Here is a 61,419-nt window from a genome sequence, read left to right on the forward strand (position 1 = left end):
AAGACCTGTAGCTATGTAGTTTTAGGCAAAGGAGACCAAAAGGAAGGCAGGGAAGGAACCCAACTACAGTGACTGTTAAGGCACCCACTATGTTGCTGGGTGATGCTGCCCACCAGGGCATATGAGGAAATTCACATGGATTGTCCATGTAGTAGCCAGGGGATTGACCAGGGAGTTTTCTGGGTGCTGTTGTGTGGCCTTTCCTTCCTCTCCCTTCCGTCTGTTCTGCTCATAAAATGCTGACACCCGAGACAACCACAAGAGGACTCAAACCTCTGCCTGTAGGGAGGTCTGTGGACTGGCAGTGGTGGGTCAAGGGCTGACTATGTCACTATGCCAGATGGCCTTGGGGTGCTGTGACAACATATTGTGTGCCATGATCCAGGGATGCACTAAGGGGCATGTCTGCCTCATCATCATGACAAGCTCTCCATACCCTTCAACATTTCTCTGATAAAAATAAGGAGCTCCAAAAAAAAGCAGGACATTCCAGTTTCAAATCAGAAACCGGGATGGCTTCTATAAATCTGGGACTGTCCCTGAAAAATAGGGACACTTGGAGGATCTGGCTCACTCCATTGGTGGAGACAGTCCTTGCCTGGTGAGCTGTGGAGGTGCTTTTCCAGTGACTGTGGGCATATCTGTCATTTCCCCACTGTCTTCGCATTTTCTTAGGGCAAATCCACTTCTAAGTCAGTTGTGTGAGTGAGTGACTGCTTTACTGCTCTTTCTCACAGTGACTGCACACCACATCTAATTCTCATCGTATCTTTGTCATGGGCTCCTGGAGATATCCTTTCTATCACACATTAATGATGATTTGTGCTGAAGATGCTACTGGAGCAGTCATACTGCCTCATCAGTGCATATCCCACAATTGCCTGGAATCCTTTAAGTTTTAATATCACAAATGTTCTGGTTTGTTTTGTTCAACTTTTGTTGAGCTATAGCCCCTCCAGGCAGCAATAATGCGGTAGCATTGGGGGTACATTGCAGAACAAGCCAAAGCAAAATAAATCTATCACTAATGCACTATTGTTGCATCAAAAGCATGTTGCAAAGTACACCCACACAGCCAAACAGCAGTCTGGAGCTGCCCATTATCATTTATTGTGTTTCTCCATATTACATGACACAATTTATGAAGGTAAAAGCAGTTTTAGGAGTTTCCTCCTTCCCCTTCTAGCCTGAACACAAATTACATAGGGTGGCTGTTCTGCTAGTGTAGTGCTGACTGACATCTCTTCTGCCCTGGCGTAATATAAATACAGGATTGCTCTGCTATTGTCCTAAATTTTCAGACTGAGAAAGCACAATAAGGCTGCAATCCTATGCACTCTTTTCCGCAAGTAAACTGCGTTGCGTTCAGTGCAATATACTGTTATTAATATACAGTTATTATAATATCAATATACTGTTAGTACATCTTTTCTCAACATAATTAAACGTAAATGGTGGTTTTCAAAGAGCATATTATAAAGTTTTGTTTTAGAAAGAAAAAGAAAGAATCACAGCTTAGCTTAGCTGACTGAAACTGGAAGGTCAAGTTTACTTGAGCTTTTGTTTTCTTAGTGCATTGCATTCCCATTGCACAATAAAAGACATTGTGCTCTCTGCCTCCCAGGAGCTGCCTTGCTAAGCCTCTTCTCTTCCAACATGCTTCACACAGATGAGCTTAATTGGATTCAAGTTCTCCTGTGATAATCACTGCTAGAGTATTTGGGCTGTAAACATTGCAGATGAACGAATATGTAAACCCAAATAAACTCTTCCTAAGGATTTGAAAACAAGAAGATAAGTCATGGAAAGATTTATGTTCCCTGCATGCAATTTAAAGTTTTCTGGCTTTATATAATCTGTTTTTAAGAATATGTTAACCCTTTAAGAGTGAAAAGTAGTAAGAAACTACTATACTAACACTATTATGAGCAGCACATTGAGGTCTTTCTTATTTTACCTTTAGGGGAGAAAAGAAGAGCCATTGATTTAATGTCAGAAGACCTGGGCCACGTCAGAAAAGTTTATAGTAACATATTTCTGAGGCAGTATTGCCCCTCTTGAAAAAGTGGAACAGTAAAATTGTAGGAGGAAAGTTGCTGCATGGTGCAGATTACTCAATGAAGGAGTTAGCCAAGTACAGGTGATTTGTTGCCATTGTAGCTAATGGTCAGAGATGTTGTTTGGAAGCAGTAATGTCAGTATATACTTTGTCAATAGCTTACAAATAAAAATTTCCCTTTTTGCCAAGCCAAAAATGATTCATTAACACCCCCCATAAAAACTGATGAATAACATAAGCTGGGGTGTGGGGGTAGTTCCAGAACACAGTACTTGAACACCCCCAAAAAGTGCACTAATGTGAATTTGTAAGAAATTCTCCAACATATCATAGAAGGGGAGCCACTGACAAAAAAAAAAAAAAGTAATCTCTATTGTCCTCACCCTCCCAAACTCTCCCAGGGGGCATCTGGAGAATAGCTTCACACAATGATTGCAAGGTTCAGGCATTTTTCAAGTGGTTTTCTATTAGATATTGGAGTCCTGAGCTTTATAGCCCTTTTAAGGTTAAAATCAGCTGAACTGGGCTCAGAAATGTTCAGGTAGCCAGTACAGATCTGCCCAGATAAATGCCCAGATTGCTTGATTAATGTCAGCAGTCTTGCAGCTGTATTCTGCAACAGATGCAATTTCTGAGTCACCTCCACAGACAGCTCCATGCATTGCAGCAATCTAATATTAAAGTTACTGCAGCATAGATCACTGAATCCAGGTTATTCCTGCCCTAATGAGGAGGCACTGGCCTACTGGCCAAAGCTGGTGGAAGGCATTCCTGCCTTCAGCTATGATAGTGGACCTAGGACCTAGGGGGAGTGTGATCCCCATCTAGAACAGGCTGTACGCCCCTCATCTACCCAGATGAAACAAAGAACATCTCAGTCTGTTTTGGATTGAACCTCAGTGCATTGGCCCACATCCAGTCTGTTACTGCGACCAGCATCAGTTCAGCACTTCCACTGCCTCACTTGCAAAAGATGAAAAGGAGAAATAGAGCAGTGAGTCACCAGGATGCTGATGACAGTGCACTCCACAGGACTTTGGCCAGTGGTTTCATGTAGAAGTTAAACAGCATGGGGGACAAGATCGACCCCTGCAGGACCCAATCATACAAACTCCCAGAAAAGACATTAGAAGGGTGGAGTGGCCCTTATTCTTGTGCCCTGCGTCCCAGATTTGAGCAGAGTCTGTATATACAATACCTAGATTTCTGAGATGCTCTGCTATTAATGCATTTATAATTAACTATTTTTAAAAATAATAATAAATCTAATTGCCTTTCTACTGCTTTCTCTTATTTCAGTGCTTCTTTTCATATTGTCCAATGGGAACATTTTGCTCAATGTAATTCATCACACGGCCACCTCCAAGCCTTTTAATGCACTGCCTGTCTTCTATGTGAAGCCTACAAATGCATGGATACACCGAAGACTACCAAATGCATTTTAATGAGCTGGCTTTGCCAGTGCTTGAAGCCTTAGGCACAGCTGAGCTGCACTAAATCCCAGTGAAGGCAATGGGAATTAAGCAGCCTAACCGCAGGATTGCCATTTTACTTTCTAAAGGAAGCTGTTCTGGAGCAGAGAGCATTGTGTCTGGATGTCAACAAAGCAGGATCAAAGCCACACTGAATGGCGAATTTCCCTTGGGAAAGACACTCAGACTAATCTACCTCACAAGGTTGTTGTGGAGGATTTATAATAAAAGGATTAAATAAGTTTGTTTTTTTAACAGGAGCTCCATTTGGGGTTTTAGCAAAGGACAAAGAGATTTCAATGGCATGGGGAAAAATCTGTAGCACGATTTAAAGACTTAGGCTTGGATGTGTTCAAGATTAAGTTGCAAAAGCCAGTGTATTTTAAGTGCATTTGTTGTCTTTACTTTTTATATCTCATATAACCATAACAAGGTCAGCCACATAGGACAATCACACAATCTTCTTGCAGCAAAGGCCTCTGGAATGCAAGTTGGTTATGTAATGCAATTTAATTGTTTATAACATTTGCTAAAATGTGTTGCACTAATGGGCAGACCACAACTTTAGGTGCTCCAATTTTTAAATAAAAAAATCAGTCTGAAATATGCACTGTGTATGCGTGTGTATGCGTGTGTGTGCGTGTGTGTGTGTGTACCCTGCCCTTCCTAAATGACACTTGAAAAAGGCTATGTAAATTATTAATATTAGTAATGTTCTTAAGGGCCACACATTTTTATTTTTATTTCTTTTATGCATTTAGCATTCTATTAGCCCTGGAATGCAAATGGAAATTAAACCTTTGATAAAATTAATGCTGCCAGGTTAAATAGTGTTTTTCGATTTTTAAACCCTGTTCATAGAAACCTACCCAAAGCTGAACTGTTTTACCCAACCTTTTCACATTGCAGATTCAGTAAGAAAATCCCTATGATTTTTGTGCAGCATTTTTAATTGGTTCCATAGGTTGCCTGTCACCACTGACAGTGTGCAGAAGGTTCACCATACAGAAGGCTCCCTGCTCTACCCCTCCCCTTGCTTTTGATCATTTCCCTTGTCTTTCACATCTTAGTCCTTGAAGGTATGTATTCAGTAACCAGCAGAACCTGCTTCCCAGATGGTAAAAATCAGACATCCCACTTGGGTTATTGTATTTTTCTTTTTCGCTTCCCTCAATCCCCTTTGTGCCGTTAGGACTTTGCTGTTGCTAAGCTTAGTGCGATCTTGGCTCTGTTCCAGTGTAGGTAATTATATCCTGGCTGGTCTAAAAATTCCTCCTGTTGTTTCATCTGGAGAAGCAGATCTTCAGTTTCTGTCCTCAGTGGTCTCTGGGTGTCCATAAATGATAGGATACTCCTCCCTCCCCCAGGTCCCAAAGGAGGATATACATTTCAATGCTGGATGAATGAAGGCTTTTTGAAGGAAAGAGACTGAAAAGCACAGCAGTTTGCAAAGAAAAACAACAACACACACAGACACTTTTTTTGTAAGAATCCTTAGAATGTATGGCAAATGGTGAAAAGCAGGGAATAAAGAATGGGGAATTGAACTTCAGTGGGAAATACAGTGGGTCACTATCTCCTTAGCAAGGGTGCCTAGAGTAACTTAGACCTAACTTCTATCTACCTATAGAAAGATACTGAAAGATGCCTTCCCTAAGCATGTACAGGGTATCATTCCCTTATCACTGAGCAGCTGCAGTTAACTTCCAGGCTTTTGAGCAAGCACCCTATAGAAAACTCCTGCCAACCTAGCAGTTCGAAAGCACGTCCAAGTGAAAGTAGATAAATAGGTACCACTCCGGTGGGAAGGTAAACGGAGTTTCCGTGCACTGCTCTGGTTCGCCAGAAGCGGCTTAGTCATGCTGGCCACACGACCCGGAAGCTGTTTGCGGACAAACACCGGCTCCCTCGGCCAATAAAGCTAGATGAGCGCCGCAACCCCAGAGTCGGCCATGACTGGACCTAATGGTCAGAGGTCCCTTTACCTTTACCTATAGAAAAAACAGCATAAACATTATGTTGAATTTTATGCCGCCTTTGAGCAGATGAGGAGGTACATCACAACAGACATAACATTAGGGCTCTCATGATCCAATATATTTTATCAAATTCCTCTGCCCACAAATAGGATAATTTTGAGAGGCCATTTGTCTACAGTTCTTGTATGAACTAGCCATTGTACTTTCTTCATGGCCTTTTATAATGTCCACTCACAAGTAAGTACTATCTTGCAAAGGTCTCTAGCCATTTTTTTAAACCTAGCCTGCATGCTCATTGCTCAGCTGGTTTCATTTCTACCTATTGGTCCAGCCTAGGAGAATAATGAATAATTTCCCCTTGAATAGCCTCTCTGTGAATTGTCACATGTCAGTTTCTGTTCCCCAACGTGGGAAAAGGGGGGGGGGGAGAAGGTCTGTTACAAATTTCCTCTCATTTTTACTTTACTTTTTTTGATAGCAGAATTTCTCTATTAACAAAATAAAGTGGAAATTCCACAGCAAGCTGCAAGCGGATAAGAACATGGTCAAATGAAGAGGAGGGAGAGGAAACTGAGGAAATTGCAGAATATAAGAGACACCATGGTCAATACAGGAGAACAAAGAAAACCACACCACGCCAGTAGCTATTACTTCTACAACTACGAGAAAACGATATGCAGTCAAAACATTGTTGGCCCCATGATCATCCAGTGCCAGGCAAAGTCAAGGGAAGGGTTCAAACTGCCTGTCAAAGAAAATAATTCTGCACTCAAAATAAGAACATGGTTAAAAGGCTGGGAAGCACAACATATGTAATAACTTAAATGCTTAGCTTCCTGGTGCCATTTATGTAATACTTCCAAATTTTGGGAGAGGGGGAATGGTGCTTTTTGTGATAATGGACCTAAATAAAGCCTGCAACTTACAATCCAAACTGTTGTCACCGTTTCCAAACAGCTGAAATTTCCAGTGTCTGTATATATCAAGTCACTACATAAACCCAAGGATGCTTCTAGCCTTCGAATTCTAGACTAAGATTTAAATTCTGGAGACTAAGCCTGGCCTTGCCACAAGTCCTACTTCCAACCACATTCCCTTCTCAACCTATTTAAAGAGCAACTTCTCTCTTATGCCTTGCCATGATCTCTAAAGATGCCAGAAAAGTTGTCCTGAGGCAGACTCAGAAATTAACTTTGTGGACTCTTAAAAGCTCACTTTAAATCAGAGGCAATCTTTTAATGTCCCAAACTTAATCAGTATTACACCCCCAAAACAACCCTCTTCTCTCACCTTGCTCTTAAGGTTGATCAATTGATACACTGATATATCAATATATTGATTGATATGTATAATGCAACAATATTTAATGTATTGTTAATGGGAGCTGATGGGGCTTTCTTTCTTTCTGTTTTTTCCTTCCTTATTTCCATAGATTTGTTACGTTAAAAAATATATTTTTCAAAAACTTCCCCTTAAGGTCCACCCTAGAGGTTGAAAGTTGATAATTCCAGATTAATATTACGACTGCCAGCATAACATTGTTATTACTGCAGCCTGCCCTTCTAACTTTGGCTCCTTGCCCCTTTATTCCTTCCCCACTCATCATGTTACTATGTACAAGCCTTGACTTTGCATAAACTTTCAGCAGTGCCAAAAAACTCTAAAATCCAAATGACTTGAACTTAAGACGGGGCACTTAGGGTCACTTTTTAAAAGGCTGCTTCCATCCTTAAACACCCCCGAAACAACAAATTGTATTAATATACCAATCTTATACAGTGGTACCTCGGGTTAAGAACTTAATTCATTCTGGAGGGCTGTTCTCAACCTGAAACTGTTCTTAACCTGAGGTACCACTTTAGCTAATGGGGCCTCCCGCTGCCGCCACGCCACCGAGGCATGACTTCTGTTCTCATCCTGAGGTAAAGTTCTTAACCCGAGGTACTATTTCTGGGTTAGTGGAGTCTGTAACCTGAAGCGTCTGTAACCCGAAGTACCACTGTATACAGAATTTGGACAGCTCTTCAATACTGGACAGCTCTTCAAATAGAAGGTTCCTTTGAATAGCAGGCTGTCCTTCTCCAAATAGAGGAATGTCCTCTCTAAAGTAGCACACAAGGCCACCCTAAAACTTGTGCACCATCCTGAGTACTGCTACAAAAGAGGATATACCATTTTGTATACCTTGCGAAAAAGAAGCTATGATTTAGCATAAAATTTAAAAAATTGAGATCTTTCTTTCTTTTTGTAAATAAATTTTTATTAGTTTTTCACAGTTACCTTTTTACAAATAAAAACAAATGCCTTTTCACAAACCTTCTCTTTGAGATTCTTTAAATCTCTGAACTTCCCTCCATACCCTCTTCTGGTTCCTTATATTAACCAATTTCTTCCGCATATCCATTCTTAAACTTTGTCCATGATTATTTCCCTTAATTTTATCTAATTTTCTACTAGTTGCAAGCGTTTACTTAAAAGCCTGCCAATGTATCAACTTGCTTACAGTATTTTTGCACATAAACAATAAATGATTCTCACTCTTTTTTAAATTTCTCATTTATTGTAGTCTCTGAGTTTTGCCGTTAATTTTGCCATTTCTGCATAGTCCATTAGCTTGATCTGCCATTCTTCTTTCATTGGTATCTTTTCTTCATTTCATCTTTGGGTTAACAGTATTCGGGTGGCTGTTGTAGCATACATAAATATTGTCTTCTGTTCCTCTGTCCACAGAACAAAAATGGAAATCTTTCAAACCTCTCTTACTATTTACACCATACAAATAACACATTCATTTGTTCATGCATGCATGCACACACACACGGGCACGCACACACGCACAGAGCCTTCTTATCTAGCACAGTAGAGCTGTACTGTATCCAATGATAGCTGCTGTTGACAAATAGTGATACAGTTTTTAGATGTATTTTGCGGCTGCTAGACACTTCTAACCATAGGAGCTTAGCCACAAATGGTAGGAAATAGAGCCAAGAAGAACACGTTATCTGTTTGCAAAACTGACAAAAGTCTCATTGTGGTGGGATTGGGAAAAACAAAGGATGCACCACATTCTGGTAATGCAGAACTAAATGCTCTCTAAAATCCTTTTAAAGGCACATACAGGGATTTTCAGTTCTGGGATTTAAGAATTATGTTACCGTGGTTCCTACTACTATTAAAATTTTAAGACCATAGGAGGCTGCCCTACACCAGGTTTGTTCATCTAGCCCAGTATGACTGGCAATAGCTCTCCTGGGTCTCTGGCAGAGGTATTTTCCTTTCCCTACTACCTGATCCTTTAAAAAAAAAAAGACCACATAATCACAGCATTGTAGAGTTGGAAGGGACCAAAAGGATCATCAACAATTATTTACCTGGAACAAAGAGAACCACAAACAAATAGAACTTCAGACCAAAGTAAAGGCTGAACAACTATGAATACATGATAGCTGAAACTAACAAAATATTATTGCATGTTGGGCAGGATGTGTCCTTGTACTAACAATCTCATTAGCATGAAAAATAAAACTACTCTTGATATACCTAGAAACAGACTGCACTGGTTTCACCAGGATGGGAATATATGAACACCAGGAGTGGTTTGCAGAATCAGAACAAAAACATAGCTAATCTAGGATTTGTGGGAAAGGCCATAGCTCAGTAGGAGAGTGCATGTTTTGCATGTAAAAGGTTCCGTGTTCAATCCCTGGCAATTTAGGTATAGGGCTGGGAAAGACTCTTGCCTGAGAACCTGAAGGGCCACCGTTCGCACATGCAAATCAGGGATGAGACACTTGTTGCCCTCCAGAAGTTGGTGGACTCCCGACTCCAATCAACCCCTTGCTATCATGAGCAACAGTTGTAGTCCAACAACATCTGGAGGACCACAGATTCCCCAGCCCTAGTGTGAACTGGATAAACCAATCATCCAGGACAAGGCAGCTTACTAACATTACAGGCTAGCCAACGTTGATCAGAGAAGCTCACAGGTCATGGTGGAAAGAGTCAGTCTTTCTGTTCCCAGCGTCTGGCACTCAAACGCACATACCATTTTTAGATTTGACCTAAGATTCAGTCTCTATAGTGCTCTTGATGCAGCAAACAGCTTCCAGCACTAGCTTCAATAATGTATGCTTTCCCTTTTACCAAAGCAGCTCGGCCCCATGAGAGAAATTGCATTGTCTGCTGTTTGCTACTAAAAAGCTATTTGTGGTGAGAATTTATTAAGGGCAGTGCAATGGTCTTAAGGTTTCTAGGCCCCTGCCTCTCCTTTAATCTTTGAGCCAAAGCTCTTAGCTTCTGCAGCAGGGTCCATTAGCACTTCTTCGTGAGCACTGCTAACAATGGCTTCCTTACTGGGAGTATCACTAGGATTACACTCCCTGCCAGAATCCTCTGGCACAAGAATCACTGTGAGTCAGAGCAGGAAAATAATTAACCCTCATGATACTTCTCTGAGGAGTGAATAGAATACATAACAAGCTTTATAGGGTATTGAATTAAACCTACTCCTGGGGGAAAGGCATTCCATGGTCTTTATTATGCTTAAGAATTAGGATGTGGCTGTTCCTGGGAAGAACAGGTCCCCCGAACTCATCTCACTCCAAAATGGTTCCTCCAGTTTCCATTTAAACAGATGTATGCCACTATTTGCTAACCACATCTTATCATGGACTTTTAGGAGGTCAAAGTATGCTGGAGCATTCTTATCAGCAGAGACACCTTATTGTGCTCTCAGAATCCAATTCTCCAGTTTCTCCAGGCAATCTTGTAACAGAAAATTCACCTTAGAGCGCCACAGTGCAAACTGTGCAAAGTTTGTTTAACAAGGGCTGTGGATTAGTAGAATTCTTACACATTAGCACCTACTGTAAATGGTTGCCAGTTTTTAGTGATTAAAAAAACCACACAATTTTCCGTGTTACATGCATATGTGAAATTCTCAGTTCTGCATGGGAAACTATGCATGGGAAACTATGTTGACATCCATATTACACATTTAAAGCATTCATACCATTTTAACAGCCATGGCTTCCTGGAATACAGGGAACTGTAGCTTAAGAGTTGTTATGAGACCCCACGCAGAATTTCAGTTCCCAGCAACCATAACAAACTACAGTTTTCAAACACCACACATTTTAAACACATTTATAGCACATGGCGTGCTCTGGTCCATGGGGTCATGAAGAGTCGGACATGACTAAATGACTGTCAGGGAACTGCCATCGGAGCCAGAGGGAGAGAGAGGGCTCAAGAGGGATTCCGGAGAGCGTCCCGGGATGGGGAAAAGCAGCCCATCTTCTGGGGAAGGAAATCAGCGTAGCACCAGTGGAGAAGGGGGGCAGATGGGGGAATCGGCGAGGCGGTCCCATGACTCCTCGCCGGGGACCAGCGGGGAGAGCACGGGTCCTCCGCTGCCCACACCCTCCTTGCGCAGAAGGCTTCTGCGCAGGGAGAGTAGGCGGAGACTAGGCGTCAAAGAGCTTCTTTGCTGGAAGAAGTTCAAGAAACGCCCACTGACGGATTCTGCCAGCGATTGAGACAGCCACGGGCGAGTGGCTGTCCAGACGGAAAAGGTTCACTCAGGCAACCCAGCCAGATGTGGCGCCAGTTTACGCACGAGCAACCCCTAGAACCATTACAATGACTAAGCAACAACAACAGCACATCGTTTCCCCCAAAGAATCCAGAGAACTGTAGTTTGTCCCTCAAAGAGCCCCCTTTAAAACTACAGATCCCGGGGTTCTTCGGGGCAAGTCATGACTGTTAAAGTGATATAAGAATGTGTTAAATGCATAGTGTGGCTGTGACTTATCCCCTGCACCACAGTAGCCACAGCGACTAATGAACCAACCTGGTACAATTTTTAGACAATAACTGTGCTAAACTAATTCCTATGGATTCCAGAGGTGTGTGTTGAACTTTTTCATTGAGGAACAGTTAGGGTCAGAAATGCCAACTTGTGAGGGTGATGCAGGTGTGTGTGTGTGTGTTTGGCGTCATGTGCATAAGCATCACGCCTCCCTCCCTAAGCCAGACAGAAGCTTCCTGGGCTTTGGGAAGGAGGCGCCAGGGGAACATTTAGGGGACTAGCCTAGTCCTTCTAGTCCACTGACCAAACATCACTGGTGGATTCCTATGTTTTGTCAATGCTACCCAGAGTGGCTGGGGAAACCCAGCCAGATGGGCGGGGTATAAATAATAATAATAATAATAATAATAATGCAAATGAAAATGCTTCTTACGGATATCTCAAGTTTATTCTGCCCATTCACTACTTTCCAAGGGATGTCTGGATCTCAAATTGCGGTACAGCTTTGTATGGGCTGACCTTGTGACCTAGTCTAAGGCTAACAATATTTTAAAGATTTTGAAAGGGGGACTTTTAGCAACTAAACCATAGGAAAAACCCTGCTAGCTGAGACCAAAGGTGCCTCTAGCCCAGGTTCCTGCCTCCCAGAGTGGCCAATCAGGGTATAAACAGAAGTCCGGTAAGCCTACAAGCAATAGTGCACTCTCACTGCTGCTTCCCAGCAGCTTGTATTCCATTGCATGCTACCATACCAATCTATAGTATCAATATAATAACCATGGCTAACAGCCATGGATAGAGCTATTCTCAGTTAAGTTGGCTATTCCCCTCTTAAAACCATCTAAGCTAGTAGCTATCACCACCACTTGTGGCAGCAGGTTTCAGAGCTACATGATTCCCTAGGGGACCAGTTTGGTTATTGCTTGTGCTCCAACAACAAAAAATGGAATATTGATTGAAGCGCTGGACTCCCTGCTTTGGTTTGGTGTTTGGTGTTACATGTGCACTGCATATAAAGAGCTGCTGCAGTTTCTTGGAAGAAAACAACATGGGAATGTTATGCAGATTATTGCATTTTTGGGATTTGTTTTCTAGTTAAAGGGGGAGGGTGATGTCAGTCTTTCACCAGCAGTCGTCCCCAGCAAAGCAAATTAACGTTCCTCTTCCAGGAGGAGCTTGTCCTCCCGTAAAACAGCTGCTTGTCTCAATAGAAATGGAGGAAGAACATTATACACTACCCTAGAGAGATCTCCAGAAAACTGGAGATCACAGAGATTTGATAATGAGAAGCAGCAGTCTTCCAAAAAATGGAAACCTCATGATCCATCACACTTCCGCAGGGAGTTTAGTTCACAGAAACTGTATGTTCATGTTTGTTGGCAAATGCGATGCTGGTTAGCTGTCTCTCCGTAATCCTTGCTTTAAATAAGTAAAAGCAAAAGGTTCAGACCAACGGGCGGGGTACGCCAGCATTCTTACGTTCTTGTTGCTGTTTTACAATCATTATGCAGGAAAATGTAGGACAGCTTGGGACTCAGCTAGATTGGTAAAGAAAAAGCGATTTAGATGTGTTGTATATGCAATATAACATTATGCCACCAGATGGCGATGTGGACTCCCGTTTTTCTCTACCTGTTTTCCCTGTTTAAATTTACAGCACGTTTAACTGAAATGCTTGTTTGAGGTGTCTAGATCCAGCCTTGGTTAACCAATGTTAAAAGTTCAGGGATATTAAGAGGATGCTCCTCACTTAAGATGCTTCAAATCTATTATCAGCCGGGGGAGCTGGGGAGTACAAAGGTCACATCCACATTGTATGTTTAAAGCACTCTTATACCACTTTAACAATCATGGCCTGCCCCAAAGAATTCTGGGAATCATAGTATGTAGTTGTTAGGAGATTCCTCGCGGAGGTTCCCAGTACTTTACACTTCCTGGGATTCCTGGGGATGGGTAGCAGCAAAACAGTGTGTTAAATGTTTCTTATGGAAGGGACCTAAGACATCAGTATCAACTGGTTATCATATAAGGAAGCAGAAGTGCTGTTTTGCACAACCTTTAGCCCAGGAGCTAGCTGGAGACTTGGTTCACAAGCCTGCAATTTATTATTTCAGATTTCCCAGCAGAAAACTCCAGCCAAGAAGAAAGGGCAGCTACAGTAAGGCATCTACGACAAGCCCTTTGCCATCTTTAACTACAAAGAAACAGAAGAAGGATAAGATACTGTCCATATGCGATCTCATGAGAGGCGGGCGTATGCAAATGAATGCAGGTTTAAGGAAACAGAGAAACGACAGTGTTATAATTTGGCATTTCATCTGAAGAAGACGATTCATGGGAATGTAACTAGTCTCTCAGTGACATACTACTGTACATTCCAAAACCTTAAAATGAGGTCATGTTGTCAATTCAGGACTGAATGTAGACACCTTCTTTGAGTTGTTGGGGAGAATCCTTGAGAGACTTTTTAAACTCCCTTCTGCATTCCTGAAGGACCACAGATCACACAATTTCCTAAAACCACTAAAGTTTCGGAAGGGAAAATAATTAGATGGCACTGTACTGGAAACTTAGCTACCTGCAGGGTAGTCTTTCACACTTCCTAAATGCTTACCCTTCACCCCAGTATTGAAGAGTGACCCTAGGAAATCTTTTTTTCTAAACTCGCAGGTTTCTGGAAATATTCAGGATGACAGAAGACTAGCCTAATTTCTGTAAAAGCTAGTACTCCCCCCCCCCCCCACTGGCATCTTGAGGGAGTTGCTTTTTCTCTCTCCAAGAGAAGTTAAAAATACTCACTACCATAGGAAGAAGTGATTTTACTTAGCTGATTGCCAGAATCTGAAATACATATTCAGAAAGAGGGAATCCCCTCCCATATACATAATGCATGAGTTTCGTGAAGGCTTCTCTTCACACACGCTTCCCACCCAAGGCTTTGAATATTTAATTTCTCTGCAATAACAAGTTCAGAAAGAGATTTTTTTAAAGGCACAAAACCTCACTAATGTTAAACATTCACTGGCTTTCAGCAGGAGCTGTTCTGTTTATGCAATTATAACTTTTAAAAGAGAGTAATTCTATCTCCTGCCAAAGAGAGCTCAAAATAAATAAGATTATGCATAGATGCTCCTGTATTGGCACAGTTTCAGTATTTCCAGATTGCCCTAGTGCAAGAGACTTGAACTGTGCAGCTGTACTCAGGCAAAGTCTTGCAAGGGTATGCATCTTGTACATACTTACAAGGGTGTAGGCCCGACTGAACACAGTGAGACTTACTTCTGAGTAAATAGGCATAGGATCCGTCTGCATGAAACTGTAGGGCAGGGGAAGGATGAGAAAGTAGTAATTGCCACACTATCTTTGGGCCAAGGACCCAAATCCACACTCACTGAGTTGTGGGAATACAACACTGTATTCCTAAATCAAACTGTATTCCTAAATACAACACTGTATTCCTAAATCAAACCCAAACACTGCACAGCCTAATATTAGCTACCAGTCTAAGTTCAAAGTGCTAGTTTTGGCATATAAAACCCTAACAGCTTGGGGCCAGGATACCTGAAAGATCATGTCAACCATTCTTTCTAACTGGGACATATATTACTACCACATTCCCCTGACCACATACTTTTAAATGCAGTTTATTTGTGTTCTAAAGCTACAACCCTATACCTTCTTACCTGGGAATATCCTCAATGACACTTTTCTATAGGCATGTGTAGGCACTGTTTTCTTCTCTTGCAGAGCAAAGGTAGCTGAAATATAACCAGAATAAGTTTACATAATGTATCACCATACCATATGTGTGGTATGGAGCATATGGGAAAACAGGGACATGAAAACACCTTTGTATGACCTCTTAAGTGTTGGCATTTGGAGATAAAATGTTCTGCAGAAGTTGAACTTAATACTGAATCCCTTTTAGAGGAGCACACTTTATCCTGGATATAATCACACGGAGACTTGGAGTTTAGGGAAAAATAAGATAGCTAGGAAATAGATGCTTGATAGGAAATATCCTAGTTCTAACTAAGGTGGAGATACTTTGAGCCTTGCTTGCTCTTTCATCTCAGTAATTTACAGACGGTCTTCAAGGAAATCAATCTGAAGTGATGCTAAAATGTGGGTCAATGAGGCCAGGCTATCCTGGTCCAGAAACAGCTGCAGTTGATGCACCAGCTATAGCTAGGCAGATTTTATAGATGATAATATAGATGGTATAGGAGAGCTACTAGGTGTATATACGGTAAATACAAGAGCAGAATGAACCCCAAAGGGTTTAAAAACTTGCTTTTGATTGAAGCCCAACACCCGTTTCTCCTCTCCTGTGAGAGGACCTAAATGACTGTGATACTGTCACACAACCCGAGATGGAAATCACAGGAGAAAAATGTGTTGCTTTGCTTTAAGACAGTGGTAGAGTTATATGCAGGTTTTTTTTTTCTAGTTGTTAATAAAGCTGATGTGAAATGGATGGGGGAGGAAGCTAACCCTTCTCACTGATGCAAATATTTTTTACAATGAGCTTTGTCTCAGAGATTTTTTTAATGCCAAGGCCCAGATAAGTCAGCTGGGATTTCAGAAATATTAAGCACAACTGTGAGGCATTAGTAGCTAGTATCTTTTTTTAAGTGGTAGGACTGGCGCCTTCCCCAAACCAGGATTTTTTACAGCATCCATGAAGAAAAGAGTGATTTTAAAAATGTCAGTGTGCCCTGCTTTCCTCCTTGAGAAACATCAACTGCTCTGTAGGCAGAGGGAATGCCTTCCATTTAAGAAAAAAGGAACATGACTTTCAGACAACATCTCTCATTTTGAAACTAAGCCATTTCAGGCGACATAAATTCATGCTTTTGGGAGTGGAGCACGGAGGGTGGGGCAGGCACATATATTGTACACCCAATACCAAACCCCGCAAAACTATAAATATGGCAGAGCTTTTAGAAGATCAGGAAACACTTGCACATGGTTAAAACAAAACAACATAAAATCCAGCCTATTAAAAACGAGCTACGTTTCTCCTGAAGCTGAAAGAACTTGCCATTTCGGCCAGATATTCCTTGCTGCTTCTTGCTGCTGCCTACCCGCTGTCATCCACCAGAAAAGGCCTACAAATATAAGAGGGGTCTCACCCTAGGGCACTCTACCTAGTGCCCCCTCAAACATGGAGCTGGGCCAGGGCCGAACTACACTGCTCAGTGGGGGTGGGAACCAGTGACACACATACACCAGATGTTGCTTGACTACAATTCCCATCATGCCTGACCACTGGCCACGCTGGCTAGGGCTGATGAGATTTGGAGCCCCAAAACAGTTGGATGGCCATCGGGACTCTACCCCTGCTATTCTGCAATGTAAAATATTGGTGGTATAACTTGCACTTTTAATGCCAGGATCACAATAACCAGTGCCATGAACACCTCCTTCGTTCTCTTAGAACGACAATGGCGCCCACCTGACAAGTGTTGGAACCTAGTTCCGGCAAGTTCCACCTGAAAAAGCCCTAACAATAACTATATATTACCTCAGCAAACAGGAATTCTCAGAAACACGCATAAGGAGGGAAAAATCAGTGTAGGAAGATGGCCTCCTTAGTGATTCTAATAACCATTGCGCCTCAACTACAAAGTCCTCTTCCCCAGCCAATCTTGCTTCTGGTTGGGTGGCCGCCTGCCCTATTTTTCAGAGTGCACTCCTCTGTTTGAAAGCAACCTCTGTCTGAAGGGCTGTCCAGTTTCAAAGTAAAGAATGATAAGAATGGAAAGCTGTGGTCTTACAAGTTACCAGTGCCTTAGCAATGACATTTGTAAAACCTCTCTGGAAACCTTTCTCGGCAGGAAAAAATGCTTAAAATAAATAAATCAGTTGCCCATCAACAGTTAGCACCTGACTGAGCAGATACACACCTGGCTTGTCTCCTCAACTAGGATGAGATGTATTGTATTAGTATAATAATTAGTTCTAAAATGCCAATTTTATGCAAATCTGAGTCCTCTTTGATCTTCCTTTTTGGTGATGCATTCCCTCTCTCTCTCTATTAACATGTAAGGGGCTTCTTCCGATCCAAGAATCTGTTTGGATACGGATTGATGAAATCGTAATGTTTGCAGGGAATAATCAGCCGGCAGGGGAAGGGTTAAGCACCCCCTGCTCCCTCACCAGTTCTCCCTGCAAATGTCGCCTCCAGTGCCCATGTAAGCACTGTGAGACAAATGTATTTCTCTCATAATGTGTAATTGCATCTAATTGCCTGGCAGAAGGGTGAGCAGGCAGAAAAAAAGAGCCAAAGGTAAGATACATAATATATGTCTGAGCAATAACAAGTGTAAACAGCAGCTGCTCAGGCTTAGAGGCATTATAGCAACAATTATAATCACATTATAACTACACATTACAAAGGATGCTGCTTGAAACTGGCCAAGGTTTCATTGTGATGGCACCACTGAGGGGGCGAAACTACACAAATGAACATCAACTCAAATGAGGGCTGGGCTCTCAAACCATAGGCCATTATTTCCACCTGCCCTGTGAGAAACAGAAGAGAGAGCAGGCAGCAAGGAATGCCTCTTCTGTCCTGAGATGAACCTACCCTTAGATCTTCATCTCTGGCTCCCTCCTTTGAGGGAGACTCGGAGGACAATGACTCCCCATTTCATAGAATCATAGAATCATAGAATCATAGAGTTGGAAGAGACCACAAGGGCCATCGAGTCCAACCCCCTACCAAGCAGGAAACACCATCAGAGCACTCCTGACATATGGCTGTCAAGCCTCTGCTTAAAGACCTCCAAAGAAGGAGACTCCACCACACTCCCTGGCAGCAAATTCCACTGTCGAACAGCTCTTACTGTCAGGAAGTTCTTCCTAATGTTTAGGTGGAATCTTCTTTCTTGTAGTTTGGATCCATTGCTCCGTGTCCGCTTCTCTGGAGCAGCAGAAAACAACCTTTCTCCCTCCTCTATGTGACATCCTTTTATATATTTGAACATGGCTATCATATCACCCCTTAACCTCCTCTTCTCCAGGCTAAACATGCCCAGCTCCCTTAGCCGTTCCTCATAAGGCATCGTTTCCAGGCCTTTGTGACCCTCTCCACCATGATCCACTTCGAGTCTTCTTTGACATATTTGGCACCTGATAAAAATGTCCATTTCCCCAGGCTGTTGATGGACTAATGATGCTATTTGGTTAGTAGTTTTCTGCTACTGGGATAGTGTGTTGCTTCATGGATTTTAAGTGTTTTTCATTGTAATGGCCCAGATTCAGCTAACCTGGTGCTCAAATAAAACTCCATCAGTTCAGGGAACTGTTGGCGGGGCTGGGGAGCAATTAAGAGTATTACTCTTTAATGGGCTTTCATTACACTGTTTTCTGTGTAATATATAGTTTGAGCTGGATATTTTAAAATTAAAAGTATATTTTATTGCACATCATTTAATGTTTTAATAGAATACCCAGCACCACAAAAACTGGCCCACACTAACAATCTATTATTAAGTATTAGCAGCACAGTTGGGTGGCATTCTTCACCCAAACACAAGCAACAACCCTAGAATGCGGAATAAAACAATAACAGCACACCTTCTCCCACAATTCCTACAACCCTTTGATCCACATTCCATCATTTTGCGGCCAATAAATACATGGCTTGCACTTTCTTATTTTGCTTATTCTGCTGCTAGCTGGAGAGTCCAGAGCTGCTACTCTGCAGAATTCAACTTCTGGTTTGCTGAGCTATTCTGTGGGGTGCTTTGCTTCTTGTTTACTTGGCCGTACACCACTGAGACTTGCTCATTTTGGCTAATCTAAAACAGCAGTTTCCATTGTAATTCAGATCAGGAACTTCTGGGTTTTAAGTACATCTCCCCCAAGGCAGATAATAGAATGGTGCTATTCTTGCTTGCTGGGACGCAGGTGGCGCTGTGGGTTAAAGCCTCAGCGCCTAGGGCTTGCCGATCGAAAGGTCGGCGGTTCGAATCCCTGCGGTGGGGTGCGCTCCCGCTGCTCGGTCCCAGCGCCTGCCAACCTAGCAGTTCGAAAGCACCTCCGGGTGCAAGTAGATAAATAGGGACCGCTTACCAGCGGGAAGGTAAACGGCGTTTCCGTGTGCGGCTCTGGCTCTGGCTCTGGCCAGAGCAGCGGTGTCACGCTGGCCACGTGACCCGGAAGTGTCTCCGGACAGCGCTGGCCCCTGGCCTCTTAAGTGAGATGGGCGCACAACCCCAGAGTCTGTCAAGACTGGCCCGTACGGGCAGGGGTACCTTTACCTTTACCTTTTATTCTTGCTTGCTATATGATGGCAATCATAGAAGTTTTTTTTTTTAAGCATGGGCAGAAACAACAGATAATGCTTGCTATATTTGTAATTATGGAGCAACATTTGCCCATCTATGCATTCACATTTTGTTTTAATCTGAAAAGCTTGAACATTTCTCCTGCTGCTCCAATAAATTTTAACTAGCTTTTACTGACTTTAGGAAAGCTAGGATCTCTAAAAATTGTCTCACCTTCAGCCTCTTGCTGAAGCAAGCAGCTTTCATTTTAGCTATTGGCTAAACTATAGTGCCTCTTCTGACTCAAGCCTTTGCTTTGAAATAGATGTGGTTGGATCTAGAACATCTCAAATTTAGCGGTTAAAAAGACATTTATAGAACAAAATGTTTCTCTTCTGTAGATGGTCATGTAAGTTCTTGCTTAATGAGGAATCTTCTAGCCAGGGAAAAAGAAAACAATTTCTTTTTCACAACCCAACGGAGTAATTCTTTTGTCTCTTTGCTAGTTTTAATAAGCTGAGCAGCATAAAAGCACCTTCACTTCAGAGTGTGTCCCTCTTCCCAAAATGTCTACTTTTTTCAGCTTTCTCCCTCCACCCACCCCACCCCTAGTCTTGCTGTCTCTCATATGCACAACCAACAACTTCTCCAAACCTACTGCAAGATTCTCTTTAACAATAAGGCTACTAAGATTTAGAATGCCAAGTATTTCGAAAAACAAACCAGCCTGTGCAAACATTTGTGTACAGACATTTATTTTTACTCCCGTGTAAGTTGCACAGAAACAATGACCACAATGAAGTTGTGGAGACCAGTGTGACCCACTGATTTAGACTGGGGATGTATGTGCTTTACTCTGCAGTTGAACAACCTTGAATGGCACATCACAAGAAATGGCACAAGCTAGGCTAACCTCGTTACCTGTCCCTTTTATACTATATCAAGCCCCACATTACATGGAAAACTGTTGTAAGATGCAGCACTGCTGGTTTGCAACCGTCACATCCAAAGCCGCACATTTAAAGCACATTTAAAGCGCATGGTTTCCCCCCAAAGAATCTTGGAAAATGTATTTTGTTAATGGTGCTGGGAATTGTAGCTTGGGGTGGAACTACAGTTCCCAGGATTATTATTTGGGGGGGGATACTGAGCGCCCTTTGCACCCCCTTCTGAATTGTCCGAGCAGAGACCGCCCTCCCTCCTTGGCAAAAAAGAGCGCCGTCTTCAGAGGCAAGACTTGCAGAACCCCTTACCGGCCATCGAGGGGCGCTGTGAGTTCAGCTCCTCGCTGGGCGAAGCTCCGGAAGCCGCTCTGCTCCTCTCTATGGCAGCATTCTATCCCGCGAATTCCCTTTGGCGCAGGAAGGGGCGGTGGAAGGTGGGTGAGGAAAGGAGGAGAAAGCGACTTCTGAACAACGCGGCTCGCTATTGGTGCGCGCGCGCACCCTCAAGCCAATGGCGATGCCCGTTGCTTGAATCCGGCCCGCCTAGGCGAGCCATCTTGCTGCTCGCTTTGCAGACCGCTGAGCTGTACATTCTCGGTCCGAAGGGAAGTGGAGCAGCCATGCCGCACTATCAGACCTGGGAGGAGTTCACCCGCGCGGCCGAGAAACTCTACATGTCCGACCCCATGAAGGTAATTTGGGAGAAGCGAAGAGGCTCGCAAGCTTTTGCTGAAGAGGCTGCGGGAGGAGGGGGGGAGTGTCTGGTCGGATGTCTCGCCCACAAGGTCTGCCAGGATCTTGCGATACCTAATAGCTCCTAGCTTTGATTTACGTCTATTATAGGCGCGCCGGTCTGACTAAAACGTCCAGAGCTCGTAGTTGTGATCCTGAAAGTCTTCATGTGGTTTATATTTTAAGGTTCTTTCCTTGGAATTCGTTTGTGAAACTGTTTTGCTAGGTTTTCTCTACGACCAGAATGGCTCTCACCTCGGGTTTTGGGGGAAAGAAACATTTAAATGGCTGTAGGAAAATATCCCTCGGGTAGTGGTTTCCATGGCATAAGATGGCGTTGTAAGCATTCATGCGAACTTTGCCCAGTCATATTCTTCCAGTTCGAGAAGCTGGTCTAGATTTGGGAAGGTATTGTGAGCAGACAGGGAAATGTGTGATTAATTGACTAAATTCCTTTTAGGAATCAAATGACTCCTAAGGTAAGTGGGTTTGGGCAAACGGGTTAGTAAAATGAATGAAAGGGCTACTAAGCGCTGCAGAGCTATTTTCACAGCTGGACTATGCTTCTGTGCTTTTGAGTGTGAAGATGACAGCCGTTTATTCACCCATAAGATGTTGCTTCTTTCATTTCAGGTGCGTGTGGTACTGAAATACCGGCACTGCGATGGTAATCTGTGCATTAAAGTCACAGATGATGTAGTTGTAAGTAAAGCTCCTGCAATTTATTGATTTGGGCAGGCTGGGAAATGTCTGGGGCATCTGCCAAAGTTGACCCCTGGCAGTGGGGAGATAAAGATCTGGCCCTCTGGGCCAAAAAGGATCCCCAAACTAAATTATTTGGGTGAATAGTCTCTAATATATTCAGCTGAAAACTGCATGTGGTGGTTTTTGCAGCAAAACAAGTGGCACTTTATCAGTTCCTCCATTGGTCTATGCAAATCTCACTCCCTATCTTGAGCTTATTTCCTTCTGGTTTGCATCATCCCTTGTACGTAGGGGGTGGGTCTAATCAGGAAGGTTGCTACACAGGCAAATGGTGAGATGAAGAGTTAAGCAGCCTCTGCCCCCTTGACATTCCTCCACCGAAAGTAGATGCAGACTATCTACTTAATTAAAGTTTAGTGCTCTGGTCCATTGGGTCGCAAAGAGTCGGACACGACCAAATGACTGAACAACAAACAATGCATTTGGATGCCTCCTATGTTATCATAACAAAATTAGGCTTGATGGTACCTGAGCTCAAGGAGCAGTTTTTCATCTATATTTGGATATTATTAGAAGCCATTTTGAATCACAATTGTGGAACATTTCAAAACAGCACTCCACTGATTTTGACCACTGATTTTAGAACTACATTTGTGTGTGTGTTTAGGTGGTGTTTCTTAGAATTCCTGAACAACACTGGCATCTAATATTTAAAAAGTTGGTAGACTATTGGGGCATCTCCTATTGTATATCAAAGTTTACCCTAAATGCTCAATGGAGAAATTATTTTATCATCTTTAATGCCTTCAAACCATTTCCTTAAGTCTTCCATATTGGGGTATGGCTATGGGACTATTTATTTTTATTTATTGCAAATAATAATAATAATAATAATATGTCCCCAGTCACAATTTATATCCCACCTTTTTTTCCATAGAACTCAAGATGATGTAAATGGTTCTCTCACTCCTCATTTAATCCCCACAGCAACCCTGTGGGGTTTGTTAGGCTGAGAGGCAGTGATTGGCCCGAGGTCACCTAGTGAGCTTCATGGCTGAGTGGGGATTTAAACCCTGATCTCACAGATCCTCATCTGACGCTCTAACCACTACACCACACTAGGTGGGGCATTAAGCTTTCAGAAAAACGCATTGCACTTTAAAGTTCGGAAATAGTGAAATATTTAATCTCGGACTCAACAACATACAATTTTTTTTAAAAAAAAACTACCAAAGCTTCAGCACATAATTAGAAATGACTTTAACAGTAGTGGATAAATGCAATTCCTGTGTATTCCATATGTAAAGCTCTTTGAGTTTACTCAAAGAATGCTAAAACAGTTAGGCATTACGGTCCATAGGATGGCCAGTTCTAGATCTTTGTTAGCTTTTTATTGAAGGGCATATGAAAAATCCTTTGTATGTCCCATGTAGTCCAGCTTTTACTTTCTAACAGTGGCAAGCCAGATGTGTCTGAAACTCACCAATCAAGGTGATGGCTATTTCTGTTTGACCCAATCATCTGGTACTTGTTATCCTGGCTAGCAGGCTAGCTGTTACGCTGCTCCTTTGAAATCTATCATTGTAGTGCAGCACCAAGCTGTTGTTGTTGTTGTTGTTGTCGTCGTCGTCTTTGAAGAACTGAAAAGAAATGAGAATCTGCTTTGTTTCAGAAAAATTGAATAAAATGAAATTGTGGTGTTTATTGTATCTGCAAAACATGTGCTAAATCGGCTCTTTTTGCACCTGTATAAAACCAAGACCTGGGATCTTGTTTTAGAAACAATAATAGCTGGTCCCCCTTTAAGACTTTCCAGAACCTGCTGTGTTCACAAGTCCAGTTTTAACAAACTGGTTCTGTACCAGTTTTACTGTTAGCTTTTCAGAATTTGTTAGCTGCTTCTAAATAAATTTGTTAGCTGCACCACAAAATATTGCAGAACTTACATCTGAATAAAGATGTATCACACTGCATAGTTAACCTGCTTTTAAAAGAAGTGTTGTCTTTTAATAAAAAACGGGTCAAATTCAGAATACAGTATTTTGATGAAATGAGTCTCTTGTGGAAGAAATGGAAATATTTTTTTCCTGCCAACATTATGAGTCTGGAATGCCTCATGTTGCATTCTCATTGGCCCATATCTGAAGGCAAATATATGTGTCTCAGGCTAAGACTTCAGGTAAATAAGAAAATAAAGGTATGTTTTCTGGAGAAAGATTCTACACAGTTATATTTAATCTTTACTTCCACTCAGTAAATAGTGTTTAAGGTTGGAGTCATGGTTCAGGTAGCTAACCTTAGGCAGCTTTCTTAACTTCCCTGAGAGCACTGTGATAATAATAATAAAAATTTTTATTTATATCCTGCCCTCCCCAGCCAAACCGGTCTCAGGGCCGCTAACATCAAAGTAGTTGCCCTTTTCACAGGCTAGGAATGTAGGAAAATGTAGGAATAAGGGCATATTTTAATGGACAGCTTTTTAAAAAGTGTCCTTATGCTCTATTTAAGCTATAATACACTAATACCTAAGCTACAACTTCTCTACACGCTTACTTGCGAGAAAGCCTCATTAAACTTGGTAGGGCTTCTAGGTAAATCTACACTTCATTGGGTTGCCCGTGCTGTTTGAGAAGTGTGTTTCTAACAGTGTGGATGAGTAACTGTGTTTGACATTACCATCCTTGCAACAACTTAAGTGAAAGGTATTTTCTATCGTTAGAGTACAATGCATTGTAAACCAAAATTGGACTGTGGAAAAAGTTGTGTGTTCTCAAAATACAGTGGCACAAATTTCAAAACAAATGTTGTTCAATATAGCACAATATATTTTATTTCTGGTGCAACATTCTCTAAAAAGCATCTTCTTGATGTCTTGGGTAAATCAAAATTAAAGCTATCATTCTCTCACCCACCCTTTTTTCTTTCAGTGTCTGCTGTATAGGACAGACCAGGCTCAAGATGTAAAGAAGATAGAGAAATTCCACAGTCAACTAATGCGACTCATGGTAGCCAAAGAATCCCGCAGTGTTGTCATGGAAACAGACTGAAATAAAATGAATGCTCCAGTCATATTTCACAGGAGGAAAATATCACTGGATTTGGGCAGATTTTTCGACAGAAGAAGTGTGGCATAAAGTGGATTGTAAAGGGGGTTTTGTAAGGATTTTCAGGCTCCACTTCAGAGTGGTGAGAGGACTATATGCTTTCATTTGAAAGCCTCTATTTATTTTTTTAATTTGAGGAAAAGAGTATATCCTCTGCTGGAAATACTGAAGGTTAAAATATGTTAGGGTAGATTTGTACGTTTTCTTTTGTAAACCTCAGCACTCTGCTTAAAAATAAATGGGAGGAAGCAAGTGTGCTCCTCTGAGGGGACTTCAAGATGCTATCATAGAGGAGTTTTTGCTTGTTCTTAATGAATTTTATGTTGCTGTGTTGGCTAAAGTGAGAACAATGAATTACTAATGTAGAAATGGGGTGTGATAAGCCTTTATGTATGGATACATTGAGTTAGCGATAGCATCTTCCAAAACGGATTAAAATTGCCAAAATGAATAGTTGGCAATACAGCTAAGCCTGTGTATAAACATTTTATGGATCTGAAAAACTGATACTGGCCTGAAAATCATCAATATATATTGACTACTTAGTAGTTATCTAAAATTTGATAAGGAATAAACTTTTGTTCATGAGAGGCAAGTGTTCACAGAAACAGATTCAGGACTTTATTTGGAGTGTCTTATTCTGGATTTGCCCAATGTGGTTTGTTGCAGCTAAAACATCTGTACAAGTTTTTAAAATGGCCACATTGCTTTCACTTTTTAAGCTTTAAATGTTTCTGTTGTTATAAAGGTATCATAATCACCAAACACTAAAATTGGTGCTACAGTATGAGTGGTATTACATATTGTTAAATACAGCAGTTGAGAGAGGGAAAGCTTAGCTACTACATAAATTGTATGTAAGTATGTATGTACTTAGTGTCAAATCATAACTGTTTTCATGATGCCTCTTCTCCAAGAAAGCAGTCTTTTCATATTGTCCTCATATGCTATAGAAACCATTACAAGGGGGTGTTGGTTACACAAGTATGCTTCATACAGCATGGTGATTTGTCTGATGCCACTTCAGGTGCTGATATGAGATCAGCAAAATAAAATACTTGCCAGTACCACTGCCTCTCCTAATGTTGCCTTTCTCCAGAATTTATATTGCGTTAATATAAAAATCTGTGCTTCTCATTGGGGTTGAACTCCAGTCATTTTCACCTTTTACAGTTGGTGTGCTATAGAAAGGTTCATTCTTGTGTTTGCTTATTTTTTCAGCATTATACTGCAACCATTTCAAAGGCCATCTGCCTTCCATATGCTTCCTACTAAAGCAGTTGTTTCCCCCAATTTCTTCAACATAATGAACCTAGTCGTAGTCCGCATTTAAAGATAAAGGGACCCCTGACCGTTAAGTCCAATCGCGGACGATTCTGGGGTTGCAACACTCATCTTGCTTTACTGGCCGAGGGAGCCACTGTTTGTCCGCAGACAGCTTCTGGGTCATGTGACCAGCAAGGCCGAGGGAGCCAGTGTTTGTCCACAGACAGCTTCCAGGTCATGTGGCCAGCATGACTAAGCTGCTTCTGGCGAACCAGAGTAGTGCACAGAAACGCCATTTACCTTCCTGCCGGAGCAGTACCTATTTATCTACTTGCAGTTTGACGTGCTTTCAAACTGCTAGGTTGGCAGGAGCAGGGACCGAGCAACGGGAGCTCACCCCATCGCGGGAATTCGAACCGCAGACCTGATCAGCAAGCCCTAGGCTCTGGTTTAGACCACAGCGCTACCCGCGTCCGCAGTCCGCATTTAAAGTACCCTATATTCTTTTTTGCTTGTGTAAAACCCTGATATTAAAAAATTGAACTATGCAGCCTGTTTACTCTCTGTGCATGCACACCAGTTTGTACAATGAGCGCAAGCCATACCTTTGCCTTGTGTACACAGCGTTATGGACTACATTTTCTTACTTTCCCTCTCTGAGGTGGGTGAAGCCTGAGCAGACGTTGGAGAGGGAGAGGGAAAAGTTGGAGCATGGAATAAAATAAATGCAAGCAGATGGGAATAACTGGCATCATGCTTTGAGTTTGATCTCCTCTTTGCCTTTTGGTCCTTCTGTTCTCATAACAAAAAGAACCTGCTGGATCTGGCCATCCGTTCTAGCATCCTGTTTTCACAGTGGCCAGCCAGCTGCCTATGGGAAACCCAAATGCAGGAATTGAGCAGAACAGCAGACTAGCTATGTGTTTACCACCAACTGGTACTCAGAAGCATACTGCCTCTTGTGATCATACTGCCTCTTGTGATTGTGCTGGGGGAGGGAGAATGACCCAAGCCCATATCTTGACCTGACCATGTAAACGTTAAACCGTAGTTTATGGTTAAGTCCAAACATACAGGTTCTAAGGAGCTGGATAGGCAGATAGATTACTTCTACATGACTCAAATGACAGTTAAAACCTTTTCTAGTCAAGGGTTGCATTTCAGCTTTTGCCTAATCATGCCTTGTTGAGGAAGGCTGTGCTCTATATCTTACTGTGAATGAGCAGTGTTTGTTCTTGGCTTCCTAATTCTGGTTTATTTGGGTTAGGAAATCATGGTTGGTTGCTGCTGTTCACACTAAGAGCAGCAACATGCACTGGTTTATGACTTGGCCTGATGGAACATGGCCGATTATTTGCTTGTAAAAGCAAAGTATTGTGTATGCAAAGGATTCTTCTCAGCCTCAGCTTTGAGTGACAAGGAATGGTAAATGTCTGATCTCTTATTTTTATTAAAATGCTCTTCTATTCTTAAGATACTAGAGGCTCTGAAAGTATATAATCTTAGTAGCACCATGCAGGTGGATGTGTTTCCTAGAAAATGGCTACTTTTGTTTTTCTTGTTTCCCTAAATTTTCATTTATTCTACTTGATCCCATGTATGTTTAGTCAGACCTTCATGGTGTGTTGTGGTGGTTGTTTTTCAGATAATTGTGTTTGGGATTTCAGGTATAGAGAATGCTGAGGACTAGGCAACCATATTTCACACTGAAAAGCCACTAGCATCCTATAAACGTGTAGCTATGATGGCACATAGGGGATGTGTTTAGCACAATTACAATTGCAGCTTGCTACTGCATATTTCATATAACAGAGTGAACGTGTTTAGCTGGTTATCTACTGTTCACTTTCTTTCCTAACTGGTAACTGGCTCCACTTCCTTTTCTCAATTCTGTATGAGGCTACCATGTGCTAGATGCAATGATAGTTATTAAAAGCATCTGAGTCATCCTTGCTGTAATGCTGCAGTTAAAAAGTGGTTCATAAATACAGTATTATCACATCTAATCAAGAGCGTACCTTATGAAATATGTAACTGGGCTTAATTTTTCCTTCCTCTGATTTTCTTTAAATCTATATTTGTGGTGATGGTACAATGCAAAGTATTGATAGCAGGGTCTACTTGATTAGGGTGACAAAGGGCATATATCAGAATAATTATGGGTTTTACTTACTCAGCATATCTTATATCAAAACCAGGGACTTAGAATTTTTTAGAACAGTAGACTCTATATTAGTGCTGTGTTCTTAATGGCCTCCTGACACCCACAGTAGCATCCCCTCCAAAATCAAAAGCAGGTATGAATATACAAATGGAGGCCTTGATATATTGGTCCATCAGTGGTTATGAAGGTCTCACTGAAGAGTTAAAAAATTGCCTGCTAGGGCATCATTTTCTTCCTAAAAATCTAGCCAGGCTAGAAATAACCTCAAGGCCTTTCCTATTACCTTTTCCCCCTTCCCTGACATTTTATCTGTGTTTTGTTTTATGCGCTGCCTCATACTGTTACATGTTATTTTTATATTGTTAGATGACTTGACCATATTCATGGAAATTGATTGTACAAATATAAGAAATTCCATTAGTTTTTTTAAAGCTGAAACATGTTTTTTCTACAGAATGCAGGAAGGAGAGTTCAGAGGTCCTAGAGATGTGTGTGTGTGTGTTCTAATCACGAGGAAGTACTTATTGCAGTACAGCCTCTCCCCACTCTCAAGTGATCAGCACAAAGGCTCCTGCTGACTCATGCACTGCTTTCAGCGCCTAAAGGGGGTGGAGGTAGAATGGAGGAATCCCCACTCACAGGCGTCCTGTTATAAGTGGGGATTCCCCTGTAGTTTGATCCTGATAAGAAATTACTTTGAAGAATTCACATAAGGAAAACTGACACCAGTGAATGATCATGTTTGTATACCAAATTTTGCCCTGAGCTAGCTAACGACGTGTGTTAATTATCTCTCGTACCACACCTAAAACTTTTCATGCTGGCACATCCACAGGTGAACAAGAAAAGTAGTCAAGGTGGCATGCAAAGAAAGGCAACATAAAGCATTCAACAATTGATCGCTATGAGGCATAATGTGAATTTATTTTTATTTTATTTTTTAAAAGATGCCTTATTCCTAGATGCTTAAAATGCCTTTGAAAGAGTTGAAAAACCCTGTCTTCAGTGTTTGTACTGAATTAAGTCTTCCAGTGTACTGTCACAGTATGTACTAATTCGGTATCAAATATTTATGTCAAGGGACAAGGTGATACCACCCTCATAGATCCAGACCTTACATAACTATATTTTTCAGAAATATCCATATGCAAGATCTATCGATATAAAACCAGAGTGGGTGAGAGAGATCTGGAAAAAAAACAAGCTAAAGGTGGACTAAAAGATACACAGGATCCCTTGAAACAACTGAAATAGAATAATACCTATAAATTTGTGAAATCTTGTTTGCTCACCTAAACTAAATCTTGGATGGAGTGTACAAAGATGAATGCCTGATCTCACGTACTTATTATGGATTGAAATACCATTGAAAAATAGATTATAAAAAGCATCCTAAGCCTTTAATTTTATATGGGGATGCAGAAGGCATTCTAGTAAAGTAATGAAAAGTCTGCATAAGGAACCCTAGGAAAATAGGGAGGAGCAGGTTAGTTTTTCTGCACTAACGATGCCTGAAGGTTAAGGAAAAAATTGGAATAGGTACATGAATAAATGCTTACCTAGTTGTTTTCTTAAATACAGTCAACATGTTTATGAAATCTATACATTTTCTTGAGTAAGTGATGTGTTAGTGTGATACATTTAGTAAGGGCCAAGTATAAGAAATTGTATTAAGCAGTGAAAAGGGTTTGGGAAGGCATTAGGTACTTCCCAGGAATAGCAGGGTTTAAGTACTAAATTTTGAAGATGGAGTTGCAACTTTGGAGTGAATCAGCTGAGTCGCCTTACAAATCAGATATACCGTACTTCATTGCAGTCCCATTAGAAAATGCAGTGCACCAAAAGAAGCTTTACTGTACTTCCAAACAAGTAAAGGATTTATTGGGGTATATGGGGGGATAAAGTCAGTTTATTTGTAACATACTCCATTGATACTGATTTATGAATTCTGCACATAACTGAATGTGCTCAGTTTTATTCTATGATAAATAAATTACAGGGAATTTGCTACTAGAAGTTCTTGGAACTTTGAAGGGATAATAATTCTATTAAGGACTGCAAAATATTTCTATAGCTTCACATAATAATAGCACTTTGCCTCTGTCCAACTTTAAGATCTGCAGTGGAGCCAGAATTATAAAACTAGCTTATTACAAGTGAGGCATATAACAAAATGTGATGTCGACTGTTCCAATTCAGGGTGCAAGCTGACTGCCCCTTTCTAGGATACACCATTCCATCCCACCCTCCTCTAGCAGTCAGCATTATGTGCCCATTGAACATTCTCAGTCCTCACTGCTATTTTGGGCTCATCCCAAATATTCTTTGTGTGTGTGTGTGTGTGTGTGTGTGCGTGTGTGTGTACTTCTGTAAGTCTTTGGGGTCCCCCAAGCTTGCTACAGTGTAGATTGTGCTGTGCTGGGAATTCACACTTTGAAGGTGAGTTTTCTAAGAATACATTGCTTCGGGCCGGGTGACAGAATAAGAGATTTTGACCTGAGTTGCATTGCTAAAGATAGGGTGGGATGCATATCCAAAATAACCATGTTAGGTGTACTTATCACTAATGTATTAAACTTGTGTCTTGACTGTTTATATTTACCTTACCTTAATATGAAATAAAGGTAAAGGTAAAGGTACCCCTGCCCGTACGGGCCAGTCTTGACAGACTCTGGGGTTGTGCGCCCATCTCACTTAAGAGGCCAGGGGCCAGCGCTGTCCGGAGACACTTCCGGGTCACGTGGCCAGCGTGACATCGCTGCTCTGGCCAGAGCCAGAGCCAGAGCCGCACACGGAAATGCCGTTTACCTTCCCGCTGGTAAGCGGTCCCTATTTATCTACTTGCACCCGGAGGTGCTTTCGAACTGCTAGGTTGGCAGGCGCTGGGACCGAGCAGCGGGAGCGCACCCCGCTGCAGGGATTCGAACCGCCGACCTTTCGATCGGCAAGCCCTAGGCGCTGAGGCTTTAACCCACAGCGCCACCTGCGTCCTAATATGAAATACTCCACTGCAAAAAGAAATGTAATACATCAGAGTGAAGAACAAGGGTCTACTATTATTTTTGTTATAATCAACATCAACATCTTATCTTTTTTTTACTAACCATCCCTAATCACAATGAAATTGAGGGAGAGGTGCTTGGCATTACCAAAAGATGGCAAGTAAGTATGCACTATCATGCCAAAATCGAGCAGACCCACTAAGGAGTGCTCCTAAGCATAAAGGTAAAGGGACCCCCTGCCCATTAGGTCCAGTCATGGCCGACTCTGGGGTTGTGGCACTCATCTCGCTCTATTGGCTGAGGGAACCAGCGTACAGCTTCCGAGTCATGTGGCCAGCATGACCAAGCCGCTTCTGGCGAACCAGAGCAGCGCACGGAAACGCTGTTTTCCGCGTTACCTATTTATCCATTTGCACTTTGACGTGCTTTCGAACTGCTAGGTTGGCAGGATCAGGGACAGAGCAACAGGAGCTCACCCTGTCGCGGGGATTCGAACCGCCAACCTTCTGATCGGCAAGTCCCCACGTCCCTAAGCATATCCACTATCTTTTGCTGGTATGACACCATGTTTACCATTGTTAGCATTTAGTATAAAGGTTACTGTAATTAGATTAGAGTGGCTGGGGAAACCCAGCCAGATGGATGGGGTATAAATTATTATTATTATTATTATTATTATTATTATAGCTGGTGATAACTTAAGCATAATGTCTTTGCTTATGTGTGTGATGGTTGTGATATGTACTCCCCATAGATGGACTGTATTTAATTATGATGCTGTAATTTCAAAAAGCCTTTAACACAAACGAATAAAAGGTATTTTGTGTTTACTGCTGGCACCTAGCAACATGTATATAGGGCACATACACTTTAGCAGTTTAAAATGTAACAAGGCCATCCCCCCCCTGCTGTGTTTCAAGTGGTGTCTTAAGTAGCTGTACACATAACTACCTTATTTGTTTCCTCGTACATTATCCAGTTTGTTTCCCCCGTCTGCAACCCTCCGAAATTCCTGTTCATCTGCGCATGCACTGTCCTCTGTGCATGTGCAACAGCGATCTAAAGTTTACACACCTCAGCTTAACCACAGTTTGTTTTCAAATTGGATGAGAAGTGCTTTGAGGGAAAACAGTATTTTGCAAGATGCTACAATATACGTTTGGATTGTGCACTTGTTTTTTTTAAAACACCAACTTTGGGAGTGCACTGGAGTCAGAGTAAATGGTAATGTGTATACAGCCATAGTCTCTCACTATATTATGTGGGAGGTTCATGTGGAATGGATGTAAAGGTACAAAGAAAAATGTGCTCTTAACACAAACCATATGAAGATTAGTTCTGGTACAAATGAAGCTGTGGAAACTTGGGCCATTAAATACTTGGACTCTATGAAATATGCTTAACCCTACTGTTGCACAGAGAGACTAGAGCTCCTCTGCACTTCATAACCCCAGTGAGGTTATGTGTTTATTTTCTTGCTGCATACCAGAATTCATTTGACATGATTTCTTCGACAACTCAGTATGTGTTTTCAGTAAAAAGCCACTGTTAGCTGTTAAAGAGAATGGAATGAGTATAAACACTAGCAGCAATTGGTTTTATATGCATGCTAGAATAACCATGTTCTGCCAGGTTGAGCTTTTGCCCAGCATGCTCTGAACACTGGTACGTAGCCATATATTTGCAGGGGACGTTCATTTCAGTCTGTCATTTCTGAACACCACCCAATACAAGCCTAATTTAAAGTGGACAATTGGCACAATGGATTTTCTGTTCTTTCATTTGACCTGCACAAACCAGCTTCGGAGCTGTGTTGGTTTCTGCTTTTCTTTCACTTCCCCTCGTGTGAGCTTAAGAGGATGCTTTGGGCCCCAATGCTGAAAAAATTACATGCATAACTCTGTTGAGGGAGGGCCCTGTAACTCAGTGAATTTATCAGAAAGCAGACCTCTCCCGCCTGACCTCTCACTTCATCTTTTATACATTCATACAGCCACCTAATTCACACTCCTCCATCCCCTTTCATACATGCCATTTTTAATAGCCCTTTGAATCTTCCCCTCCCCATTATGTTCTTCCAATCACCATTATCCTTTATTATCTAACATGTAGCAAGAACAGGACAAACTTTCCTTATAGAGGTGGGAGAAAATGGAAGTGTATTAAGCCTCCAGGCCGGAAAAAAATCCTATGCAAAGCAATTTCTGAACACATTATTGGGTTAAAATGCATCAAGGTAATTTTCCCTCTTTGTTTCAAGTCACATTTACATGCTGAGGTACACACCAGAGGGGTGTGTGGATGTCCTCAAGTGATGTGCTTTACCTCTTTGGTTTCCTTGCCCCTGAATTCCCAACCTCGACTCCTACACATGAAACTGTCATCTGTACATATGCTGTCGTGCACACATGCACAGTGGCAGTTTCAAATATACACACCTCAGTTTACTGCAAAGTGAACGCATCTTATTATTTCCTTTCAGATGGAAGCTGGTTTGAGGGAAAATGCAACAGCAGCATTTCTCACTAAACTACAGGATAGCTCTGCACCATGGGTAATGTGCAAACATGAACTCAAAAACCAGTGGGATCCAGAGGGATAGCTCAGTGGGTAGAGCATGAGACTCAGAGTCACGGGTTTGAGCCCTATGTTGGATGAAAGGTTCCTGCAATGAAGGGGTTGGACTAGATGATCCTCGTGGTCTCTTCCAACTCTAGAGATTCAAGAGTAAACACCAATGTGTACACAGCCTAAGGCGCGCATCGCTTCACTATGTGGTCACACCCACGGCACACCTTTAAAGTGCATTTAAAGCACATGACTTCCCCTAAGAAATCCTGGAGTTTAGTCCTCACAGAACTGCCAAACTCTACAGTTCCCAAGATTATTATTTTTTTGGGGGGGGGGGAGGGAGTCAGGTGCTTCAAATTGGTGTGGGCAGCAGTGGTGGATGTGTCATGTTGCGCGTCCTAATCCAAAAGAAAAGAAGCCTTCAGAGCCTTTGAAGCGCCTTACACGCCGCAGCGAAAACAAACCCACCCGGGTCTTGAAGCTGCTGTCCAACCCAACAGCCCAACGCAAGACTTTCGCCGAACGACACGCGTTACGACCTTGGTTTCCATCTCTGCGGTGCTCCCAGCAGCTACCTTCCCCCGCCGGCGGCCATAACGTTTCTCGGGCAGCAGGATGAACAAGGTTTTGAGAGCCCAGGTGGAGCACCCAACACCCCCCCCCCCACACCGTTACATGGAGCCCCCCCAAAGAACTACATTTCCCAGAATCCTCTGTTGCCGACCGAGTTCCTCGACCGCCCCGCGGCCTTAATCCGAACGGGCGCTGCGAGAGGGCGGCTGCAGCGCCGCCGGCGGAGCCTGTGGGAAGAAAGGCCGCCCCGCCTCTTTCGCTCTTGTAAACGGCGGAGGGCCAGGCTGGGCTACGCGGGGGAACTTCGAGAGGGGCTCTTTCTGAGGCGTTTTTGTTACACGTGAGGCTTATTCATTTGGCTGATAACGGTAATGTAAATCCTACATGCGCAGTCGGCGGCTTGCCGGTATTCTGCGGCTTATCCCGGATCGACAACATTCACACAAGGCGCGAGCAGAGGCGCTTTTTAGTGTCACGTCACGTCACGTCTGAAAAGGGCAGAAGCTGCTTGCTGAGGCAGGACGGGGAACTTGTTGTGCGTGGCAGTTCCTGTCGGAGATCCCGGGAGAAACTCATTTATGCCCATAAGTGAAGCATCCCATTGTGAGTTCCCTGGGAAACTCGTCAAACTGAGGGTTGCTTTCGGAGTTTAAAAAATATATAGAATCGCAGAGTTATAGACTAGGAAGAGCCCTTTGAAACATCTCTAGTCTAAGTCCTCCCCAGTCCAATGCAGTATTTACAATGCAGGGTAGGTGCAACTGGAGAATCCCTGGCAGGTGAACTGCTGCCGCTTGGTATGTGATATGTTACTGCGGTTTGTGTGCTATTTATTTAAGGTTTGAACTTTTAAAGGATACTTCTTTTTTTGCAAGTACACAATGTAGGTCTGTAAAATATAGCCCAACATCAAATAACCCATGAAACAACCCAAATGAGTCCTTTAGATTTAAGGGTGCTGGGATTCCAGGTTCTGTCTAAGGATTTCAGTTGCAAGTGGACAGTGCATCGGGCCTTACAAACGGGCGTTTGCAAGGATTGCTGATTTGCACATGTGTCACAGATTAGCCACCATAGAGAGAACTTTAATATCATCTGGAAGTCACTCATTCAGAATATCTTGCAGCTCAGGAACCTGTTGTGATTTAGTTGTCAATTGAAATTACCCAGACATGAAGTTTGGAACTGCCGTTTACCCTCCACGAGACTGACTACATTGTGGTTTTTCTCTTGTTCTTTTCTGCTTGGATTTCTACTGTGAGGGTTAAAGAGAAGGTAATCCAAGTTAAATCCATGTTCTTTTAGAACTTTCTGGAAATTGCTGGGGTGTAGTCAGAGAGAGTGAGAGAGCAAAGAATATGGTGTTTTTGTTGCAATTAATCCTGTTCCTTTCTCTATTGTGTGTAGATTAAGTTACAAAGCTGCCTGTTTACTGCCCTTGGACGTCTGCCATGCCACTGTAACCTTGGCCATTATGTGGGGAGTTCAGAAAAGAGTGCCTTGTGTTTTTATCACTCCGCAGTAGTGAGAAGAGTCGATATGCAGGGATCTTCTATGTATGAAGAAGAGGCCCATTATCCCAAGCAGAAGTGGGAGCCAGAGTTGCTATGGAACACAGTATATTTGGATATCCCTACCTTTGTAAGGGACGCGGGTGGCACTGTGGTCTAAACCACAAAGCCTAGGGCTTGCCGATCAGACATCAAGTGCAAGTAGATAAATAGGTACTGCTCCGGTGGGAAGGTAAACAGCGTTTCCGTTTGCTGCTCTGGTTCGCTAGAAGCGGCTTAGTCATGCTGGCCACATGACCCGGAAGCTGTCTGTGGACAAACACTGGCTCCCTCAGCCAGTAAAGCAAGGTGCCCACTGCAACTCAAGAGTCATCTGCGACTGGACCTAACAGTCAGGGGTACCTTTACCTTTTACCTTTGTATTAGTAGCGCTTTGCATTTTCAAAATATCCTGCTAGCAAGCTACTGCACACTGAAGGTTTTTGTAGTGTGATTTTTTTAATATTATAACTCAGTAAGGATTCCAGACTGTTCCCTGAAGGCTGAGCTTAGGTTTGAATAAGTCTGTTCTGATGCCATCCTTCTGACTTCTGTTGGGCAGAGGGGCAGATTTGGTGACTTACTGCAATCTACTATCAGCAGCCAAGAGACCACTGAATTTGTACTCCTTTGCAGTTTGTAAGAGGAGTAAGCAGAATTTGAAGCCAGGGGTTTACAAATAGTGGTTGTTTGCTTGCTTTTTAAGTAAACTTCAGGACTTTGTATTTTGTACTGTTTTCCTAATATCAAACTGTTGCTCACTGCAGAGTTAATAAAGATAAGGGGACATCAGAGTCCCTTCCCATCCCCCCAAAGCAAGAACTGATCTCTCAGCCACGGTTTTGCTAACAATGTGGAATGTTTCCAACTGTAGTTCCTCAGATGTCTTTCTAAGCCTGGTTTCGATTAGAATTGAAGTTTATGTCCAAGATGTGCTTTGCTATGCTAGTATTTATTGTAGCTTGCTTGTTTTACTTGCCAGTTTTTTTGGTATCTACTGAAGTGCTGTCTGCAGTTTCTCTTTCTAATCTTTTTTTTTTTTAGATAACTTTCCTGCAGGCGTATTTACCAACTGTGGGTTCTAGAGAAAAGCCCAGGGAATCTTATCCTATTTCAACTCGCTTCCCCCTACCTCCCTTGACATGCTTGCTGAATGAGAGGAAAATAGTGTCTAGTGACTGGATTTTGTTGCCTAACTGAGCTGGCTGAAAAGGACCAGGCTAAATGATGCACAAAATCCTTGGGTTTAATTTAGTTTAGTGGAACTCAACTTGAGTCTTGACATTTTTTTCTCCATAGGGATGCAATTAAAATATAATCTGGATATTGTTAGTAATAGGTCACTTTCTCCTGTCTTTCTTTTGGGTACATCCTGATATTCTGTACAGTATTATGATGAAATTTGGGGTGCAACTGTACAGGATTTCCCTACCACGAAGCTTGTTACTTTGCAGTGTTAGATGAATTACTCCCTGGATATATTCACTGGCTGTTTTCTTGGCTTGCATTTAGTCAGTCCATATGTATGGAGGATGGCAACAGTGAAGTCTTTCACCATTGGCCCAGATTGACCATGCATGTTTTATAAGTGGAGCAATGTCTTTGGGACGAAGTTGCATACTCTGGAGAAATGTCTGTGAGAGAAAGTTAATACTTTTCTCTGTGGCAGAATGTTGCTGCTTAATCAAGACATTAATACAAATCTTGGCTTATGCTACTTTTAATACCAAATTAACTCATAAAACTTTAATACTGTCTCTTCTGGGTCTCCTCTCTCCCAGTCTGAGTTGTGAAGACAATTGAGTTGTGAAGACAATTGCTAATCTATAAATTATTATTGCTCCATTACTAATATGCTTGTTTTGCATTATTTATAGTAGATTTCTTTTTTTTTTTTAATAATATCTTTATTGAGCAGTTTTTAAAAGTTACATACAAAAATATAAAGGAAGAAGGCAAGCACAGATAGAAAAAGAAAGAAAGAAAGAAAGAAAAAAGAAATATAAATAACAAATGAAAAATACAAAATACAAAAGACAATAAACATAAAAGAAAGAAAGAAAAAGAAACTTACAAACTTACAAACAATAGACCTCCGTCCAACTCGGTTTAGGTTTACATTATCTTATACTCTTATACCTCCGTCCAACTCGGTTTAGGTTTACATTATCTTATACTCTTTCTGCAGTTGTCAATACCATCATTCTGAAACGTGGTAGGTATTAAGTACCGTCTGCTATTAAATTATTAATTCCAAAATTAACCTCCATATAACATATGGAGGTCTCCATATGTTATATGGAGACCTCCATATAACATATGGAGACTCCATATAACATATGGGACGCAGGTGGCGCTGTGGGTTAAAGCCTCAGCACCTAGGACTTGCCGATCGAAAGGTCGGCGGTTCGAATCCCTGCGGCGGGGTGCGCTCCCGCTGCTCGGTCCCAGCGCCTGCCAACCTAGCAGTTCGAAAGCACCTCCGGGTGCAAGTAGATAAATAGGGACCGCTTACCAGCGGGAAGGTAAACGGCGTTTCCGTGTGCGGCTCTGGCTCGCCAGAGCAGCAATGTCACGCTGGCCACGTGACCCGGAAGTGTCTCCGGACAGCGCTGGCCCCTGGCCTCTTAAGTGAGATGGGCGCACAACCCCAGAGTCTGTCAAGACTGGCCCGTACGGGCAGGGGTACCTTTACCTTTACCTATAACATATACATTTATTCCAATCATTTTTTAATTTTGCATTGTTATGATGCCTAATTCTTTGTGTCAATCTCGCTAATTCTATATACTGATGCAGTCTCACTTGCCAGTCTCTGATCGTAGGCATATCGGGGGATTTCCAGTTTTGCGCTATTAAAATTCTAGCCGCCGCCGTGGCATACTGAAAAAAGGTTTGGTCCACATTCTTTATCTCCTCACCGATCATACCTAAGAGAAACGCCTCGGGTATTTTAGGAAAGTTATACTTCAATATTTTTTTCAGTTCCTCATAGATTTGTCCCCAGAATTTTTTCACCACGTCACAGGTCCACCAAATATGAAAAAAATTCCCTACCTTTGCTTTACACCTCCAGCATGTGATGTCTCCGGTTTTGTACATCTTCCCCAGTTTTGCCGGGGTCAGGTACCAACGGTACATCATTTTTTCTAAATTTTCTCAGAGAACAGCACATGCCGAAAACTTCATACCCTTCTTCCAAAGTGTCTGCCATTTATTATATTCCACATTGTGGCCAAGATCTCTGTCCCATTTAACCATCACTCCTTGTGTTTGTAGATTTCAATACGTAACATTTAAAAAACACACACACGAGATGCAAGTGAATACTGAAAGCTTTTGGTAAAATGTAGGAAGGAATACTTACGTATCTGGTGGCTTGGATCTAAAAAAGGGATGGGGGGGGGAGGAGAAGAACCGCTGTCCATTCAGTCAGATTTTTCTTTTTTACTACATGAAAATAGCCTCTGAGGGTTACCACTGCCAGACTTCCGTAGCTTGTCTGGGGCTATCGAGCAGTATGATGCTATGATTATTTTTTAAAGGACACATGATTTACCGGTCTTGGAAAGGTGATATTGATATTGTGAGGATATTAAAGGTGTGCTATGAGGATATGTTGCTCAACAGTGTTCTCTTTGAAATAAAGGCTAAATACATGCTGTATTATTAATAGAGCTGAGGCAGATCTGATTTTTCTAAGTACTTTACATATTACAAACAAAGCTGCCCCTTCCTGGTGACATCGTCCACTGGACAGAAGTTTAACCCTTTCTACTATACATTCAACTGTGTTTGCCCATGTTCATCCCTTGTAACCACTGACTTTCTTCCTCCCTCCCTCTCCTGTAATCTCCCATAGTCTCCCATAGTCTCAAAATACAGTTTAGAAATTCTGGAGATTCTGAGCAGCTGGGGTGATTGAGGAAGGAGCATTAATCTGGATCATAAAGGTTTTTGGGTCCCTGCCCTAATCTTGGTTCACACACAAAAAAGACAAGAATGACACCATTGCTCCCTAGCAGGCGGCAAATTGTGTCAAGTACATTAAGAACTGCAAAAAGATTTGTCAGAAAATAAAAATAGAACCCATTTACCTGTATCCTCTCTCCAAAGAGATTTTGTCTCCGCTTAATTAATATTGAAGGTGATTCCCACCCTTCTTCTCTTGAAGCTCTTGGGTTGAACAGTTCCTGATAATTTCCCTCTGCGCAGATAATTTTAATTAAAGCTCCGCAAGCCACACAGACCAGGTTGAATGCCTTTTATTAGATATCTAAGGTAGAAATTTCTTCTCTTTCCATTCCCAGGCCTGTTTTCCAAATACTTTTTCTACCCCACATCCAGAGGATGCTCATATTAGGGGCTGGATTCCTCGAGCATTCTGATATGGCTTCCCTGTCCGCTGCTTCTAAACATGTCCAACATCCTAAACATGTAAAAATATTTGAGAGCTTTGAGTATATGGTTTGGCTGTAACATGGAACAGAGGAGCTCAGCTAGAAGCCGGCCAATGCCAAGGGATTTTATTGTATAGTAGAGGGTGCAATTAGGATTGCAAACATGAAAGGAGTTTAACACACACACACAGCCCTGCTCCCTTGCTGTGATCCTGAGAAAAATCACCCCAGGAGCAAACAGCACTTCCTGGGCAGGCGGGGCCGGCAGGTGGAATTAGCAGCTTCAGGAATCATAGGGATGGGGCAAGGGGAGGGAGATGGGGGGGGAAGCCTATCCATATGCTGAAATCCATATCCTGATTAATCCCCCCCCCCAAAAAAATAGGGCTGCCAGGAGCATTGCAGATGCTGAAATTTCAGGGCATATTATAGGACGTTGGGCCAGTCCCACATTCCTGGCCTCATCTACTTCACATGGTTCTTGTGAAGATAATGGTGTACGGGAGGGACGGGACTATATGCATTGGTCTGAGCTCTTTGAGGGAGGAGCAGAATCAAAATGTAATAACATAATCATTACAGGAGTACTCCCAAGCTACAAATCTGCTTCTTCCAGGGAAGTGCACCCATGTTCAGAACAAGCTGACTCCTCACCTCCTGGACTCAAGAACTTGGAGCACATAACACCTCAGTCTTTTCAGGGTTCAGGTTCAATTTATTGGCCCATACCCAAGGCATCGCTACCTCCAAGAACAAGTCTAGCACCTCAACTTTACTATTATTTTGACCTGTTAGCTGACCAAACCTCTCTTTTTTTTAACCCATCAAATGCTCCAAATAATTCAGTAACAGAGAGGGGAGATGCCTTCAGCTATTGGGAAGCACTGCTAGACACACACTTTCCATTCATGTCTCCTGGCATGATGCCTTTAAATATCAGAGCTGTTTTGAATTAACAATTGGTTCATAACACTTTTTTGCTGTTTGAATACTTGTACATAATTGATTTACAATTGTTATGTGCAAAGCTGATCAATATATTCATTATTTCGGTATAAAAGCATGCATCACAGCATTTAAGTGTTGGGGGGGGGAGCCAAATGGGAACCCCCCCCCCTTCTAGCTTCTGCTTCTAAGATAATTACTTCATTGTGGTTATGGATAAATATTTAGAAATTCTTCCTTTAAATCCCAGCACATTAAAGTATTGGTGCTATTGCCAGCTACATTGAAATGTTTCTGTTGCATATTTGCTTTGGCAGATCCTCTAGTGTTCCATTATGGAGAGAGAACATGATGGCTTTCATTTGTTTCCCTTGCTGTCAGCTGTATACAATAGGCTTTCTTCTCTTGATTCACCCAGAGTTTGTCTTCACATGAGAATAAGGACAATTGGAACAGCTATTGGCCCGTTACCAATACCCCCTTTTTGGTGGGAGTGCCCACATGTGGTGGGAGTGCCCCAAAATCCAACTATTCTGGACAGTAGCCATACGAGAAATATGTAAAATAACTAAGCAAGTATTAGAAATCACCCCAGAACTGTCCTTACTAAACATCTTCCAAGACAATAATGCCCATTTACACCACAAAGAACTCATAACCCACCTACTTTCAGCAGCCAGAAACACCATAACCAGACACTGGAGAGACCTGTCAGGAGTAAGCATGGACCAATGGTACCAAATAGTATGGGAAACAGCCTTACTAGAAAAATTAACCAATAAACTGAAACTGACACGGGGACAAATAGAACAAGACGCCTTCACCCCGGTATGGCTCCCCTTTATCACGTACACAGCTGAACAAGACAATGACAAAAATTCACCAACAGCATACAAATCAATATGGCTAACCTGATCCAAAACACCCACCCACCCCACTCACACATTAAAACAAAGATCACCACAGCCAATCAAAAACAAACAACCACACCTTGGCCTACCCCAACCTCTCTCACCACCAAAGGAACACAAGTGAATAGCACAGAACCTGCACAAGTGACGCTGACACAAAACCTCACATATATTAAGTACTCTACTCCAACCTCCGGCAAGGCAGGGATCCCAGCCATAGCACCCAAGTTGTGTACAGTAGTACCTCGGGTTAAGTACTTAATTCGTTCCGGAGGTCCGTTCTTAACCTGAAACTGTTCTTAACCTGAAGCACCACTTTAGCTAATGGGGCCTTCCGCTGCTGCCACACCACCACCGCCCGATTTCTGTTCTCATCCTGAAGCAAAGTTCTTAACCTGAGGTACTATTTCTGGGTTAGCGGAGTCTGTAACCTGAAGCGTCTGTAACCTGAAGTGTCTGTAACCTGAGGTACCACTGTAGTTCCATTCAGGGGTAACAGCAGATCGTGGCATTATGTGAATGAGCCTTGTGCTTATGCATTCCCGTGGTTTGATCCTGGTTTGGAGGGACCACACAAACTAGCAGTGGTAGCTGCAGATTAAATAGGAAACCTGGAGTGTTTCCAGATGGAAGTTTATTGAGGAACCAGCTCTGCTCATGCACTCAAGATTATGCACCAGAAAAGGAAAAACAAAACCCAAGAGTCTATATGGCTTAATTTATTTTTGAACACAATAGTCCTGTTTTAACATAATAATACTAGCTACATTCCCATATTCAGTGAACAAGCATTTAAAGAGAGAAACAGTGTTGTGTAGCCCCTACTCAGTGCACCTTGGACCAGTCTCTGTCTCTCACCTAACCTACCTCACAGGGTTGAGGAAGAATCAGTGAGGAGGGGGACGCATGTATTTCACCTTGATAATTCTTTGCAGAAAAGGCAGGATATAAATGTAATAATAAATACATTTTTAAAATACTGAACCATTCTGTTGAGTTTATTTTTTAAAAAAGCTATGTGCCTAACTTAACCCCCTGTGGAAATAATGGTTCTCCTTAACTATATTGAGAAACTTTTTAAATATGAGAAATGTGGGGGTGGGGCTAATGTGTTAATAAACAACACATTTCAAAGGCCCTCGCCACCCAGGGAATTATTAATTATTTCCCCAAAAAAGCATGTTTATAACACATTCTGCTGCACAGTCTCTCGTGGGCTGGATGGAGCCTTGTTGCTGTTGTTTCACAGTTGCGTAATTCAATGCTTTGAAATCGCTTTGGGGGTAAATAAGATATTCATGGGGCAGGGGGATATACACAAGGCAGCCTTTCTCGTTTTTAAGAGCACAAGCACCCGACTGAATTCCATATTTATGTTCTAATGGTACAGCGTACAACATGTGGCTCTCTACAGAGATCTCACACTTTTAGACACATTTTTCAAAAGGTCAGTTCCTTGCCTGAGAACCCATATTGAGAGGCTAATTACACCAGGTCTTCAAGGAGGCTCAGCTTGCAATGCTGTGTGTGCTCTGTAGGAAAGGGTAACTGAGGGAGGAAGCCCCCCCCCCCAAAAAAAGAATAAGGCTTATATCGCCTTTGAGCTCCTGTGACCCAAATTGAAGCAACTATTATGAATTATGCATCAACAAAAAAAGACTCTTGTCTTAAGATTTATTGCATCTTAGTGACAGTCCACATGGAAATAACTTTAAAAAGAAATAGGAGGGAATGACTGGTAGGACAATAACAGAAAATATGTGAAGTCAAATATTTGCTTTAGGTCCAACAGGACCACCTTGCATTATTAACCCTTGAGGAGAGCTACTATGAAGTGATGTCTAATTGGTATCTTATGTCATATGGTTTAAAGAAAATACACGATGTTTTATCAAAACAGCCCAAAGACTGTTTTTATTCTGGTCCTAAAATATAAGCATTCTAGAGAAAAAGCATGCACACAACCAGTGCCGCTGCTGCTGCTTCAAAAAAATAATAATGTGCTGGTACTCACCATGAAGTTGTTAAAGTAGCTGCCATACTTTTAACATGTTTCTTTTTTGGGGGGGGGGAGGTACCAGTACCAAAATGTCATTTAATGCCATAATTGTGGTGATTCTTTTGCAGTCATGATGTTGCTTGAAATACTGTTGGCTGTTGTCTTGGGAGCAATCATTTACCTGTTTCTGACCAAGAAGAAAGAGGACAAATTATCTATGGGAGATGGATGGTGGGGCAAAGGACAGAAGCCTGACTCTGAAGAAGATGCAGCTATATATCCTTTCAAGGTGGAAACATCAGACGGTGAGATAAATGTAAGAAGACTCTCTTTCTCACAGTGTTTGCACAAACAGCAGGAAATTCTAGAGTAGCAGCATAATCTCAACCACGGTTTGTTAAAAATGCTTTAGTAGCATTTATAGCAGAGCTTTCCAAACTGTGTGTCGCAACATGTTAGTGTGTCGGCTGCAAATGCTTCCCACACTCCTTCCAGGGCTGAAAAACTTAATTCCCGTGTCGCGAAATGATGCATGTCTAAAAAGTCGGTCAATAACATGAAAGGTTTGGAAAGCTCTGACTTATAGCCAAGTAAATGTGCTCGGTTAAAATTACAACATAAATCTGAGTTCCTTTAGGTTTACATTTGTAACCAGCTCTACTACCCCCTTAATTTTAACTTGGATAATTTAAATGTATAAAATGTGCTTAAAGCATTCAACTGAGTCGCATCAGTTTCAGCTGATTTTTAAATCAAGCCAAGAACTATAGATATATAGAAAATATGATACATGCTGAAATGTAGGCTTGCTGCGCAAATACTAACAGCAGTTATTTTCTCTCCAGCAGTAATTTTTACAAGCAGTTTTGTTCAGAGGTCACGGCTGCATCATATTAATCTGGATATGACCCTACCGTTGCCTGTGCTATTAACAGAGAACAATACAATAACGTGTTGTAGTTGTCTGTTTGCGTTAATCAACCCAACCTGGGCTATTTTCTGTATCCCACATCACTGATAATAGCTTTAAAACAATGAAATTCAGAAGGGTACAATGCACACACAGCGGAATCTAATTTTAGCTGTCTTTAACATCTGCTGCTGTGTTGGCCCTGTCCTCAGTTCTCAGGGGAGAGAGCCTTTGATTTTTAAAGTCCAGCTTCATCCTAATGGCTGTGACTTTCTCTTGTTTGTTTCAGGCAAATGGAACCAGCTGGTTCTAAGAGCACTGCTGCGTGATCGGTCAAATCGTGCCCCAAATTTCTTTCTCTCTCTTTGTGCCATACTTGCACAAACCCACATAAAGCTACTATATAGCCTATCAGGAGAGTGGGAAATGCATTGCCTCCAATGAATGGGGGGAAGAAAGATTAGATAAAAGGGTTCACACAATAGGGCAACATGAGTGTTGGTGGGAAGTTAATGTTTGTGACTTCCCCTCTTTTAGCAGAAGAGTATTCCTGTGTTACAAACAGCGCAGCGAGAGCGTACAGCCTCTCTGTCTATCTCTCTCTCTTTAAATGTCATGTGAAATAACCAGTTGAGGTTCATGACACCTACATTCTGTGGAGCATTCACAAAAGAACTTAATGTATTGTCAGAAGAGCTGTTTTTGCAGTGGAAGTAGAATGAAAGTGCAGTATTCTCAATAGAAGCGCAACCTGAATTGCACATGTGGGTGGTGCAGAACAAGTGTGAAATGGATGTCCATCCCACACCACAGAAATATTGCATAGAAAGGTCTCGTATAGGTTTCACACAAATCTGTGTTATACCAAGTCAAAACTACCAGAAAGACACCAGTCACAGCAAGAAAAGGGAGGAAAACATTATTTTAAGGGTGCTTGGAATAGTAGCTCTGTGGGGGTGAACTGCATTTCCCAGAATTCTTTGGGGAAAGCCATGTGCTTTAAATATGTGGTGTGGATGTGATTTGAGAAAAAAAGTATTTTAACTTTTGCATATAACTCTCATGTGAGTTTTCAGTTCTTCCTCTTTTCATTTCCTCATTCTTCTTTTTCCCTCCCACACATTTGTGGGGTCTAGTACTTACATAGAAGACTTGATGAGGTGAGGTTTGCCGAGCCACTAGAGGATAGTCGCTTTCGATATGGGTTTAATTCAAATTATCTTAGGAAGATTGTCACTTATTGGAGGAATGAGTTCAACTGGAAGAAGCAAGTGGAAGTTCTCAACAAATTCCCACAGTTCAAAACAAAGATTGAAGGTTTGTAGCCAATAGTGCTCTGATCAGTCTTTCAATAAAAATAAAAATAAAATAAAATTTAAAGTCATGTGACTTTAAATTTTATTTACTGTATTGTTGTAACCCACCCTGGGATCTTATGGTGAAGGGCAGGGAAGAAATCCTATAATTAAATAAATAAAATTAGACTTCCCAATTTGGCTTTGAGGTCTTTGAATTCTAGGATCCACAGAGAAGAACATTTGTTTTTCAGTGATAGCATCTTTCAAGTCTGAAATTCAAATGGGTCTTCTCTCGAGAGAAGAACATCAGTCTTCCCTACACTAAAAGTACAGCAACATCGGAGTGGAAGCAGTGCAGGGTTGCAGCACTGGACACCTTTGACCTGCTGCTGTGATTGTAGATCTCCGATCCGTTCACAACTTGAGCTGCTGAACGTGGGGGAGTCTCTTTTTGCAGCAGCCTCTTGTATTATGCCTGATCCAGCAGTGACCAGTTGTATGCTCCAAGTCATAATCTGACAGAGGTAGTCTCTCTGGTAATCTTGGATAGATTTATGCCAGAAGTTGGCAACCATTTGGGGCCCATAGGCACACTAGCAAACCAGAGAAACTGTCATGGATACCAGCCCTCCCTCCCCCACCACAACCAAGCACACATCACAACCTTTTTTATTAGCTACAGTCAAATGGGAACCTGTGGGCATCTGTATGCTTGCAGCTGCCTTGTTAGCAATCCCTGACTTAGGCTACGTGTGGGGTGTTGTTTTTTAAAGTGAAGCTAGTGATGCCTACTACTACATCTACTTCCAGCTTGTCAATTTGGCATCTAGCAGCTGAGTCAAAGAGCTCGTAACTATTTTTTGAACCTAGGTTCCTCGTTATGCTAGGAAGCAGCGCACACAAGATACTGGGTTATAAAACCAAAGTCTCTCTTTTATTGACATGTGATTCAGTGATCAGATGAGGAAATTGGCATATGTGTTGGTCCCTGGAATTTCAAAGGACCAACTCGGTGAGCACACTTAAGACTGGCTTCCTACTAAACAGAAAATCACAAGGCAGCAAACCATCACTCTCCAGATCACCCTCTCTGTAGCAAATCTCATTCTCAATACCACTTAATGATGTTATGCTAGTGACTAATGCTACATCTAGTATATGTTTATGCCCACCTAATCTGTTTTAATAAATATTCTAAAGTTTTTATGTGTATGTATATTTTCCATAGGAATCGATGTCCATTTTCTTCATGTAAAACCTTCCCATGTGCCTGAAGGCCAGTCTGCAAAGCCATTATTAATGGTCCACGGCTGGCCTGGCTCAGTGTATGAATTTTACAAAATAATCCCCCTCCTGATGGATCCAGGGAGCCATGGCCTGAGTGGCGAGCATGTTTTCGAAATAATCTGCCCTTCCATCCCTGGCTACGGCTTCTCCGAGGCACCTCACAAGCAAGGTACGTTGCATTATTTTGAAGGATCTGGAAGTGGTACGTGTACATCGCTTATCTTTGTTGTTAATTCATAGGAACAGAGGAAGCTGCTTTGCACTGAGTAGCATAGCTCAGGATTGATTGTGACAGGGGTTGCCAACATTTTGGGGCACATTTATTAACAGCAGGAACTGCTGTGCTTAAAACACACACACTCACATACACACTCACACACTGCAACCAGGTGCACAACATAGTCTATCCTGCTTCTTTCAATCCTAGCTTCATCAGGGGCAGGGAAGGGATTTCATGGTTACCTTAGGTGGCAGGGCAGACCTCTCTCTCTAGGTTCATGGGCGCCAATGAGTACCATGCTGGTGACCACTAGTCTATACTGGCTGGCAGTGGCTCTCCAGGATTTCACATAGGAATTTCTCCCAGCTCTACCTGCACACACTGGGAGTTGAATGTCTTCTGCATTCAAAGCCGGTGCTCTACAGTGGAGCCATTGCCATTCCCAAGATTGTTTTGACCTCTACTCTACCTGTGCTGTTTCAAATAGAGCAGTAGATGTCTGTCTATGCACATATACCTGAAACACTCAGATGTACTTGCTAGGGGCAGGGAGTTACAAATACTAAAGCTGTACATATAAGGTAGCTTTATTTGTGCTTTTGCACCCTAGCCCCATCCAGGCATTCAGTCTAGATGTGTAGCTGGGCAGTGCATCCTGGTCTCACCCACAATGCCCTGCCCTCCTCCTGCTGCCCTTTTCTTGTTCAATGCAAACATTCAGAAAGGGGTCTCTCACTGCATTCAACTGAAGGTGATCAGAAGCCTCTGCGCAACTGGGAGCCTTGTTTTACCATTGCTCAGCATGCTGCAGTCTGAAGGGAGCCCCCATGTACAGGAGTGGGGTGGCGACATTGCAGGGAGAGGCTTCTGTGCACAAGTTGTGATTCATCTCCCCTTTGTATCCTGCTGTTTTTCCAGGCTCAGGGCAGTTCCTGCTGCTATTTTTTGTCCTTGTCATAGTTCTGTGATGAAGGTTAGACTGAGAATGCGGGCATCACAGTGATTTTCCTGGAGAAGGTCCCACATTTGGTCCTTGGCATCTCCACTTAAAGGGGGAATAACACAGGAGTAGGGAAAGAACTCTGACAGAGGACTAAACTGCACACTTCACTCCAGAAACTCACGATGAGTTGTGCAAACTGAGTGTAAAGGCTGTTGGCTTTTCTGGCAAGGTGTGGATCAGAAGGTTGCATTGTCTCTGCTCTTTTACTTGATGTAGTAAATAAATGCTCAGTGTGACTGGGGAGAAAATTCCTATGGCAGCCTTAAATCTAGCTAGAAATTAGTATTGCACAGATTGTGTTTGCACTTGGGATGGGGCGGAAAGCAGCCCTACTTGGTAACTTTCCTCCCCTCTCTATAGGCTTTGATTCTGTGTGTGCTGCCCGTGTCTTCTATAAGCTGATGCTCAGGCTGGGCTTCCAGGAATTCTATGCCCAAGGAGGGGATTGGGGCTCGTTGATCAGTACCAATCTGGCTCAGATAGCTCCAAGGTGAGTGTTCACCTTCTTGACAGGCGAAATGCAAAACAGATTTGTTATTTAAGCAGCATATTGGCTACTTATGAAAATGAGGCATCTCCATCCTGATTTAGATTAAATCATTTGGCATATGATGTTCCCCCATCAGCTACATACCCCAGGGGCAGAGGAAGCCCTGTGACTCGAGCACCCTGCCAGCTAGACTGTAGGAACCAAACATGCTGGAATTGCACAACTACTTTCCTAAACTTAGAGTCCTGAGTGTGTCCTGAGACTCCCAAGATTCTGTGACGAAATCTGATAACAGATTCTGGCTTCCTAAGGGGAGCTGCTTGTTTCTTCTCCAGTGGGCTTGGCCTATATGTTTGTTCAAAACAGCAACAGGGTGCCATCTGAACTCCAGGTAAGTCATAAATCTATGGAGTTAAAAAGAAATATTTTTGTGGATGACTTATCTAACTTTTGTAAATTGTTTTAGCCACGTGAAAGGTGTTCACTTAAACATGGCAACAGTGACTACCCTGCATTTCAAGCAACTTCTTTCAATTACCTTGGGACGGTATTTCCCAGGACTCTTTGGTTTTGAGGATGTGGATGTCCAGCGGATGTTTCCTTTTAAGACAAAAGTGCTCTACAGGATCCTAGGGGAAGGTGGCTACTTTCACCTACATTCTACGAAGCCTGACACTGCTGGTAAAAGCCTTTTTTAAAACAAAAAACAAAAAAACACAACTTGCTTGTCCTTCCAAGTAGTCAATTTATCTTTGATCAACTAATAAACTTTTGTGTTCAGAGTTGTACTGTTCCATGCTACCCACTTTACCAAGCGGTGAGAAGTTCCAAGAGCAGCACTGCCAGGGTCAGGCTTGCTTTTGGAGGCTTAACAGTGCTTTTGTAATGTTTTATTTATTCATTTACAAATATCCCACACTTTGATCTCCTCTGGCTCTTAGTTGAGCTGTTCTGGAGGACTAGTTAGCTTTCACTGAACCAATGGCACATTTTACTCAATTTAAATGTTGCCTCTTTATACATGGAGCTTTTGGATGAGCTGACAATGCCTGGGGGAAAACAGTCAAATTTGATTAATGGGTTTTCACCTAGATACGCAAGTGAATTAGCTTGACTGTATTGTTGTGATTAGGTCTCCAGACTTTTAAGTGCCTCTGTTTAAAATTATCTTTTTTATAACCTGATTGGAAAAATGAATTAAGAAAAAATGGATCATGCGTTCAGGTATATGCAGATTAAATTATAGGGTTGAGTGACAATAGCGCTACACTGAAATAATTTCCCTACTTGGCATAGTGTATTACTGCATTGCTGCAGAAATGGCATATACTGATCTAGTTCAAGAGGACTCAAAAACATGATTAAATCTAGTCTGTACATATGTTGTTTGTTTCTGTATATAGCAAAGGTGGAGAACCCCAGACCCACGGGTCTTTTGCAAGCACCAGGCCTCTCTCTCTGGCCCTAAGAACTCTCCCGGGCCAAACCCCGAGGTCACGCCCCCTTCCCCTCCTTGCTTCTTATCTTCCTTGATCATTTTTGCCTGGCTCAAATGTGTCCGGCAGCTCCTGATAATGACTCTTGCTTGCCTGGGTGAAGGATAAACTGGAGTGAGTGAGGGAGCACACCTTGATTAAAAGCTGAAAATGTCAACAGGGGCCAGATTAAGCCTGTGGTTGGTTTCTCTCCCACTGCCACTACCACCCCGTCTAGAGAATGCATCCAAAAGTGCTGCCTACTTTTAATGTTATGGTTAAGAGTATAGGCGGAAGGCATCAATGGCATGGTAATAAGAGGCTCTACAGAGAGCTTTGTAAAGGACTCCATGTTATGCTGTGGCAAAAGATTGCCATATGATGTCAGTGTAGATATGTTCTGAACCGCCCTGTGATCTTCGGATGAAGGGTGGTACACAAATTTAATATATAATTTAATGGTAATAATATTAACAGGTGAAAACAGGGATGACACACACTGGTGTCTTGATACAGTAGGTGCAGTGAAGGTGTTTAAAGACTCAGACTGCCCAAAGTGTCTACGGTAAATGTGCCCAAAATGGCACCATCCAAAAAGAAGAGAGATTGATTTATTTGTTGGGGAACTCCATGGTGGACTTTATATTTGGATTTAAAGGGTCCTATCAAAGCTAGTTTTAAACAAGCTGATGCAGGAAACACCCGCACGGGCTTGCATATCTGATTCTTTTCACAAATGATGTCTGCATTTGCCCTGGTCACACCACTGGCTGTATTGGAAAACTGTGTCGCGTCGAGCATTTTAGCAGGATTCTTTCATGGGTAATCCACAGCAGGACAAATCAGAGCTAGCATGGTGGGATAATGGTCAGGCTCCACTGTTCTGCTCTCCCATCTGTGGAAGCAGTTCTGCCTTTCAGGGAAGCAGAGCTGCTGTCAGCTGCTATCACAAATTAGAGAGGCAGGCAACATAAGGAAAGATTCTGGCTTTGCCTGGCCTCCATAGGAACATAGGTACCCTCTTTACCCTGCGTCATGTCACTGGTCCATCTAGCTCAGAAGTGTCTACACTGACTGGCAGTGGCTCTCCAGGATTTCAGACGGATGTCTGTCCCAGTCCAACCTCAAAATGGTTGAGGATTGATCCTTAGACTTTCTGCATTCATAGCAAATGCTCTGCCACTAAGACCTGGTCCTTCTCTGTTACCAAAGCTTTATCCTGCTGCTGGTTTAAGCTTCAGTTTCCCCTTATAACTTAAAAAACAAAATCCTCAAAGTTGTTTCAGCGTGTTTGTTTATTCTGTAAGGCTGTTAATACTGTTGGTACATAATTCATCTTACAGATCAACTTGCCAAGTGTCTCTTTATTTAGTGTCTTGTCAATCAGCAGCTGCTTCAGACAGCTGGAGTCTTGTGTTTATTTGGGGCCGGGGGCGGGGGAGAGTAGTTAACTGAAAATATGTTGGATGAAAGCGAACCCTTGGTTTTCATTCTTGTTTAGGCTGTGGCTTGAATGACTCTCCTGTGGGCTTGGCTGCATACATCTTGGAGAAGTTTTCTACATGGACCAATCATGCCTTTCGAGATCTAGAAGATGGAGGACTAGAAAAGTGGGTGTCATTTCTCCCTGCCCCTCTCTCTAGGTTTACAGATGCCTATTTACCTTTGATGCTTGTTTACCTATCTGCACTATTCTCAGATTAGTGTCACAATCGCCTCTTGTGTTGGATGCTTAGCTGACACTCTTCTTGGTCTTCTTTCCAACCAGAGGGCTGAATCATCATGGGAGTAGAGAGGTATAAACATCTTCCCCTGTAGCCCCCATACTCCCCCCGTCTATCTACATCCTTCTTATGTTTGGACTGTCCACTCTTTTCCTTCCTCCCACCTCCTCCATGAGATCCTCCGCTTCGTATACAGCAGCACTGTGAACCTGGAAGCAACACTCCTCCCTGTTCTGCTGCCCCATCCTGTCTCGGTCCAGCCGTGTTTGCTTTCAGTCGTGTTGGCAGGCTCAGAGAACCAAATGTAATACAACTTAGCACAGTCTATTCATTTTAAGTGTTTAGGTTGTGCCTTTGTAGTGCATGTTCAGAGTGGCTTAATGCCAGCGCAACTTGGTTTGCAGTCTGACTGAGCAGGGAGGCGCTGGACTGCAGTGTTGCTGAATTTAAGAAATCAAATGCTGCAGATTATTTTGAAGTTAGCTTGTAGTGCCCGGTTCTTCACCTGCTTTGAAGGTTTGAAACGCAGCTCAGTCAGAAAACTCAAAAGAAGAGCACATGTTCTTGCATGTCCTTGCTGACATCTAGTGTCACCATGCATGTATGAGTATTGTGCAAACACACCCCTTTGGACAGGAGAAACATTTGTGAAGGTGGCAGCCCTCCTATGCCGAACAAAAATTGGCAAGGAGAACACCGGCTTGCTCCACAATCTAACTTGGGGTTGTTTTGTGGTGGAGTCCTGCAGGTTAAAAATGGCTTAGACCCCTTTCTGAGAGGAAAGAAGCCTTAACTTAGTCTTTTTAACAAAGTCCTATGGCCAGCAAATTACCGTAGCTGCTCTACAGGCTTCTCTTATGCCACCGTCAGCTTCATATCTCCTGACTGCCTGGACAGCTGAACATGTTGAGGCCCTAGCAGTGAATTATCTAAATTGGACATAATCCTCTGGGAACTTCCCTTACAATAAGTTCTGTTGAAAGGGAGTAGATCTGTGTGCTTTAATTCATTTATAACAGGGTTTTAGCAAAATAACTGAGCTGCCTTCTTTCTTTTTAAAGCAGTTCTATAAATGGGTATATTATATAAATGTTAAGTGCTTGAGGGGCTTGCTGTCCGTATTCTGTTCCTGTTCCCACAGAGTCAACAAAGAAAGGGCTTGATTTACTAGAGTATCATTTTGTTGCCTCCTTAAAAAAAAAAGCAACAAGGAAAAATAGAGAGAGTCAGGATAAATGGAAGGAAGGATGTATTCCAACAATATCCCAGAGACTCAAGCTAAATTTAGGAAATAGCTGGAGATAACATTTCTGAACCAAATGTTGATGTGTTGACAGAGATCTTACATCAGCATTTCCCAACCATGCCGGCTAAGACTGATGGGAGTTGTAGTCTTGGGAGTTGTAACCTGCACAGAGCACTTGAGAGGGAAAGGACGCAAAATCTAAAGAATGAAATAATAATGACCTTAATATTTAACGGCTCCAGATTTTGGTAACAAGGTGGCAGATTAGGCTAAGGATGAAAAAAGGCTGCAGATGTTGATGATGGAACATAGTTGACAAGTTCTGATGTGGCTGCTTCTGGATTGTATTTTTCAGGAAGTTCACACTGGATGATCTTCTCACAAACATCATGATCTACTGGGTATCTGGGTGCATAGTGTCCTCAATGCGTTTTTACAAAGAGAATATTGGGAAAGGAATTGGCACCCAGAAGCATGAGAAGTAAGAGATTCCTCTGCCTATTTTAGAGAGCTCTTTTCATACCACGCGTGCGCACACACACATTTAGTTGCCCTGTGTCCTTTTACAGTTTTTCATATTTACTCAGATACCGTACATGTGCCAAGTTTAGACAGAAAGTGTACACAAAGGTATTCCTGGTGACTTGTGAAATGCACATCCAGACATATCAGTGTCAGCAATAATAATATACAAATGTCCTAAATGCATTTGCAGACTCATGTGGATTTGCAGCAGGGCCAAGGAGGTTCATGAAGCTATGTCCTTGTACTTTTCTCAGGCAAGCTCAGTCATTTCACTTGCATAGGGAGCTCAGCGTGCGGTTGTACGTGACAGCAGAGTGAAACCAGTGCTTCTGCTGCCACGCCCTGTGCCAGGCTCCCTGTGCCTCTCCTTCTGGGCAAGCCGCAGCAATTTGCTTTGTTGGGAATTTAGGAAGGCAACAGAGGCCCACTGGCAAATGTGATGGGGATGCTTAGGGCAGAGAAATATGATTTGTGGGTCCTCTCCAGACCTTCAGCTCCCTGTTTCCCATCCCTGAGTTAGTTCCAACTTCGCGACTGAGTTCTGTCCTTGCCTTTTATCTTCTGAGGGCCAGCTTGACGGAGCCACTCTGCTCACTGGAGCCTTTTACATATGCTTTTGGAGCAAGGTCTGCTAGCGTAGGAGCTTAAGATATGTGCTAGTGCAAGGCATTTCACAAAGCCTCAAAATGGGTGCTAAGCCTACGTTGCACAAAGTCTTCCACTGATTCAGGCTCAACAGCATCTCCGCCAGAGTTTCTTCCACTGCCATATTTCTGGAGTGAAAGCACAGCTTGCCCTGCCACAGCATGTCTACCTGGGTGCAGAACCTGTTGAGCTCAGTGGGGCTTACTTCGGAGTAGACATGCATTAAATTGTGCCCTCGAGCTTCCTTTTCCCTGTTTTGCCTGTGGTTTGGAGTCCTGTTTGAAGAAGTCCCTTCATTGCGAGGAACAGAGTGACATGTTTTCCCTCTTGGTTCTCTTGCAGGCTCTCTGTGCAAGTCCCTACAGGAATTGCTTCATTTCCACATGAGGTCCTGCATATGCCCCAGTCATGGCTTCAACAGAAGTATGCGAACATTGTTTCCTTCAGCTACATGGCCAGAGGTGGACATTTTGCGGCTTTTGAGGAACCAGAGCTCCTTGCAGCAGATATTTTGCAGTTTGTGGGGAAAGTAGAAAAGGGCAACTTTGCCAAGAAGTTGGGTTCTGGGCTGTTGTAATCACCACTGTAGGGAATCCTCCCCCCGCACTTAAGAAGTAATTGAGATTAAAAATGATATAAATGCTTTGCATTTAGGGTAGCTTTTGCTGAAGTTCCTGGGGTGTTTTTCTTTTTTTCTTTTTTTGTAGCACTGTTTCTCTTCCCATGTGGCTAGATAAAAATTGAACTGAGGCACATTCAAGCTGACCTTGTGATGAGTTTATATAGTGTAGTGCCCAGAAGAGTGAACAGTGAATTAGGACAGTTAGTCTGTGCCCACTCAGATGGTTACTATTGCTATATTACCATCCATGCACATGGCAATTTCTATAATCTTTGAGAATTCCTGGAGAACAAGTGAGGTCCTTGCAAACTGGAGATGGGCAAATGTTGTCTCCAACTTCAAAAATGGGAAAAAGAAGAACCAGGTAACGCCCAACCAGTCAACTTGACATTGATACCAGGAAAGGTCCAAGAACAGTCAGTCTGTGCCCACGTAGAAAAGGAAACTGTGAGTACTAAGACTGTGCATAGGTTTCTCAAAAGCAAGTAATTCCAGACGAATATCATATCATATCATATCATATCATATCATATCATATCATATCATATCAATATATGTATATATAGAGAGAGTGTTACAAGCTTGGTGGGTCAAATGAAGGTTGTGGATGTGTATTTTGATTTCAGTGAGGCTTTTGACAGAGTTCCCCATTATGTTATTGCGGAGAAGCTGGTAAACTGTTGGGTGAATCTGTCAATTTCAGGTTCTGTTTTTTATCCAATCTTAAATTCACTTCCCCATATTTCCACATCATTTTGCATTTTCTTTTTAAGTCCTCATAGAGATGAATCAGCATTTTAGCATGGATTTCTCCTATTACACACGTTTGTATGCTGTTTTGCCCCACATACACATTTTTGCAGAGCAGTCTGCCCAACTTTTCTCTAATTGTATGTATGTAATTTTCACTGATATATGCCTTGACTGGATAATTTTGAATTTCGAAAGGTGGCTGTATTTCAGTTCATGTACTGTTTCAGAAAGTGCAAATTTAAGCAGGTTCACCTTTAAATGCAAACGGAATCGCATTTCTCCCCCAACCCTACATGTAAGGCTGCTTCCTATGTCTAGTTTATATCTCAAGGCCAGTTCTTCTTCCACCTCAATGAGGAAAGGCCACAGCTCAGTGGTTAAACACATACTTTGCATGTTATGGTCCCATGCTCAATTCCCAGCACCTCCAGCTAGGATTGGGAATGAGCCTTGCCTGAACCCTGGTAGGAGACATCCTACCAGGCATTGTAGATAGCGCTGAGCTAGATGGACCAGTGGTCTGACTTGCTAGGAGGCCGCTTCCTATGTTCCTAACACTTAGCTTAGAAATTGCCGAAGCAACCGGCTCTGGTGGCCACAGGCTGCTCTGCCTGCATTATTTATCCGCACCTTTTTGTTCCTTTCCTTGGCTTTCTGAGTGACATTCATTTGTCCTCCCGCGTCTTCATCCCCCACGTGTGGTCTCCTATTTCAGGGCATGAAGTCACCCGCCAGAATGCTCCTTGTGCACACCAGCATCTGTTACAGCGAGGGAACATAGCTGTACAGTAATTTAAATTAATGTTCCCCGGTAGACTGATCTGTCACGATACAGACAAAATAAGTGGGAAGGAAGTTCACTAAGTGATGTTTGCCAGACCCTGTTTTCCACTCTTAAGTGCAGAAATATTTTGCGTCTTGCCTCCTGCAGCAGCCCCATTTCAGGGGCCCGGCCTAGGGAAAGGGGATTGCGGGAAAGCTACTGCACACACCACGGTGCTCTTGTGCTAACCATCTTTGATAGGGAGGGAGGGAGTCTTGGGAGGCGAGAATAAATACTACCAAGAAAGCTGCCTTTGCATACAAAGACTTCAGATGCCTTGGCAGCTGCTATGCTATGTAACTGGAGACAACTAAAGCACACACACAGAGCAACCGCCACATGGGAAGTAGATGTCATAATGGTGTTATTCATGTTCTGCCCTACAGGCAAGCCAAGAAGTTCCTTACCTAGAATTTATCTCTTTCAGGCCATTTCAGAAGCCTTGTGCACTTGTCACAGTTCAAGAGACCGAATCACAGACTTATAGAGTTGGAAGGGACCATGCGGGTCACCTGGTCCAACCCCATGCAATTTAGGAATCTTTCAGCCAATGTGGGGCTCTAACCCATGACCCTGAGATTAAGAGTCTCGTGCCCTTATCACCTGAGCTATCCCAGACTAAACAGCCCAACCTAAATATGAGAATATGGGAAATACGTCATAAGATACCCCATTTTCCTCCAGTTTCTCAGGGTTTCGAAGAGCTGGAATTAATTTCCAATTCCAAAATGGCCCTGTGCAAATGTTGATGGTAAATATTCTCCAGGTGTGTTGATACTCCACACTTCCATTTGACATCCAAAGGTTTGGTAGTAGGGACCAGCACTGCTGACAGATGGAGAGGAGTAACAGCATTTGATAGATGCCTTGCAATGTTTTATGTTTATTTGCTTAATTACTGCTGGAGCAGTGGCAGACTTTGGGCTTTAAGATTTCAGGGGTGCCCCGTGCGATGCCAGAATTCAGCACCCTCCCCACCTCTCGCCTTCAGTTGTTCATCATTGTTGCAGGGCCCTCTTGACTCAGCACCAAAGAGTCTGGAAGGCGGAGAATGAAAAGGTCTTTATTTTAAAAAAAAAAAATAGAATGATACTGCATAGAAAAATGTTCCCTGATAGCAAGATGAGGGATTCCTTTGGAATGCAGATAGAGATAATTGATAAGAGTAATGATCTGTTGTGAGCTTGACGGAAGTGTACAATAGATGAGCTTTCCTGCTTTGGCTCATCTTCCTTTTTCTTTTTCTTTTTTTTCTATTTTTCTTTTTTCTTTTCTTTTATCTTTCCCATAGTTGCTTATGTTCTGTGTCATGTACTTCGATATTTTTTGTAGTTTTTAAAGTTTTTTTCCCATTACTATTAAGGAATTTTCCTTTGTAATTTTGGTTGTCTATATTTATATGTACCTGTTTAAAGCAAAATAAAAGTTTAAAAAAAAGGTCTTTATTTCTATCTTTCGGACCTGCCATTGTTAGTCTTCAGCTGCTCATGTTGACCACCCACCGGCCTGTAGTAATGAATCCCAGATGGGCAGGAGAGGTGGGGACTGACCCAGCGGAATTTAGTTTCACACTTCTGGGAGCAGGGAAAGCCTCTGGAGGCAAGAGACCTGCTGTGATTGTCTGGCCCATCATTTCTGAGCAGGGGGTGGGAGGTTGGAGCTGACCAGGTAGGTCCTGGGCATGGTGAACAATCCATTGTGTGGTGCTGCTGCTACTGAGAAAGTTGGCTCTGGACCCAATGGATTGTAACCACAAATACCCGCCTTTTAGAGGATGATGACTTAGCAGGTCATGGCAGAACTGCAGGCATTTCTGGATGAAAAGTTATCTGGATCCATTCCAGTCTGGGTTCAGGACCCAGCTTCTTACCCTGATGGATTACACTTATAGAAAGGAGGACCTGGGGAATGTAACCCCATTCCTTCTGCTTGGTATCTCAGTGGCTTTCGACACTCTTAGCCATGCTCACGCACAGGTTAGTGCAAGGTCAAAATAAATCTTTATTGTTTTCAAAGCTTTCCAGCCTGAGCCGGTTTTTCATTCTGCTCTGAACAGGGCTTTTGTTCTACTTAAAAGTCCCACAGTTGCACAGATGAGTAACAGGCGTACTCCAGTTTTTTTAAAGCCATGGCTTTGAGAAGATGATATGATTAGGCAACTACATTTTGATGAGCTCCTTTTTTAATAGAGCCGAATTTTCAGAAAACATCCAAACTGCCATCTTCTGAAAACGGTGCCCTTTTAAAGCAGCGGAAACAAAACGGAGATATAAAGCAAGGAGCTCACCTAAAATATGTACATATTGTCTCCTGCTCCTATTAATCACTGAGGGTTCCTCCCCCCTAACCTTTTCATACCTAATTAGAGCCAACTCTCTCTATCCATTTGAGAGCTGCATCCATTAGCCTGTATGTTCAGGCTTAGCCGCCAGCTCATTAACATTCCATCCCCTTGCAAAGGGCTGCTCTCTCCAAAAGAGGTCAGTGGTAGATTCCCCATTTTAGAATACTGACCTTCCCATTTAAATGCTGCCTGTGCTACAAGGACACTGCGTTCCTTTCCTGTTCACATATTTGCACAACCATGTTATCACTGTCTCAGAGATCAGGCTTGCTGCAACGAAAAAAGTGCACAGCACTGTGGCTATAAGGAAAACTTGTGACTATACACTGCACTGGTTCTCTTCTTTCTTTTCAAATTAATTTGTCTAGAGACAGACACATGTAACACTCATGACAAAAATGTCCACCACACCAGAGTGAGAACAACACTATGTGACACATTACTAGCTATGTGCCTGTGTTCTTAAAGGTAAAGGGACCCCTGACCATTAGGACCAGTCGTGACCGACTCTGGGGTTGCGGCGCTCATCTCACTTTATTGGCCAAGGGAGCTGGCATACATGTGGCCAGCATGACTAAGCCGCTTCTGGCGAACCAGAGCAGCGCATGGAAATGCTGTTTACCTTCCCGCCGGAGCGGTACCTATTTATCTACTTGCACTTTGAGGTGCTTTCGAACTGCTAGGTTGGCAGGAGCATGGACCGAGCAACAGGAGCTCGCAGGGATTCGAACCTTCTGATGGCAAGTCCTAGGCTCTGTGGTTTAACCCACAGCGCCTGTGTTCTTACATGCAGCTTTTAAACATTCAAATTGCCAGTGTGGGGTCCTTTGGCTCAGCGTAGGAGGCTTCCACCCTTTGCCCCACATTATGATCTCAATTTGGATCAGGCCCCTTGCCCCCTAAAGGCACAGCTTCAGATGTATTGTCTTGCATGGCCCTGAGGTCCCAGATTCTGAGTGTCCACAGCAAACTGACAGATATGTAATATATTATTACTCTATTTTTTACTGTCAGACTGGTTTGCTTGTGTCCTCATTTTATATAAGCATCGTCAGTTTTAGCTACGCATGTATTAGGAATTGTATAATGTTGGTGTATTAATTTTTGGCCTCATCTGTGACCATTTAATAAACGTGCTGATTTTCTGTCTCACGTGGCAAAGTAACTTTGGTTTACCAGGGTGGCATAGGATGCACTCTGCTCTCTTGAGTGTACCCTGCGGCTCAGAATCTGCTCTCCAGTCAAGCCCAGCTATATTTCCCTTCTGGTCTGTGGCAAGCCTTACTGCAGCAGTTGCTCTATATACTGACATTAACCTTTCACCTTCCAGCTAATGGATAAGGGTCCATAGGCCACCCTGTCCCCTGAGTTGCTGCAAAAGTGATTTAATAACATGTTCACATTGTTCCGATTGTTTTCTCTACAAATACATTCCCCGCATTTCTGTTGCACATTAAGGGGGGAGGATGACAGAAGAGTATTTTTCCTGGTTCTCTTTCCCACCCTGCCCACCATACCAATGCTATTAAAACTGGCTTATGTCGTTTCATATAAATTCAGCAGTCTTCAGCCTTTAACCCAAACAGGCATTTG

General features: G+C 42.5%; 2 protein-coding genes and 1 long non-coding RNA gene across 5 annotated transcripts; 2 read left to right on the forward strand and 1 right to left on the reverse strand.

Annotated features, from left to right (window-relative positions):
* Positions 1–7,750: 7,750 nt before the first annotated feature.
* Positions 7,751–20,975, reverse strand: LOC307212249. The gene is made up of 4 exons (XR_013836886.1): positions 20,849–20,975; positions 15,003–15,077; positions 14,563–14,635; positions 7,751–8,230 (listed from the first exon to the last, which is right to left on the reverse strand). It is a non-coding gene; the product is annotated as an uncharacterized lncRNA (long non-coding RNA).
* A 70-nt stretch (positions 20,976–21,045) lies between these two features.
* SRP9 (signal recognition particle 9) lies at positions 21,046–26,147 on the forward strand. The gene is made up of 3 exons (XM_079969386.1): positions 21,046–21,231; positions 21,905–21,973; positions 24,904–26,147. The coding sequence occupies exons 1-3, from the start codon at positions 21,160–21,162 to the stop codon at positions 25,021–25,023; spliced, it is 261 nt and encodes an 86-aa protein (XP_079825512.1). The 5' UTR covers positions 21,046–21,159; the 3' UTR covers positions 25,024–26,147.
* Positions 26,148–34,827: 8,680 nt separating this feature from the next.
* On the forward strand, positions 34,828–55,942 carry EPHX1 (epoxide hydrolase 1). 3 transcript variants are annotated; one of them, XM_079969286.1, is made up of 9 exons: positions 34,828–35,024; positions 44,590–44,777; positions 46,508–46,688; positions 47,898–48,125; positions 49,540–49,669; positions 50,136–50,350; positions 52,646–52,754; positions 54,470–54,595; positions 55,627–55,942. In XM_079969286.1, exons 2-9 carry the CDS (start codon positions 44,592–44,594, stop codon positions 55,859–55,861), a joined length of 1,410 nt encoding a protein of 469 aa, XP_079825412.1. In that variant the 5' UTR covers positions 34,828–35,024; positions 44,590–44,591; the 3' UTR covers positions 55,862–55,942. The 3 variants fall into 3 exon arrangements, with proteins under 3 accessions (XP_079825412.1, XP_079825413.1, XP_079825411.1); XM_079969287.1 differs by having other exon boundaries at positions 34,828–34,996; XM_079969285.1 differs by lacking the exon at positions 34,828–35,024 and adding an exon at positions 35,031–35,259.
* The last annotated feature ends 5,477 nt before the right edge of the window (positions 55,943–61,419 follow it).

The sequence above is a fragment of the Podarcis cretensis genome (assembly GCF_951804945.1).
Source record: "Podarcis cretensis genome assembly, chromosome: 3".
Taxonomy (NCBI): Eukaryota; Metazoa; Chordata; class Lepidosauria; order Squamata; family Lacertidae; genus Podarcis; species Podarcis cretensis.

What these genes read in the sequence shown, in the direction of transcription:
- SRP9 (XM_079969386.1), top strand. Translation starts at nt 21,160, where the DNA reads ATGCCGCACTATCAGACCTGGGAGGAGTTCACCCGCGCGGCCGAGAAA. An exon ending in ACATGTCCGACCCCATGAAG is followed by an intron (nt 21,232 to 21,904) that starts GTAATTTGGGAG and finishes CTTTCATTTCAG; the next exon opens with GTGCGTGTGGTACTGAAATA. An exon ending in AAGTCACAGATGATGTAGTT is followed by an intron (nt 21,974 to 24,903) that starts GTAAGTAAAGCT and finishes TTTTTCTTTCAG; the next exon opens with TGTCTGCTGTATAGGACAGA.
- EPHX1 (XM_079969285.1), top strand. Translation starts at nt 35,235, where the DNA reads ATGCCCATAAGTGAAGCATCCCATT. An exon ending in CATCAGACGGTGAGATAAAT is followed by an intron (nt 44,778 to 46,507) that starts GTAAGAAGACTC and finishes TGTGGGGTCTAG; the next exon opens with TACTTACATAGAAGACTTGA. An exon ending in TACGAAGCCTGACACTGCTG is followed by an intron (nt 50,351 to 52,645) that starts GTAAAAGCCTTT and finishes ATTCTTGTTTAG; the next exon opens with GCTGTGGCTTGAATGACTCT.